At 46.4% G+C, this 50,926-nt stretch overlaps 1 protein-coding gene and 1 pseudogene across 1 annotated transcript; both read right to left on the bottom strand.

The window, feature by feature from the left end:
• Nucleotides 1–2,046: 2,046 nt before the first annotated feature.
• Nucleotides 2,047–10,313, bottom strand: LOC149356863 (uncharacterized). The gene is made up of 2 exons (XM_089576449.1): nucleotides 8,996–10,313; nucleotides 2,047–2,063 (listed from the first exon to the last, which is right to left on the bottom strand). Exons 1-2 carry the CDS (start codon nucleotides 10,311–10,313, stop codon nucleotides 2,047–2,049), a joined length of 1,335 nt encoding a protein of 444 aa, XP_089432575.1.
• Nucleotides 10,314–46,614: 36,301 nt separating this feature from the next.
• Nucleotides 46,615–47,988, bottom strand: LOC149356862 (DDB1- and CUL4-associated factor 12 homolog pseudogene; annotated as a pseudogene).
• Between the last annotated feature and the right edge of the window lie 2,938 nt (nucleotides 47,989–50,926).

The following is a 50,926-nucleotide window of genomic DNA, read 5'->3' as shown; positions in this document are numbered from 1 at the left end:
GCGTGTTGTAGCGCTGCCAGGGAGTCGACGGAACGCCACCACCCGTTCGGCGCGATGCGTTTCCCTCTGAATGCAACGCTTTTTGAGGAAAGCGAATGGCGCAGTAATTCTCTGTCATCTCGGTGGACACCTGAACCGCACGGTAGAGGAAGGGAGGAAGTGGGAGTGAAAGAAGAAAGACAAAGATGGGCTGTAATGAAGAAAATGAAAATTGTATTTGAGGAAAGGAAATTACGCAGTAACGGTCTCACATATCTCGGTGGACACCCGTCAAAATTCAGGGGGGCACTTTTTTGACCTAAAGTGCGGTCACTGATGTGGGGTTAAGATGTTAAGCTTCGCCTCTAAGTGGAACGCGACAACGTCTTGCAACGCTGCCAGGGAGTCCATAGAACGCCATCGCCCATTCGGCTGTACGCCTCGCTCGTCGGTAAATTGGTTTTTGAGGAAAGGAAATTATCTGCCTCTCATATCTCGGTGACACCTAAGCCTCGCCGGAATGGAAGGGAGGAGGATGAGAGTGAGCGAAGACACCGTATTCACTAGACGCGCCTTTGTTCATTCGAAACCATTGAGCTGGCATGGCGGAGTGGATAGCATGCTCGTCTCACACTCCGAAGACCGGGGTTCGATTCCCGAGCTCAACCAATTTCCTACTCAGTTTTATTTATTTATATGGCCTGACTAGAAAAGTTAATTCGGCTAATTGGGTCATTAAGCAATTAACTAAGCTCAGTCCCACTTACTTGGAGCATCACTACATGATCCCTTCAATTGTTTGCATGGTTACTAGCCAAAGTACAATTGGCCCCGTTTGAAATTCGCGCACTGTGACGTCACGACCGTTTCCACCAATTGAAAAGCGTGACATTTCTGTCGACAACTGCTGCTTACAACGATGAGACATTAAAGGCTTTCGCCTTAAAAGTAAAAACACTGAGCCCGCAACATAACGGATCTCCTCAGGTCTCTCTTTTTGTCCAGCAGAAGACCGGTTCAGACAAATCTTCTCATGTCAGTGTGTGAAGCTCGCTTTATAGCACTGTGAGAGCTGGAGCCGTTCACTTGGTCAGCATGTTATCACGGCGAATGGCAGAGTTGTGTACAGTGGACGCAATTACAGCTGCTGCCCTCTCACATCCGCTCCCATTTCGTCAGCTGGAATAGTCTCAAATGCTCAATCCGGGTAAAGAACAAGCGGTGTGAGGATGCAGCAACAATTCAGCATTAATTGGGCCCACTGCATGCCATGATAAGATGCTAACCCACTAATTGTTGACCCACAACAGTTGTGCATCGTGAGTAAACACCCTAGCATTGAATGAGTGGAATGTGCTTCTGTATGAGCGGCAAATGCAGTTCACTCGTCAAAGTTGCGATGCCTGCCCACAGTGCCGGGTAACTTGCTCTCTTTGTAATTTGAAGAACGGTGGTTTTGATAATAAAAATGGTTACACAATCTGAACAAGCCCTTTGGCTAGTTATATCGCACTGAGAGGAAATCGCAGAATAGTTCAACATATTGATAATTCAATAGATGAAAAACAACAGTAAATAAGCTTATCTGTAAATTGGAAGCAAGGATACGTTGCACTCACACTAGAGACACACTTCAGCGCACTGCTCGCTAGGTGTTGCTAGGTTTAACCTGCTTTGCATCGAAGCCACAGCGGAGGCTCCTTTGGAAGTTGCTGGTATACCTATTAAAGACGTCTAATGCTGTTACCAGTTCACTGTAAATAAAATGATCACCCATTAAAAGTAAGGTAAAGTTTGTTTCCATAATGTCTTCGGAGGCGAAGTGAATGAAGCATGCCAGGCGAGAGCCGCCAGTAGGCTTTAGTTAGGTTGGCTTCACCGCATGACAGCGATGTGACGTCGAAAATGACTACAAGAGATCGAAGGCCACCCTCGAGCACAGTCCACATTCACCTCTTAAAACGGTTTCATAGCACCAGTGCTGCGTACAGATGCCCAAGGCTGCACAGTGGACCCGCCTCTGCATGTGAAAAGTGGTCGAAGAGCCCCTCTGCGCACAACGCCATGTTACCGGTCCTGTACCACTGGAAAGTGTACAGGTCATTTACAAGGTCATGAGCACGAGTTCAAAGTGCGCATCTTCCCACTGCGATAATCATTCCCTAAATTTGCACCCAACATAGTTTTTAAACCGCAATAGACATCAGTGTAGACTGGCCTTAGGCCATAAACCATCAAATTAATGATCAAAAGAAGGTCATTGATTCAATACTTCGTTCTTGGGCCTGCCTTGAAGTAAAGGACAATTCAAGTATGCTCACCTGTTGAGATTTCAGTGCACATGCAAGAGGATCAGGCAGGCAGTTGAAATTGGAAAACATTTTTCCTTACCATAGCAGGGGTGTAGTTTTGGGACTTAAATGTCGAATTGTACAATCTCGACCTTGTGCTCGTTAGATCTTCCGCTGGACAAACCTGGAGAATGAGTCTTACACTCGTCGTGATTATCTTTACATCCCGTGTGATCATATCGTGTAGCTAGGGGAAGGACTTCTTATTTTAAACCAATTATAGTGCGCCTAATTTAATTAACAAATTTTGGTTCTAACCGAAAAAGATCGGTGTCCAGCTAGCTGGCTAGTGAGTGGGAGAAAAAATGCAGTACATAAGACAAGGTCGTGGTAGGACGGTGGTTCTGTGTGTATTAAGCCACACAGTCGTGCGTTTTGAGCTGTTGCTTTGCTACATTACGTGCCGCTCTATACTGGGAGGCTCAAACTCCTTGCCAAATCGTCGGCTGGTAGCGTAGAGCTGTTCACTGTTATTACACCCAGGGCAGTTACCCGGGTAGGCTTCTTCACTGTGTGCAAGGACACTGATGCGAAACCATGCATAAGCTTCCTGAAAATTGTGTTCTGCCTAGAGTGCAACAGTTTCGTTGTTACTGTCAGCATTCAAACTATGTGATGCCCCACCCTCTCGCTGAACCCAGTGCTGCAGCCAAACGATAACAAGACAACCCACCTTTGGCAGTCAACTTCCACTTCAGCTTGCACCTGACGGCTCCATCATTTAGCTTCCATTAGTTTATTAAATGGCAATAGCATTTTTACTTGTAAGTCGAATTCTAGGCTGACAAAAAGGCAAAATAAATTTTAAGTGACTTTTGACTGCACAGGATTACCACCCTGAAGAAAAAAAACACACAAACGCGTGCAGTAATTCATTAGCCGAAATGAATACTTGTTGTTGAAATAAACATTGAAAAAAAGTCTGCCAAGTGCTCAAAAATTAAAAATTGAAACGTCCAACCTCTACATACCGGGTGTTTTTTTTTAGAAGGTCCAAAATTTTTAAAGAAAGGTAAATTCCTTCAGATTTATTTTAACCCTGGGGCTATACTGAGGGCTACGGCGGACACCAAGTAAGGGGAATACTACTTTAATTAGTTCGCTGATTAACTGATTACGTTAATTAACTTTTATAATTTTTATTTCAGGGGATATGTTGTATTAGCAGAGTTGGAGATCGTCTTCCAAACAGTCCAGCCAAGAAAAAAGATTTTCATTAAAAATTTTTTTGCGCGCGTAACGAAGCGAGAAAAAGTCACCCTGGTAGGCCGCTTCACACTGTAACACAGCGTCTGTGAGCGCTCGCTCCGCCCTGCACTTTGTGTCCATGCGTTTTTGTTCCAGCGCGGCATTCCGTGAGGCCGCGGAGCGAAGCGAGATAAGCAGCGATAGCGCAGGCCGCCAGTCCGGGACGCGTGACGCAAAGCGCAGGGCGGAGTGAACTACGTCAGAGGCGCTCCCGCCGCTGCGTTACGGTGTGAAGATGCCTACCAGGGTGATTTTTTCGCGCCTCGTAACGTGCGTGAAAAATTTTTAATTCAAATTGTTTTTTCTCGGTTAGACTGTTTAGAGGACGATCTCCAATTCTGCGAATACAACATATCCCCTAAAACAAAAATTACAAAAGTTAATTAACATATTTAGTTAATCAGCGAACTAATTAAAGCAGTTTTCCTCTTGCCTGGCGCCCGCCGTAGCCTCCAGTATAGCCCCAGTGCTAAAATAAATCTAAAGCAATTTATCTTTTTTTTTAAATTTTGGACCTTCTAAAAAAAAAACACCCGGTATAGCGCAGTCGTCTTTAGCTAGACGAACCTGTTCTTGCATTGTGAAAATGCTGGCAGATTCTTATCTCTGCGTGTCAATGCTAGTGGAATGCTTTATGTCATCAGTCTTGCAGTAAAGTATTGCTGTCCCATTTGTGTTGTTTGTTAGGCACAGCAGTTAGTGCTAAATCATGTTGTTTAGTTTCTTTGAACTTTTGTAGTCCTGGTTGTTCTGGTTTGACCCTGTGTTGCTGTGCTTGAATATGTTGGCCTAAGGCCCTTTCACTGCTTGACAGTAGCCAGTGGGGTTTTCGTACCGTTTCTTCACTCACATCCAGTGCTGCCTGTAGTTTGTATTGGATATTTTTGTTACATAAAGCTTTCTTGCTGTCAGCATTTCTCGTGGGCACATCTTTGTAAAACCATGCGGCTACGAAATGATTGACCCCTGCACTTTTTCTTTTTGTGTGTATGTGTTTTGAAATTTAGTGGCACTCAAAGCTTTTGGCAAAGAGGAAAGACACGATTGTTGCCCCCTATAACCTTCGAATGGCTGTGACACGGCAAGAACTAGTGGCCGAGGGTCGGGAAATTTCTGTAAAGTATGCATTTCTAACAAAGCATGTGTACAGGTGCCCACAAAAGTTTTCGGAACGCCGAAATCACGAAAAACGTCAATTTCCTCGCTGACTGCAAGCCCAGCTAGGCACTGAGGTGTGGAGGTGCAGGTCACACTTTCAGTTCATGGCTTCATGCTTACCCAGGCAGCACAAACCGTTGGCCAAATATTGGGAGTCTGTTGGCTATGTGTGGCCCTATACAGGGTCAATGTCGCCTTCATTGTCCCCATATTGCCACTGCCACAATGTGACATTTCCAACATTGGCCCTACTTGTCCGATGTTTTCCCCATATTGGCAATGCCGCTTAGTTACCCCTCCAACGATGGCCCTAAATGTCCGCTGTCGTCCACACATTGGCAATGCCGCTTAGTTACACCTCCAGCGATGGCCCATAATGTCCGCTGTCATCCCCGTATTGGCAATGCCGCTTAGTTGCACCTCTAGCGATGGCCCTAAATGTGTCAGCGCATGTGTTTGTCTCATCTTCTTCCGTCCCGTCCGTCAGCGCTGTTTTGCCGTACCCTAAATGTCCGCTGTCTTCCCCATATTGGCAGCGCCGCCTCATTACACCCGCAACGATGACAGTACTTGTCCGCTGTTTTCCCTGTATTGGCAGTGCCGCTCCACGACACACCCAAGGATGTCCCTGTGATTATCGGTGGTTATTTTTCTCAATCTGTTTTTTTTTAATATTCGGACTTGTTTATTTATTTCTTCTTTATGACCAACAACAGCGCTAGCGTCGAACACTGACGCTAAATTACAATAAAAAACGCGATGTAATTGATCGCGCGAAAGTGAGCAGAGGTCAGATTCATTCACGAAGGTATACGAATTTTAAAAAGCGGTGTCTTTTGTAATTATGGTATGCAAAGAAAAAAAGAAAGAGAGAAAGAGGTGCCACAATCAAGAAAATTAAATTTCGATTCGAAGAATGGTATAATAACGCACTAATTAACGTACTGCCTCGCATATCTCTGCGGACACCCACAGCCCCCGATTATAGGTTGCCGGTTCAAATTCGTGTCTCAAGATATAGGCTCAACTTAACTAATAAGTTTATGCTGCACGAAACGCTGAACCGTATGACACAATCCGGAACACAATGCATCACCCAAAGGATGCGTTCACCCTAGAAAAAAACAAATAAATCGCTTTTTCCTCTACTACAACTTAACTAGGTCACAAATTTATGCGTGGCGCATTTGGAGAGAAGAAACAATCTGAGCAAAACGCGATTTTGATTTTATCGCAAATAAACAGTTCACGTGAACAACTTGCTGCACATTTACTGTGTGAAGAAGCAGCAGACGGGAAATAAAATGTAGACGTATGTTAGATTTAAAAAAAAATAAGCGAACAAACGGCTCTGCTTCCTGAAGCCGCGAAGCTAAGGTGGCTAGGTTTTTTAATGTCGCAAATGGTTTTGTTATTCTGCTGTGCTTTTGGGTATTCTATATGGACGGCTCTTGCATACGTTCTTGCTTTAAATTATCACGTTTATCAAATTAAAGATCGGAACTTTTTCCCGATCGCATTTCCACTCGTTTTTGTTTGCCTTTTCTTTGCGCGAATGCTTAATACCAATCAGCCAGAACAGGTGCACTGCTGAGTAGCGCGTCGCGTCATTTCGAGCTAGCGCAGACACGCACGGGTGGGCCGCATGACTATGGCTCAGACCGACCTGCCTACACTGGTGTGCATAAAATGTAGGGTATTCGTCGCTCTAGAAGCGAATGACTGGATTATATTGATGAATGGTGTTGCTTGGACGTATTTCATCCTACTTTGTCCGCCACAAGTATCATATGAAACACTCAAAGAAAACGCATTGTTACCGCCAATTTTAGTTAATGCCGCCGCGGTAGCTCAGTGGCTATGGTCCTCGGCTGCTGGCCCGAAAGACGCGGGTTCGTCCCGGCCGCGGCGGCTGAATTTCTTTGGAGGAGAAATTCGAGGCCCGTGTACTGTGCGATGTCAGTGCACGTTAAAGAACCCCAGGTGGTCGAAATTTCCGGAGCCCTCCACTACGGCGTCTCTCATAGCCTTAGTCGCTTTGGGACGTTAAACCCCATAAACCAAACCAAACCAATTTTAGTTAATGTTTTATATTTCCGGTGTTTTCATAGTAACACATTTATCTCAGTTTCAACCAAAGAGGCACATGACCGCAGAGATTACGCTAATGTTTGGAGCCGTTTTGACGAAATCCATGCCCAAGCTCCACGTTTCCACTTCCAACATCTTGGCACTGTCGTTTCCTTGCCGCTTTCCACGTGCTCAACTGCCTATGACGCATCCTCCGCACATTCCGGAATTCTTTCACTCATTTCACCCCCCCCCCCTTTTCAAGTCCCATGCAGCCGCCTTTTGCTGGGCCGAGCCTCTTTCTTGGAAGAACGCTGGCCCTGACCATGCTAGAAGTTATTTTTTTCTTTGTGATTTTAGGTGTAGTGACCTTCTCTAACCTGTTTTCCCCTTGCGCCCAACTAAGCGCAACGCCGCTCATCCACCCTCCCTAGATTTTCTTCTACCCCTTTTCCAGCTGCCGTTTCTCTTGCTGCAGCAAATTCTCCGAAAAATATAAGAAACCTGTCCCATCGTCGTCTCCTCCTTTCCCCAACACTTGCCCAACGAGTATCGCGTGTAGCTAGCAAGGCGGCGAAAAGCCACACAACCAGCGTGCCGACGAAGCATGCGCGCTCAAGCTGACGCCGTTCGTTGTCGAGAATCCACATGTGATACGTTCTGACAATTATGACGTAATTCAGTAGCCTGGCCCGCAAGATTCTATTTGTGAGTACCACCATACTTTTATCTTGAAATGTGTTCGGAAAAGAATATGGTTCTTGGCGTAATTGGCGCTTTGACTCAGCGCCGACCTTTTTTTCCTCCGGCAGGAAAAGAGAAAGTGACAAAGCAATGGCGCGACTTCTGAATGCCAACTTTAACAGGGAAATGCCTAGCGCAAAGTCATGCACAGAATGGTGAGAACTTTATTTTTAGGCTTTGATGAAATGGATTTACCGAACGTTGACTATCTCTTCAATCACCGTGGCGGAGTGTTGTGTGGCCCGACTCATGTTGGGTTCATTATGACATTGGTCGTCTATCGTTTGTGCAAGATGAGTATCAGAAGCGCTTTTTCTTCCACTGCAGCAGTTCTTTGGCCGCGTGTAATATTTCCGTGCCAGGTGGCTTTGTCTTGGCCAGTTGCAGGCTAACAATAAAATGTGGAATTCCTGGTCTCAGCAAACTTTATCCATGTTGTCTGAATTAATCACCCATGGACTATTGGAAGAGTGATTTCGTGTTGTCTTCAAGTAAGATTTCCGTTTCCCCTGTTACATGCATGCGAAGCGACATCGCTAATCTGCTTACTTTTAAAAAAAGTGTATTCGGTCTCCTGCGTTCAGCGCATTTCGCAAAACTGTGCAAGCCGTCTTTGCATGGAATATTTTTCACAGAGAAAAAAAATGCTCAAAGCTGTTCAATGGGGAGGAGATGCTACCACCTGTGCCATACTTTGCTGGAACAAAAAGGCAAACAACTAGCTCGCAATAGACACGTACTTTTGATAGGAAATATAAAAATAGATTGATTTGTATTAAACACTATATTGATCTCTTTTTGACTTTTAATATGTATTTGAGGGTGTGACACGGCAAATTGGGATTACAAATTAGCAATACGGCGTTAAAAATTGATAAATTCAATTCAACATTTTGCTATTAATGTGGGGATTTATATTAAGCATCATTTAGAAATTGTACTTTCATCATGTCTTGCGAGTACCTTCTCGCATACGGCGCGCCACTAAGCTCAATGTGTTATTTTATTTCTTGCCTTTTTTCTGCGATGGTTGTACTTACACTCAAGATCACACCATGCATATCTTTAAAGGAAAAAGAATACGGTCACTGACCAAGTCAAGAAATTTTAGACGTTTCGGAACCTCGTACGGGTTCCTTGATCACTGAGCGGGACAGGAAGCGCCGCCACTTATATACGCAACACATGACGTAACGAGCGTGCGTAGATTGGTGGCAAATTTCCTTGCATCCGGTTCATGGTAGCTGGTGTCGACTGGATGATTAGAGATTCCAGTAGGCGCCGAGATGACACGTTCCTTTCCTTCGCGACGATAGTGGCGTGGTCCCAGTTAATCGCGTGACCATGTTCTTGCACATGCTGTGCAATGGCGTTAGTCGCGTGATTATTATTTCTTACGTCACGTTTGTGTTCACTGAGCCGTCTTGTAAACTTTCCCGTCTCACCAATGTACACCTGGGGGCAGTCAGCACATGGTATCTGGTATATCACGCCTGGATACTCTTCAATCTGCAGTCTATCTTTCACGTTCACGAGCTGGTTACGGAGCTTGCTGGTCGGGATGTGGGCAATGCGCAGGTCGTATTTTGAAAATACGCGCGATAGTGCCTCGCTGATTCCCCGCACGTAAGGAATGGCTGCACGCGCCTGGAACGTCTTGTCGGTCTGTGTTTCCGGCTTCAATATCCGCTTTTCAATTTTGCAGATAAAGCGACTAGGATAGCCATTGCAAGTCAGCTCCCGGTGGACCGTTTTCAGTTCGTTCTTTAATGAGTTGTCATCTGAGCAGATGCGTACGGCACGTGTTATTAAAGATGATACCACTGACGTCTTGTGGCCGGCCGGATGACAAGACATAAAATTGAGGTAGCGACCTGTATGCGTAGGCTTCCTATAGACCGAGAAGGTGAGGGCGCCCTCATCCCTGCGGACCAGTACATCCAAGAAAGGTAATGCGCCGTCTTTCTCAAGTTCCAGGGTGAACTGTATATGCGCATTCTGGGCATTTAGGCTGTCCAAGAAGCGTGAGACGTCTTGCTTCTTCAAAATACAGAAGCAGTCGTCCACGTACCGGTAGTAGACTTTCGGTGCAGGATTGAAGGTGGACAGTACCTTTTCTTCCAAGGCTTCCATTACTAAATTGGCCGTTGTAACGGATATTGACGCTCCCATTGCCGTGCCCCGTGTCTGCTGGTAGAAGCTGCCGCCGTAAGAAAAGTACGTGTTGCCAAGGCAAAATCTCAGAAGCTCGCAAAGTTCGGGGACGTCGAAGGGTGTGCGGCCAGGGAGACCAGTGTCAGCTTGTAGGGCAGTCTCGCACGTATCTACTGCCAAGTCCACTGGTACGCTAGTGAAAAGTGACGTGACGTCGAAGGAAACCAAGATGTCATCTTCACTCAGCGAGATACCATGCAGCTTGGAAACAAACGTGGACGAATTTCCGACGTGCGTCAGGGTTTTACCGGCTAGAGGACTCAACACCTGGTGAAGATAGCCTGAGAGCCGATAGAGCGGCGACCTGGTGAAGTCGACAATAGGTCGAAGTGGTACGCCAGGCTTGTGGACTTTGGGCAGGCCGTAAATTGAAGGAGCTGAGCCGTTCGTGCAGAGCAGCCGGTAATAAAGACTCTTTTGGTGTGGAGGGACCAAGTTGAACAGTCTGGCGAGCAGTTTTTGCAGCTTGGTTTGTAGTCTGCTGGTTGGGTCATAGGCTAGAGGAGTATAAGTCTGACGGTCCTCGAGAAGGGCCGACAGCTTGCGCATATACAGTTCACCCTGGAACTTGAGAAAGACGGCGCATTACCTTTCTTGGATGTACTGGTCCGCAGGGATGAGGGCGCCCTCACCTTCTCGGTCTATAGGAAGCCTACGCATACAGGTCGCTACCTCAATTTTATGTCTTGTCATCCGGCCGGCCACAAGACGTCAGTGGTATCATCTTTAATAACACGTGCCGTACGCATCTGCTCAGATGACAACTCATTAAAGAACGAACTGAAAACGGTCCACCGGGAGCTGACTTGCAATGGCTATCCTAGTCGCTTTATCTGCAAAATTGAAAAGCGGATATTGAAGCCGGAAACACAGACCGACAAGACGTTCCAGGCGCGTGCAGCCATTCCTTACGTGCGGGGAATCAGCGAGGCACTATCGCGCGTATTTTCAAAATACGACCTGCGCATTGCCCACATCCCGACCAGCAAGCTCCGTAACCAGCTCGTGAACGTGAAAGATAGACTGCAGATTGAAGAGTATCCAGGCGTGATATACCAGATACCATGTGCTGACTGCCCCCAGGTGTACATTGGTGAGACGGGAAAGTTTACAAGACGGCTCAGTGAACACAAACGTGACGTAAGAAATAATAATCACGCGACTAACGCCATTGCACAGCATGTGCAAGAACATGGTCACGCGATTAACTGGGACCACGCCACTATCGTCGCGAAGGAAAGGAACGTGTCATCTCGGCGCCTACTGGAATCTCTAATCATCCAGTCGACACCAGCTACCATGAACCGGATGCAAGGAAATTTGCCACCAATCTACGCACGCTCGTTACGTCATGTGTTGCGTATATAAGTGGCGGCGCTTCCTGTCCCGCTCAGTGATCAAGGAACCCGTACGAGGTTCCGAAACGTCTAAAATTTCTTGACTTGGTCAGTGACCGTATTCTTTTTCCTTTAACTCAATGCCTGACCAGACGTATTTTCGTCGAACTATTGATTATGTTAACTACCATGCATATCTTTGCAGCTGCGATGTAGAGCCAGGTCAGCGTGCAAGAGCTTGGCGAGGAATTTGTTTCAAGGCACTGCAAAAGTTCTCTTACAAGAGGAGTGCAACGATTAGTGCCGATATGACTCATCGATCCAGCGGCTCCGGGCACAATGCATTTCACGATGTACTGGCACCGTAGATGCAATAAATTTCGTTCCTTGAATCCGTTCCTTCTTTTTTTGTGTCTGCTTATATGTAAAATGTTACATATACAAGCTCCGGCTGGTGGAAAACAAGTGGAATATGTCTGCATTGTTGTTTGCCCGCAAGAGGTGTGGTACAAAACTAGGTGGGACCCCCGATCGAATACAATTTCCCACTGGCCTTGCAATTAATATGCCACCTATAAAAGTTAGATCAAGGGTGGAAAAGCGGGCACAAGTCGAAGCGAACCTGGGGTCATTATTGATACTGGCTGAATGTGGGCATACGATTGGTGCGAACGTAGGGCCATTATTGACAGATTGGCTAAATGTGGGCATACTATTGGCGTGAATGTCGAGCCATAATTTATAGATTGGCTGAATATGGGCATAGTATTGGCACGAATGTCGGGCCATAATTAATCGATTGGCTGAACATGGGCATAGTCTTGGTACGAACGTTGGGCCTTTGTGGATAGACTGGCTGAACGTAGGCCCAACCCAGGCGTGAATGATGGGTCAATGCTGGTAGCTAGACTGGCTGAGTATAGGCCCAACTTGGTATGAATGAAGGGCCATTGTTGGAAAAAGTCTCGGATTGCTCAAATGCCGATGTAGGACCAATATTCATGCCAATTTCCGCCACTCTTTTGCCACTGTTGGCCCAATCAGTTTGTGCTGCTTGGGTAAGCTACCCAGTAATTAGACTTTGTTGTAATTTTCATGTTCCGAAAACGTTTGTGGGCGCCAGTACAACTGTAGTGCTCTTATGGCCAGCTTTGATTCACCCTGTAGGCCCTGTGAGTACAGTTAAAGGCTTTAGATTAAGGTTTAACGATTTTTGATAACCATTTCTGATATTGCAAAACTCAATGGTGGTACGTGCCATCTTTGTTTGTGTATTTATTTAGGTACCTGCAGCACCCGTTGAGGGCATTTTTGTTGGGCGGATACAGTTGCAAAGCATACATCGTCATGCAGATGACACTGTAAAAACAAACAAACAATAGCAAATACAACGCGTTCCAATACTGAGCAAACTGATAACAAAAGAATCATGAAGCCAAGAAAGACGTAAAAAAGGCAAGTTCAACAGAAGGTGCGACAGAGCATTTTCAAAAGAAGAGTGCGGGGCTAAGACAACTTCTGGCAATTTATTAAAATCATGCACTGTTTTGGGGAAAAATGAGTTTTTAAGGACATTTATACGGCACTGGTATTCTTGAACCTTTCAAGAACGATCTAAACGGTAGGATATATAGCTGGTGGCTTTCATGTATGGATCTTTAGACAAACCTGTTGTGCCTATCAAAATATTGTAAAATTGTATTGTATTGTAAATGTAAGGTATTTGCGTCTGTGTTGCAATAGAGGCCAGCCCAAATTTTTGCACATCTGAGAGGAGCTTTTGACGAAATCATAGTTTGCGGACACAAACCTTGCCGCTCGTTTTTGAATTCGTTCAAGTTTGCTTGTTTCAGGGCCCCAAGTCGCACAACCATATTTATAATCTCTTATTTTTCACAGCTGTTGTAGCGGAATCTCATGGAGCTGTGCAGCGTGCAATAAATAGCTACATTTATTTGTGTTTTCTTTTTTACAGGACACTGCATGAATGGTGCCCTGCAACAAAGGCAAGGCCTTTTGTTGAGTGTAGGTCCACGGCTCTGATTTGAACGTCTTGTCACGGGTGCTCAATTTCAAGCGCACTTGCGATGGGGTACATCTGCGAAAGAGTACAGGTTTCCTTTACTGCAAATAAACAACGGGAGTGTGCTGCTGTATTTAATCACGCTTTCTTTTTTCCTTTTTGTTTCCAGAGTCTAGTTTCGGACTGTGGTTAGTCTGCCGTCTTTCCGCCGATAGAAAATGTCCTCGTTTATCAAGCTGCTTTTCTGCACGACTGGGAATCCGGGCTTAGTGTTAACGTGTCAATATTTTTTCACGGAAACATGACAACTAAAACTTGGCTGTTTTTACACAAAATTTAACGAAATTTGGTGCACACACGTTATTGTGCTGATATCAGGATGAAGCTGTCAGCTTACCCTCGTGTCCTCAACACATATGTTGAAAAATGGGCAGATATGTGAGACAGATACTGCGCCATTTCCTTTCCTCAAAAACCAATTTAACTAATTTAAAACCTTAGTCATCATGTTGGCAGAGTATCGATTTCCTTACGAAAGAGTAAAATATTACAAGAATACAAACAAAATTGGACAGCTTTATTGCACTCCGAGTGTGTGAGGACCCATTTTGCAAGAAGAGGATTTGGGGACTGACTTCTCGAAGCTTGAAGCTTTAGAAAATTGCCGCCACGATATTGTTGTTATGCTAGCAGCATCAGCTGCAGTGTACGTACTGAACTTCTTTGCTGCAGTACCTCAAAACTGGCCATGTAAACTATCGGGAACCAAGAAAAGGTTGTAGGTGTTTGCAGCGCACACGAAACACGGACGGACAGAAAAGGGAACGAAACACAGCGCTGCCCCCTTTCTGTCCGTCCGTTCCCTTTTCTGTCCGTCCGTGTTTCGTGTGCGCTGCAAACACCTACAGCATGAAAAACCAACTAGCCCAAGAAAAGACGATCAAGAAAAGGTGCTGATAGATGAGGTTGGATTTTATTTTGTATCAGTTTGGCCTCTTCATCTTCTGCGTCCCTTTTTAAGGCGGCGACGTCTGCACAATGGCCGATTCCACATATATGGGCATTGACCCATTAAGGTAATTGCATCATACCCTTAAGGTGGAAACGTCCCCTGCAGTATTTATTCAGGTCAGCCAGTGGGTGGAGACCTATTGTAATCTATTGCGTTGTACTCTTTTAAAAAGCTTAATTTCTTTACTTTTGGTTTTTTCTTTCTTTGCTGTGTATTCAGTACATGGAAAAGGCATCTTACAGCATTTCAGTCATATCTAGTTGTGTGAAGAATTTTCCGATTTGTGCTCTTGGAAAATACATTATATTCACCTGTATTAAGTAAAATATGTCTAGAGAATCACTGAAGTTTCGCAAAAATGTGTTTATTTTTGTTCCCAACATCGCTTTCTTGCCTGCGCTAGTATGCGCTCCCTCAGATTCCTGCTCCGGTTCTACCTCGTGAAGAACTCTTACCATGTGTTCAGGAAAGGAGGAGTAACTTCTCAGCCAAACAAGCAAAGTGATATCGCACTCACTAAAACGAGACAGGTAGAGCATTACTGTCAAGACCATGGCATTGTTGAAAAGGCATGCTGATATACAAGGTGTTCCAGCTGAGATGTATTGCAATTTTGAAAAATAGGCTTGTTCAGTTATAACTTCACACTGCCGACAATGATATATTGGATAAAGCGCTTTTCTAACTTAAAAAGCTTATTTTACAAAAGTTCAAAACATCTTAGGTGAAACACCCGGTGCACAGCGCTAGCCTTGAGGCTGTGCGCCCAAGCCATGTAAATAATAATCAGCAGTATGAAAAAACATGAAAGCTCGCAAGGAAAAGTTTTGTTAAATGGAAGCTGAAACGGTTTTTTGAGAATTTGAGGTTATTCAAGAATTCAAATCTATGAAGCTTCTAGATAAAGCATGCACAGTATTTTTGCACTATCATTTAAAATGGTGACATAATCATCGATTAAAACAGCGACGATGTTTAGGCTTCTCCTCACTACGTTGAAGGAGTGCGAGGAAACTCGGCAGTGACGTCATTGTTGCTGAAATTTAAGATGTCCGCTGCTTACGCCTGCATGCTGCTGTGCGCCGTCAGATGGCGCCAAACAATGCATCGTGAGCTTCAACCTCGATGGCGTCGGTTTTCTTCCATGTGCACCAGGACTCTCTACAAAATTGCTCCCAAACTACCACTGACCCTACCGTGTCCTTGCGCACTTCTCCCGTCAATTACATCGTTGAGCCCGTGACGCCATCACCCGATCTCCGACAACGTTGGCGCGAGACCGTCCACGTTTCGCGTTTGAAGCCGTATTACGACCCCTGCGTTCTGTTGACCCCCTAAATCGCCAGGATGGCTCTTTTTCCCCCGGGGCCAAATGTAAAGAGGAAGATGCTTAGCAGTCGGAGCAACAGAACCGATGCGCGGCGCGAGGCGAGAAGAAGACGATCAGCAGCTGAAGCAGCAGAGCTTACGCGCGGCGCGAGGCGAGAGCACCAACTGTTCTGGGACCGGACCTGCCCTTGCCCACTCTAACCGGCCTTCACTACCGTTTCTTTGCAGGAAACTTAGTGCCATCATACGCGACGTCATTATTGGGGCCTCTGCCCATCGCTGTGCACTTCAGAGAACGCCGACGATGACTTTATTCGGCGATTACGCCATCATTTCAAATGCTAGAACAAAGCGATTTCACAGGCTTTACCTGCACATTTCACAAATTCGGCAACCTTAAACTCACCAAATTCTAAAACTTCTTCAGTTGCCCTTTAAGGTGGTATTTTTCATGGAAGTTACTCCCATAAATTTAAGGCTTCTACGCAAAGCTGTTTTGGTTGAAAATAGCGGTTCAGAATATTCACCCGCTTGTCCACCTTCTCTCTTCCTTGGTACTTGTGCCTAGTCTGTATGTGTTATCGGGGAGTAAATAACTACCACCTTGGCAACATGGTAACAGTTGCTAGTGTCTATACAACACATCGCGGCCTTGTGAAACTGTCTGGCCGACCCAGCAGCATGGCGAGTTGCTAGAAACGAAGCCGACAGAAACGTTGACAGCATACATCTAACTCCTGTAGTACACATAATTCGTCTTGCTTTTAAGAACACTTCTAAGAACACAAGCAACATGTGTGCACGTTCTTGGGGGGCCCTGTTATGAAAATGCAGGCAGGTTTTCATCGCGTGCAAGTATGACAGTCTAGCCTGCCTCCATTGGTTTCAACTAGCCCAGCAATGTATCCTGCTATTAATACTGTTTTCTTCCACAACAGCAGCAAAAGGTAGTAGATGCCATCCATATGAGTCATGGAAGCAAAATGCCTCCGATATTGGCATGCATTTTTGACGAGATCAAAGGCGGCACAGATAGCCTCACCGTCATGGAATGTACTACTAGAACACTGGACAAAGCGATTTCACCCAAGCAAAGGTTTGTACGCTATCATTTCAATCTACTAAATATGCAACTGCTGACTGCTACTTAAAAGTGAAATCAGGTTACAATTTGAACTGCACACTGTAGCCGTTGTGGTGGCTCAGTGGTTATGGCGCTCGGCTGCTGACCCGAAAGACGTGGACTCAATCCCGGCCGCTGCGGTCGAATTTCGATGGAGGCAAAATTTTAGAGGCCCGTGTACTGTGCGATGTCAGTGCAGGTTAAAGAACCCCAGGTGGTCGAAATTTCCGGAGCCCTCCACTACGGTGTCCCTCATAGCCTGAGTCGCTTTGGGACGGTAAACCCAAATGAATCTAAAGTGTAAGAAGTGCCACGAGGACGACATGACCTTCCATAGGCTATTTTGGTCAAAAAAGCACTGCTGTAAAGTTGACGCAATTTCTTGACTGCAGACCGCGTTGTACGCATGAGCCTTGATTATATGTGATATTAAAGTGCCCAGGGCATTAAGAATCAGTAAGTATTTTTTGCTATGTTTTTATCATTTTGTTATGTTTATTAATTTTTGCAAATGACCCACTGCGCGCAGTGTGTGCAAAAAATTTTTTCTGTTCAGCCGAACACCTACACCTGGTGCATATTGTACTTCTCAATGCAAAGCCCTGCCTTCTCATCTGCAAGCTTTCTGCGAATGCAACAGGCCCACAACAATTGTGCTGCATGTCACGCCCTGTACTTGGTTTATGGGGTTTATTGGGTTTATTGAGGGACGCCGTAGTGAAGGGCGCCGGAAATTTCGACCACCTTGAGGTTATCTTGAGGTTGAGTCCAGTCTTCCATTGGGTAGCCTTTCGAGAGCCTCGCAGTCCATTAATTTGATACGACGAGTTTGATGCTGTGAACACTGATGGCAAGGCATTGTAATTGCCAACCTGTTTGTCATTGTGCACATGACAAAAAAAAACACTCCTTGAGGGACCTCAGTACACTTTTCACCTCAAGCATGCTTAATAGATGTTACACTCGTAAAATGAACGTCCAGTCCTATTCAGCATAAAGCACCGTTAACGAATGTTCGAAACTTTTTTTTTCATGTAGAACGACACTCATGGCGATGTGTGGCACATATAAGAGCGTGAGCAGATGCACATGTACTATAGGCTTGAGGTGAGAACACTTAGCTTGATTGAGTGCAGCGCTATGGAGTATCTTTTTAACATTTAACAAAACACAGAGTTCCCTATAACAACTTTCTCCATGGTTAAGGGCCACCAAGCAAGCATGTATGACCCTGTCAACTGCAGCTTTTGTCTACCATGGTCGGGCAGTTCTACTATGGGAAAGACGGACAAACATGAGGTACCAGTTCTCCCGGAGGCTAAGGAGCGCAGTCAATGATGTGGTAGTCTTCACTTGATTGATTGATTACAAACATCTTTATTTCTTCAATATTCTCAGAACATGTGGGTGGGCCGCCTAGTCCGGTAGTCCACTGGCTGCTGCTGCTGCGCTGGCCCTCCCCACCAGCCAGTGCTGACGGTCAGGATCATCGCTGAGCAGAATAGCCTCCCACTGCTCCTCCGAGGGGTTGGGAATGGGGTCAACTAAGGGATTATATTGGCATGCCCACACCATATGGTAGAGGTTAGCTACCGCTCCACAATGTGGACACTGCGGAGAGTATAGTGTAGGGTACCACTGGTGTAATTTAGCTCGTGTTGGGTATGTGTTGGTTTGTAGTCTCCTAAGGGTGTTCTCTTCTAACTTGTTGAGGGATTTGTGTGGTGTTGGCAACTCCTTTCTGGCTGTTCTTTATGGCGAAAGGTTGTCAGCATGCACTGCTAAACATATTAGGTCGCGGCACCCTTCATGGTCATCAGGGGGAGACGTCCGGTATAGAAGAGCTCGGGCATGCCTGTGGGCGGCTTCGTTTCCTCCTGGTAGTTCCAGGTGACCGGGGAACCAGATGACTGAGACTTGGTTGGGTTGATGCTTAGTCAGCAATGACAACCCTGACTTGTGAATTAATCCGTTATTGAAGTTGCGACAGGCGTTCTGGGAATCAGTGAGCACAACGGCGTAGGGGTTTGATGCTACAGCTAATGCAATAGCTGCCTCCTCTGCGTGAGTGGGGTTAGATGTTTTCACCGAGGCGCAACTCACCATCGGCCCTGAAGGCGTTGAGACCACGCGATCGTGCGTAGCTTAAAAAATAAGGATGAGGAGGTCAACATTTTTTTGTCTTCTTTAAACCACAGTTTTGACGTATTGGCATTCAGTGAAACATGGTATGCAGATACTGCCGACATTGTCCACTTCGAAGGATACAGGTGCGAAACCATGTCTAGAAAAAATAAGAAAGGCGGTGGAGTTGCACTGTACATTAAAAATAATCTTCCGTATCAGGCTATTCCTGAGTACAGTTTGTCAACTCTGCACTATGAAACGCTTTTTATCAAAACAAGTGGTTTTGTGTTTGGTGTTGTGTATCGACCCCCTTCTGCGTCTATGCAATAATTTTTTTCTTTCCTTGATAATACATTAGATATGCTGTCTTCTGATAAGAAACCAATTGTAATTATGGGTGATTTTAACATGAATGTGTTGGAAGAATCACCGGCAACAAGTTACTTTCTCGACATCATATCTTTATATGGCTTCTCTAACATTATTACTGTGCCTACACGTGTTACTAGCTCGAGTGAGACCCTAATTGATTTATGCCTGACTAATTACGACGAAGAGGACCCGACGTCAGGTGTCTTGTTAAGCGATTTTAGTGACCGCCTGTCAACCTTTTGCTTTATTCCAAGATCGCGTGCACAAATCACTGCACTGAAATCCTCGGAAATTACGGTTCAGCCAATAACACAGGAAAAAATTCAACACTTCCGAAACTTGGTTTCCTCTGTAAATTGGAACGACTGTCTTCCCGAAATCGACCCCAGTGTAGCATACAATACGTTTATAGAAAAAATAATAGAGTTGTACAATTGCGCTTTTCCTATAGCAATCTTAACCAAGTGCAAAAAAGCACGAAAACCTTGGATTACTTCTGATTTAGTAAAGCGCATAAGAGCCCGAAACCATCTGTTTGGCAGATTTATAAAAACGGAAGATTTGTCAACTCTAGAACAGTATAAAAAAGTTAGGAATAAATTAGGCTCGGACCTGAAGAAATCTCGAATTCATTACTACAGTGGAAGGTTTTCAGAAATTTACTATGATCCGCAGAAAACGTGGCGTACTGTCAAGAAACTTCTGCAAAGATCGCAAACACAAATCCCGCTTGAAATGGAAATAGGGGGGGAGGTCCTAAGAGGTGAAGCTCTTGCCAATGTAATGAACAAACACTTAACTTCTGGAAATTTAGATGGGGCTGGCTCTGGACATTTTGAGAAATACTTAGAGCATAGGCTAGCAGATACGATGTTTTTGTCTCCAACTAGCCCTGCAGAAATCTGCAGCCTAATATATAGCTTAAAAAACAACTGTTCCTCTGGTTATGATGGTATCAAAGCAGCACCAATAAAAGCAATTTCTGACTTAATATGTGTTGTGCTCTGCCATATAGCAAATCTTACTTTAACAACAGGCATTTTTCCAGAGAAAATGAAAATAGCGAGGGTGGTTGTCCTTTACAAAGGCGGCACGGTGAACGATCTTGGAAATTACAGGCCAATTTCAGTACTTCCTCTGTTTTCAAAAATCTTTGAAAAGGTTATTAATTCTCGGATTACTAGCCATCTACAGAAACACAACTTGATATGTAGCAGTCAATATGGGTTTCAGAAACATAAGTCAACTGAATCTGCCTTACTTAGTATAAAAGAAACACTTATTCAGAACATAGAAACTCATATCTATACCCTGGGCATATTCTTAGACTTTAGCAAAGCGTTCGACTCCATTGAACATGGCATACTTAATAGGAAACTCCCGTTTTATGGAATACGAGGTATTTCCCTTACACTACTAGAAAGTTATCTCTCAAATCGTTCCCAATATGTCGTTGCCAACAACGTTAAATCTGAACTTAGAAACATAATATATGGTGTACCGCAAGGCACCATACTGGGTCCTATGTTATTCCTTTTCTATATTAACGACATTGTATCAATACCAGGCACGCCAGAAATTCTCTATGCAGACGACACCAGCGTTTTCTTTTCTACACCTAACTTATCAACTGCAGTTGCTACTATAAATATATGGCTGACGAATTTGTCAGTGCCTTGCAGCCAACCAACTAGCACTCAATGTTAATAAAACGAAATATACTGTATTCTCTTCTAGCAACAGACCAATTCGCCTCGCTAATCCAATAACTTTCCAGTCTCGACCTTTAGAGCGCGTTACGCAAGTAAAATTCTTAGGCGTACAATTCCACGAAAATCTCCGCTGGACACCACATATTCAGCGCATTAAGCGTACCATAGCACAATGCATTGGAATGCTCAACAGGCTTCGCCCATTTCTACCGCTCCGGCTAAGGCGCCATCTTTATTTCAGTGCAGTTCATTCAAGGTTGCGCTATTGTTTGCTTATCTGGGGAGTCACTGGAAAAGAAAATCTTGAAAGCCTTTTTTTATTGCAAAAGAAATCTATCCGCTTTATCGAAAATTTATCAAGATATGACTCTACATCTTCCTACTTCAGCAAAAACCAAATACTACCGATACAAACATTATATTATGAGCGACTGTCTCAGGTGGCATTCTTGGAACTCATAGCCAATCGTCAACAATTTTTTTCTAAATACACGACCGATCAAACACGATATGCGTTCAGGCACACCAAAATACAGAAACCAAGAAACAGAAGAAACTATGGTAGGCAGTCTTTAAACTGGCAAATCCCAAACCTTTTGATCTCCTATCCCGACTTAATTGACATTATGGAGAAATTTTCCTCTCTCTTTGCTTTTCGTAAGCGGGCGCAAATTTATTTTCAGGAAAATGCACGATTTTTTTCTGCTTACATCTTTCTTTTCATCGCACATTTGTTTTATTTTTCTGTACACAGTTAGTTTCTATATATATGTGGGATCTGTATCTGCTCTTGCACTGCTCTGTTTTGTGTGTTTTTTTCCTTCTTTCTTTTGTTTTTCTAGGTATACTATTAGTTTCCATACATATTTTTGATCTATGTTCTTGCACTGTCCTTTCCTGTGATTTTTTTAGACGTGTTTTCTGCTTAATAAGAATATAATGAATGTTTCTATTAGGAAGTTGTGTTACACAATCATTTGCACTGTGATCATTATATTGTTTATGTATGTGCATATATGTGCCCCTGGCTGTTGTGTTCGAGTGGTGCTTAGGGCCCAGTCAGGCGGATTGATTTTCGCCTTTTGCCCTCTGCACCAAGGCACTGTGTTGTCTAAATTTTCTTGAATAAAAAAAAATAGTCATGACTTCATTCTTTGGTCCTGCTGCGTCCACGTAAAGGGTGTTAATTTGCTTGTCCCATTTCTTCTGCAGGGCTTCACCTCTTGCTTTCCTCCTCTCGATGTTATATGCGGGATGCATATTCCGCGGAATGGGGTGCACGTTTATGCGTCTTCTCACATCGCGTGGCACCTCTTCCCTTTGATCAATTGTATAGGGCAGATTAACATGGATTTTTCGAGCAGTTCTTTGCCGGGTTTTGTAAGTGCGAGCCTATTCAGTTGAGAGAGCCATTGTGCTTCCCACATCTCTTTGAGGGTATTATCTACTCCTAGAGCCATGAGCTTTGCCGTTGGCGTGGAGTTCGGTGGCCCCAGTGCCGTCTTGTAGGCTTTCCTGATGAGTACCTCCAACGTTTCAATTTCCGACCTGGAGAGGTTAACGAATGCCGTCCCGTACATTATCCGAGAGATCACGAAAGCTTGCACTAAGCGGATGGTGTCCCTTTCCTTCCTGCCATGGTGTTTATTTCGGATACGATGTATCATCCGGAGGATTTGCTCGGTGGATGTAAGCTTCTTCATAGTGGTGGTGTTCTGTCGCCCCTGCGGGATATACTGCCCTAGGATCTTGATCTCAGTGAGTTTCTGTACTGGATGGTTCTCTATATACACCGAGATGTTCTGCGCTAGGGGTGTCCTCGGGTTCTTCAGGATTAGCAACTCGGACTTTTCCGGCGCACACTGGAGGCCTCTCTCCCTGGCGTACCGGTCCACCGTGTCGGCTGCTGCTTGAAGACGCTCCTCGATCTCGGCGTCACTCCCCGAGTTGCACCAGACAGTGATATCATCCGCATACAATGTGTGTTTGATGCCGGGGATTTCGGAAAGAAGGCCTGGTAGATGTTTCATAGCCAAATTGAACAAGAGGGGTGACAGTACCGCCCCTTGCGGAGTTCCCCTCGGGCCTAGAGTGATGGGATCTGATTTTATTTCACCGAAGTTTATAGTTGCTTGCCTGGCTGATAAGAAGTTTTTGATATAGTTGTAGGTTCTTGCGCCACAGTTGGTATCGGCGAGGCTTTGCAGGATGTTTTTATGTAGAACGTTATCGAACACTCCTTTCAAATCAAGTGCCAGGATGGCCCTTGTCTCACTTGGGAGGTGTCTCAAGGAAGTCTTTGTACAGGTACAAGAGGGCGTCCTGTGTCGATAGGTGAGGGCGAAAGCCGAATTGAGTATTAGGTAGGAGGTTGTTTTCTTCTAAGTATCTACTCAGTCTCGTGTTGTTGACCCTCTCTATGAGCTTCCCCAAACACGAGGTCAGCGATATCGGTCTTAGATTATCCAGTTTAAGGGGTTTGTTCGGCTTCGGAATGAACCGAACCTCGGCTGTCTTCCAGGATATTGGTAACGTTCCTGTAGCCCAATGCTGTTCGTTGAAGCCTTCCACCAGCGAGGTGATGGTGTCATCGCCGAGGTTAAATAAGAGCTTCGCTGTTATTTGATCTGGACCTGGAGCTGCATTTTTTCTCATGGCCGCGATTTCTGCTTTGATTTCTTCTTTCGTGAGTGGGATGTTCAGCTTGGGATTTGGCAGTCCAGAATACTCCGGCTGTTCCACGACTTGGTCCGTGCACAGATACCTGGTCTTGAGCTTTTCCATCAACTCTGTGTCCGTACCCGGGGTGGTGTGTACGATCTTCGTGAGCCTGTCTTTAGTGGTCGACTTGCTGCTGCTGGGGTCGATTAGGACACGTAGGAGCTTCCAAGTCTTTGACACACCTAGCTTCCCCTGAATACCATCGCAGAGCGAATTCCAGTTCTGTCTGGTTAAGGATATGGCATAGGATTCTGCCTTTTTTTTTCTCTATTTTTTTTCTTGGTTTGGTTTGGTTTATGGGGTTTAACGTCCCAAAGCGACTGAGGATATGAGAGACGCCGTAGTGGAGGGCTCCGGAAATTTCGACCACCTGGGGTTCTTTAACGTGCACTGACATCGCACAGTACACGGGCCTCGAATTTCTCCTCCAAAGAAATTCAACCGCCGCGGCCGGGATCGAACCCGCGTCTTTCGGGCCAGCAGCCGAGCACCATAGCCATTGAGCCACCGCGGCGGCTATTTTTTTCTTGAGTTTGCGGTTAAGCCGTTGTCTGCGCCATCTCTTTGTCAATGAGTGCCTCGCTTCCCATAAATGTAGAACGTGCGGATCGACCGCTGGGCAATCTTCTGTCATGCAGATCTCTTTCGTAAAAGCTTTCAAAGTATGCACCTCATCTTTAACCCAGTCCTATAGGTCGGTAATAGGGTTTGCAGTAGATGCCTTGGCCTTTCTCCACCTGTCCCAGTTCGTAACTCTTGCGATACCTATTTTGCGCTTGCACGCGTTTGTGCTCATCTCCAGAGAGAGTATGAAGTGATCGATCGCTTCCCAGGTGCTGTTCGGTATTCTTCCAAATGGCGTTTTGTATGTTCTTGGTGAACGTCAGGTCAGGACATGTATCTCTACTGACACTGTTTCCCAGCCTCGTAGGGTAAGTGGGATCGGTGAGGATCGATAACACCTCTTGCGTCACTACTTCTTCCAGTTTTCTGCCTTTTGGTGTCGCCGTCGGGTAGCCCCATGAAGGGTGTGGTGCGTTGAAGTCGCCCCCAATCACGCAGGGGGCATGGCCCGCTAAGGTCAGAAATTTCTTTATGAGGGAACCCAATTTTGCGTGCCTGTCTTTTGGAGGGCTGTAGACATTCAATACGTGCGTGCTTGCCGCTCCTCTTTGGAGAGGAAGAATAGTTATATAGCAATGCGCAATGTCCAGCTGGAAAGAATCATGCAATATGGCAGTGTATAATTTTATTTTATTTATTTATGTACATACTGCAGACCATGGTTAGGTCCAAGCAGGAAGGGCAGGTGCACAAAAAGCAAAATTATAGCAACAAAAATACAACAATACAGCAAAGATAATGTAGTAAAACAACAATACAGCAATGCAAGACAAAGCAGAAAAAATACATAATACGCAATATCAAAAAAGATGGCTGAGGAACGCGTCTGATTTTCAGGGTTCATTAGGTTCGGTTAATGAGTTCCAGTCGGATATGGTGCGTGGGAAAAAGGAAAACTTGAACGAGTTAGACCGGGCAAAATATGGTTTTAAAAGAGCTTTGTGATAGTGTCGTGTATTCCGTGTTGGCATTGGGGAAAGATAAGCAGAAGGGTCAAGTCTGAGTTTATTGTTAAGAAGTAATGAAAGAAAATCTAAACGAAAATTTCGTCTTCTTACCTGTAGTTCAATACCGTTAGCATGCATCAAGTCTGAGGGTGAGTCAGTGGGTAGATATTTTGAATATATGAATCTAATTGCTTTCCTTTGAATGTTCTCGAGCTTTCTTATGTTAGACTTAGTATACGGGTCCCAAATTATGCAAGCATATTCGAGCTTGGGTCTGATTAGAGTATTATAACCTAAGAGCTTAACGTTAGCGGGGGCGTTTCGAAGTTTATGCCTTATATAACAGAGCTTACGGAATGCGAGTGAACAGATGTTATCTATGTGAGAGTTCCAAGAAAGGTTATTAGTAAGTGTTACACCCAAGTACTTTACGGACGCTACTTGTTGCAATGGTGATGATTCTAATTTATATACATATTCTAGAGCGTTTATCTTGTTAGTTATGCGAAGAGAAACGCTTTTATCTGCGTTCAGTGTCATGTCCCAGCGCTTGCACAACTGTACAATATTAGTAAGCGTATTTTGTAGGTCACTCTGATTGTTTTCATTGCTAACATCGCGAAATAGGACACAGTCATCAGCATATAATCGAATATGTACGCCAGGGCAAACTTCATCGATGATGTCGTTAATGTATATTAGAAAGAGTAGTGGCCCCAGTACGCTTCCCTATGGCACACCTGATGTGACTGGGAGACAGCCAGACTGGTGCCGACCGATTGAAACATGTTGACTCCGGTTAGTTAAATAATCATTTATCCAGGAAATAAAAATAGGCGGAAGTCCAATAGTTTTTAGTTTTAGAATTAGGCTGTGGTGTGGAACTTTGTCAAACGCTTTACTGAAATCTAGAAAGATCGCGTCAATCTGGCTGTTATTGTCAAGTGATGCCGTAAATGAATGGATAACTGAAAGTAGTTGAGTTACTGTGGAAAACCCTTTGCGAAAACCATGCTGGTAATCTGTCAGAATGTTGTTGCGATCTAAGAATTCATTAATGCTAGTTGCGACAATATGTTCCATTAATTTGCAGCAAGATGACGTTAAGGATATAGGTCGATAATTGCTCACCTGAAGGCGGTCGCCTTTTTTAAATACAGGTACGACTCGGGCTATCTTCCAGTCTTCAGGTACACACCCGGTTAACAATGACACGCGAAATATAATAACCAAAAACCTAGCCAGAGATTCAGCATACCTCCGAAGAAAACCGTTAGGAATATCGTCGGGCCCTGGGGATGATTTAATTTTCAGGTTTAGTAACATTGAAACGACACCATCATACGAGATGAAGTTAACTTCAGATGGATGTGCTGAAGTTGTGCTTGGTGCATCGTACGGTTTTGGTTGAGAAAATACACTGTGAAAGTAATTGTTAAAATGGTGAGCAATGGCAGGCTGATTGGTAACCGTTGTACCGTTGATAGTCATTTCTGATATAGGGGCTTTTTTATCGCTAATGTGGCGCCAGAATTTACCCGGGTCGTTTTTTATGAAGTTCGGCAGAGTTGTTTTGAAATAATAATCTTTTGAACGGCGTACAGCAAGGGCGAGGCTTTCTCTTAAATGGTTGATTGTGCTCTGCTGTGCGCGATGCTTTTTTAGCCTTTTGATTCGGCGTCTGAGATGAATGATACTGCGTGTCATCCAAGGCGTCTGCTTGCGAATGTTTTTGTATTTTACAGGTATGAAATTTTTAAGGCAATAGTGACACATTTTCTTAAACTGATTCCAGAGTGCGCAGGCGTCAGTTCCATGAAGGGTGCACTAACGTGGCAGTTAACTGGTCGTGCTGATAAGTCAGTCTTGGAGTTTAATAGGCATTAGATGGGGTTCTTGAATTAGGATAGCTACCGGTGGGTCAGATTCCTGAGATAGAAGGAGATTAAGAGCAGCCTGCTTTCTCCTGTATCCCCGGCAGTTTCACTGCCAGACCTTTACTCTAGGTTTGGCTGGCATGTTGAATCCTTATCGGATGGCTCGTCCACGTGTATTGTACGGGCGAATTTCGACTTATGTCTTTTATACGCATGTTCCTTCCGAAGTGCACAAATTGCCGTCTCCGTGTATCGTCGGTTGTTTGCAATCTGCTCTCGAATTTCTTGGAATTGAGCGTTCACGCAAATTGGAAAAGCTTGAAACTCCACCTTGAAGGACCTCAGTTCTTGGATGATTTGTTGGTAGACCTCGCCTAAGGCAGGCTGGGAGCTAGGTACTGCCTGCTGTGTTTGGTTTTCAGGAGTCGGCTGAGTTACCAGCGTTATTGCGTTAGTAGTTGCTCGCTTAAGCTCTTGGTTTTGGATTGTTAAAGCACTCACTTGTTTTTTCGGACCTTCTATCTCTGTTTTGAGTGCTGCCAACTCCGTGTTATTCTGGGGTGAGGACGAGGGAGGGGAGGCCACTCTGCACAGCTCACCTTCGAATCTGAAAGCTGGTCCGAGGACGTCTTCTTCAGCGCCCCGGTGGGCTTGATGAGGTTCTCCTTCCCTTGTTCTTTACCCGCCTCCACTTGACTGGCGTTCTGGTTGGAGCCTGTTGGCCGGCGTCTTGAGCTCGAACGGCCGCGAGAGGCGGAACGAGAGTGGGAGACTGATGACGACGCTCCTCGCTGTCACTGTGCTGGCTGCCTCTTCTGCCTCGGCCTACTCCTGCCTTCTTGGTCTTCAAGTTTCGTTGTTGATGACGCGTTTGATGACGCGGTACTAGCGTTCTTGTTCAGCGGTCTCTGGAATTTCTCCTTGCATTCTCTTGCATAAGGCTTGTGTGGGCCCTTGCACAGCGCGCAAACGGGTGTGCACTCGTGCGTCTCATCTGGACTCGGCGTCCACAGGTTTGGCAAGCAGCCCCCTTGGGTTTCGGGCAGACGTCTGCTCGGTGACCTGGCGTTCCACAGTTGATACAAGCAGCCCTCGTTTTACGGTAGATGTAGCAGCGGCGCTCTGACCACCCGTAGTTGACCGTAAAAGGAACCTTCTGCCCGACGAAGACGATGACTGCCGACGTAGTCTTGCCCAGTCGGCGCGCTCCCAGGATTGTATGGCTGGGTGAGGAGACGTCTTGGAAGATAGAGTCATCACTCACTTCAGGCTTCATACTATGTATTACACCCCTGCAAACATCCTCTGGCAAGGCAACGTGGGCGGTGACCGTTATGCTCTTGCCGGCGAGGTGCAGACAATTAAGCTTGGCGCGACGGAACGCGTCTTCCTCACAGTGAGTACGCACCATTATAATGTTCTGGTGGCTAACAACGCGCAGCGTTGGCCTTTCTTGTAGAGGGGTGTTGAGGGCTGCTTGGATCCCTAATTCGAGATCGTAGGAGCGTGGAGCCACAGATTGTAGATCCACCGTGGTTTTAGGTCGGATGATGACTTTGTATGGAAAATTCCTGAGACACTGTAGACGCGGAGGTCTCGGTGCAGGAGGTTCTCGGCGTTCTTTCTTCTCCGGCTCTTGCTTGGGAGGTGTTAGTTATATGGGGTTTTATGGCGCATAAGCAACTATGGCTATCATGCGCCAAACACAAGGTTAGATGATGTTATGTCAAGTGTACAGAGGTTACATTATAATAGATTTAAAACATTGGCTTTCTTTAGAAACTTACAAACAAGTGAAAACTCGACAAGTGTTTGCTCGCCTAAAAGCAATGCGGGATGAAATGGAATGTGTTCATTGTAAAATACCGTAAAAAACTTTTTTCTAAGTACTTCGAGATGCGAACAAGAAATTAAAATGTGATTTACTGTGAGCTCCACACCACACATTTCACACAGAGGTTTGTCTTTTTTTGTTAATAAGAAGTTATGGGTGATGTGTGTGTGACCTATGCGTAAACGACATAAAATTACTTCGATAAAACGCTCTTTAAGGCGGCATGATTTCCATTCTTTTAAAATGGGCTTTATGGTATGCAGCTTGTTGTGTCCTTCACTTTCCCAAGAAGCTTGCCACTTTGCTCTTAGTCTGCTATGCACTAACTTCATGTAATCCCTAGGAGGCAAATTCACATGTTTTATTTCCATGGTTCAGGTTTGTGCAGCACACATGTCGGCTCTCTCATTGTCCCTAATGCCAAAGTGACTGGGAACTCAGCAGAATTTTATAACATGTTTTTGTGTTGTGATCTTTACTATGTTGTGTATGATGCTTCCTATCAGTGGCTCCGTGGCATTTTTGGAGTTTAATGCTGTAAGGACGCTCAGTGAATCTGTATAAATGATGCTGGTTTTGATGGTTTCATTTGTTATTTTCTGTACCGCAACACAAATGGCATAACACTCAGCGGTGAAAACTGTAGCACAAGACGACAGTCGTACTGCATTTTTATTTTCTCCTTGTATTACTGCGCTTCCTGCATGAGCATGAGTTTTTGACCCGTCAGTATAAAATGACGTGTAATTTCTGTATTTTTCTTGTACTGCTAGATATTCTTGTATTATATGGTCGTGTGGCGTACAGATTTTACTGAGGCGTGTTAGTGTGACGTCACACACTGTGGGGAGAGTGTACCACGGTGGTAGTGCTTCGTGCCTTGGGGCAATATTTTTTATTTCATTCAGTATGTTCAGAGTTTGACATTTTTCTTCGAAGCGCAAGAGCAACGGCTTAATCGCATGGGGCTTGTTGAAGAGCATTCGGGATGGACATTTCGTGACAGTTGGGTAACAGAGATGTTTGTGCCGTGAAAGGATATTTAGGATGTATGTACAAGTTAGTACAGTTTTGCGATCTTCTAAGGAAGGTTCATTAGTTTCCACATACAGACTTGCTATTGGGGAAGTTCTGTAAGCACCGGAAGACAACCTTAAACCAAGATTGCGGACAAGATCGAGTCGTTTTATGTAGGACGGTCTTGCTGAGCCATATACTATGGACCCATAGTCTAACTTAGAGCGAACCAGAGAACGATATATATGTAACAGGGAAGCTCTATCAGACCCCCAGCGTTTTCTTGATAGTATTTTCAGCACATTGAGGGCCTGGGAAGCTTTTTTCTTAAAGCTGTTTATATGTGGCAAGAAAGTGAGTTTTTTATCGAAAGTTATCCCTAGAAATTTGTGCTCTTGTTTGAACGGTAATGGGGTTTGGTTTAAATATAGTGTGGGGTCAGCCTGTAGGCCTCATCTCAAAGAGAACAGAACCGCTACTGTTTTCTGAGGGGAAATCTAAATCCGTTTCTATCTGCCCACGTAGCCAGTTTATTGTTATTTGTATTTGCCGCTCACAGGTAGGTATGCTGGAAGACGTGCATGCTATTTGGAGGTCGTCTACGTAAACTGAGTACATGATGGATTTTGGGATTACTTTTCCTATGGAGTTCATTTTGATGACAAATAAGGTCGTGCTGAGGATGCACCCTTGGGGTACACCAGTTTCTTGGTAAAAAGTCGTGGAGAAGGTTGCGCCTAGGCGGACTCTGAACGTGCGATTGGTCAGGAAGTCGCTCAAACGGCTCAGCATCCTGCCGCGGATACCTAGGTCCGCTAGGTCACGGAGGATACCGAACCTCCACGTAGTATCATAAGCCTTACCCAGGTCGAAGAAGACCTCGATACAGTGCTGGTTGTGGATGAACGCTTCCCGGACTGTGTTCTCGAAGCGGACAAGGTGATCGGTTGTGGAACATGTCTTTTTAAACCCGCATTGATGTATATCGAAAAGTTGCCGAGACTGAAGTATGAAGGTTAGTCTGATGTTTAGAATGCTTTCGAATGATTTTGCTATGCAGCTAGTGAGTGCTATTGGCCTGTAACTGGTGGGACTAGTTGGTGGTTTGCCAGGTTTTAGGAAGGGTACTATGATGGCTTCTTTCCATGCATGGGGGATTTCTCCACTCATCCATATTTTATTGAAAAATTTTAGGAGAGCCTCTATGGCAGTCTCAGAGAGGTGAGCAAGCATGGCATAATGTATATTGTCTGGGCCTGGTGCTGTCTTTTTACCGGATGTTAGTACTGTGTTTAGTTCCTGCATTGTAATAAGCTGATTGTAGTATTCATGTATGCATGTTCTGAAGGGAAGTTTTTGTTTTTCTACTATTGTTTGTTAGTTATATAGGGTTTTATGGCGCATAAGCAACTATGGCTATCATGCGCCAAACACAAGGTTAGATGATGTTATGTTAAGTGTATAGAAGTTACATTATATTAAATTTAAAACATTGGCTTTCTTTAGAAACTTACAAACAAGTGAAAACTCCACGAGTGTTTGCTCGCCTAAAAGGAATGCGGGATGAAATGGAATGCTACTATTTTTTTGTGCTTTTGAAATGTGAGTGTGTAGTTGGACGCGCTTGAATCTGTTAAAAAATGCTCACCCAATATGTTGGCCTGATCTTCTAATGTTGTTTGAGTACCGGGTGTTGTTAGCATTGGAAATGTAAAAGGAGTAAAATTTCCAGTGAACTTCCGTACCTGCTCCCACATTTTCTTTGATGATATTGAGCTGTTTATGGAGGATATGTACTGTTGCCATGATGCCCTTTCTGCGTTGCGTCTAATGTATCGTGCTTTGGCTCTAGCCCTTTTGAAGGTGAGCAAGTTCCCTGCAGTGGGATATCTGCAAAGGTTGCCCCAAGCCTTGTTTTCTGCTTTTTAGCTAATGTGCATTCATTTGACCACCAGACTTTATGTGTTTTTCGTGCAATTTGAGATGTTTGTGGGATTGCTTCTATTGCTGCAGATGTTAAGCATGTCAAAAATTTTTCATTTATTTCTTCTATCCTAAGGGTTTCGGCATATTCTTTTTCTAGTGTGGCCTTCGTTCTGAAAAGTGCCCAATCGGCGAGGTGAATTTTCCATCGCCGTGGCTTCGTAGGGAGGATGGATGTCGCTGATGTTAGCTTTAAAACCGTAGGTAAGTGATCACTTCCCCGAGGGTCGTCTAAAACATCCCAGATAAAATCATTAAAAACCGATGGTGATGCAAACGCTAAATCTAGGCAGGTCATTTTTCCAGAGCTGGGGCAGCAGTACGTTGCTTTTCCCGTATTCATTAAACATATGTTATTCGAAAGAATAAAATCCTCGAGTATGCTCACTTCCCCAGAATGAGGAGTGTGCGTTAAAATCCCCTATTATTACATATGTCTCTGGCAACTGTTCCAGAAGTTCTTCTAGGTCATGCATGGCTATTGTGTTGTGTGGTGGTATGTACACAGATCATATTGTTATCGTTTTATGGCTAATGATGTTTACTGCGACCGCTTCTAAGTTTGTCTTTAATGATATCTCTCTTGCAGGGACATCGCTTTGCGTTATGATAGCGACGCTTCCCGAGAGTCGGCTAGCTTGCACTCGGTCTTTCCGGAAAATATTATATTTTTTAACCCTTTATAAGGCATGAGGTCACACGCAAAAAAAAATGGTTTTTTGATCCAAGGACACTTTATTGAGGCTAAGAAAAGGCGGTCAGACCAGTTTTCGTCACTCTCCGTACAATGGTGTTAGCACAAAAAGTGGGACAACATGTGTCCCGCTGCACACGACAAGGAATAAAGGGAGGTGGGCAGCATGTGTCCCAATCAGGGTGTCGAACCGGAACCGAACCTGAACCCGAAACCGGAACCGAACCCGAATTTTTGCCCGGAACTGGAACCGAACCGAACCCAAATTTTTTTCGCCATCTTGGAACTGAACCCGAACCGGAGCGATTCAAAGGAACCGTTCCGAACCGGTTCGGGAGCAGGTTCAGCCGCCCATTTTGTGCAACACGGCACTTTATTTTTCTTTTTTTTCAGACCAAATGGCGTATGCCAGCGCGTAGATTTACCCAGCGAAAGCTGTCGGCACTATAGAGTGCGAAATTGGCATCCAGTCGAAATGGCATCCAGGTCAACAACAAAACTGAAAGAATTCTCGTGCCTAGGAAGAAAGCTAATTGGCGTTTCTGCAATGTGCTTTTGGTAATTGAAAGGATTTTAAATCAGATTGACGTGAAATGTTGGATTTTATAGTATCCCCCTTTCACATGCTTACGTACAGCTTTACTCGAATTGTTAAAACTGCTTTAACTCGTAAAGCACTGAGTGAGAATGGTTTCCTTTTCTTTGTGTCGAGTACCATAAATATGTGAATCGTAGGCGCAATGACACAATCACGTTGTGAAACGTTTCCTTCCTGAAGTATTCCTTGTCTCAGATAGCAGATAATGAATAAGACCCCTCCCGATGGCTCAGTGGCTGTGGTGCTCGGCTGCTAATGCCAAGGTCGCGGGTTTGATACCGGTGGCGAGGTCGCATTTTGTTAGCGACGAAATGCTAAAATGCGTGTGTGCTGTGAGTGCACTCTGAAGAACCCCAGCTGGTCTACGCTAATCTGGAGTCCTCCACTGCAGCGTTCCTGATAGACTCCGCGCCTCTTTGACGCGTTAGAACACACATGATACTATTGCTACAAAACAAAGAAATATACATATTGTTTTCTTTTTAAAGAATCCGAACATTATTTGTTGCACGCGACGAAAATAAACAATGAAAAGCCGGCATGTAGCAGCGGTACGATACTTAAAAAAAATAGTGATTACACAAAGAGGCAATGCGGAAATACATGCGGTCGCTGAGATGTGAAAAACGCCTAGAAAGGTGCTACTGAAATAAAGTGTAACTGCGATGAACTGATTTTCGTTTATGTCGATGCATTGAAATTGTTCTGCTTATATGGAAAACAATGCCAATCGCTAGCGGGCAGCTTCGTCACGCTGTTCTCAGACTGCTGTATCTTGAATTCTCTGACGGGCGGCTTATATCTGCCTCTCTGCCGCACATGAGGGAAGCCAACAATAACCGAAACCAAGGAGCATAGGGGATGCACTTTTTTATGGTTTATGTTTTATGGGGTTTAACGTCCCAAAGCGACTAAGACTATGAGAGACGCCGTAGTGAAGGGCTCCGGAAATTTCGACCACCTGGGGTTCTTTAACGTGCACTGACATCGCACAGTACAGGGGCCTCTAGAATTTCTCCTCCAAAGAAATTCCAGCCGCCGCGGCCGGGATCGAACCCGCGTCTTTTGGGTCAGCAGCCGAGCACCTTAACCACTGAGCCACCGCGGCGGCTGTACTTTTTTAAAAGTAATTTGTGGTGTTCATCAATAGGAGCTTAAAGAGTAATTAGTTTTAACGGTAATTGATTAAACAGAAAAAAAACACATCCCGCGAATAGGATCCGAACCCTTGACCTTCGAATTTTGCCACCGGTGTTCTACCAACTGAGCTACGGCGATGATTTTTTGTTCTTTCATGGTATTTATTTACATTGTTTTGTATACAAAGCATATATATACATATGTGTGTGTGTCTATACACACACACACACACAAAAACAACTATTTACAGAGCACCTAGGTTGGCGCTACGTGGCAGAAATATAATAGTAACATATTATAACTAAAAGGCCGGTAAGGATATACAGCGCATCAGGAGAGGAAACCAATCCGGTACAAAGTCCAATTTTTTGTAAATGTCCGTTACCTGCAGCAACATTCATTCTGGGCGAAACAACAGGTTCAACGTTGCGATCTTGCATGCGCGTTTTCCAAAGACTATGAAGTCCAATCAGAATAATATCATAGGGATTCGAGTCAGGTTGGGAAACAACAAGGTAGCGCACACTGTAGGAATTTAGGAGAAAATCTTTCTGTAGCGTCCTTTGCAACACATCCCAGAACAAAATCGCGTCTTTGCAGTCTATAAAACAATGTTCAATTGTTTCAGGCACATTGCACAAGCGACAGTTTACAGAAGACACAAAAATGTTTTTCCTATCGAGCCACGTCTTGACAGGTAGAGTTTCAGTGTGTAATTTATAGAAAAATGTTTTGGTGCAAGGAGAAATTGGCATTTTACGCACTCGCTTTAAAACATCATGACCCGTGAGCCCAAAGTAGACGGAACAATACAGTGGGGGCGGGAAGAGCATGGATATCAAATCCCTGTACAGATTTTTGCGCGAAACAGAATATAAGTACTCATTTGAAAACCGAACTGTCAAAAAACGCACGGAGGCATCAACTTCCTGCATAAAGCCTAGTAAACGGGGTCGTTCAGTAAAATTGGAAGAAACTACTAAGTTCGGAAATAGAGTCATGAAGTTAACCTGCAAGAATGCTCTAATAATCGGAAGGGAACAAGCACGAAAAAAGAAGAAACGGGCAACCAACTGTCTTACATACAGGTGCTCTAGGCTCAGGCCTCGTGCACAAACAGGCCTGAAAAGGTTATCACGCCGCATGGGCTCAAATTTGGAGGACCAAATAAACGTCGCAAATATACGATGAAAACGCTGTATGTAATGTCTGGCGCAGTGAAGGACCTGGAGTACATAATAAATCCTTGTTGCCAGAAAGGTGTTGCAAGCCTGGGCTCGACCAAAAATTGAGAGGCGATGCAGTACAAACGTCTGAGCATAACGCTCAACAGCCGGAACTCGCTCTCTCCAGTAATGGACACTGGATTTGTAGGCATGAAGTGGAACACCAAGATATTTAGGAGGCACACAAGACCATTCTATGCCAGCGTACAGAGGTGGAGTTGTGCCCCATGAACCAAACAATAGGCCAGAACTTTTGGAGCGATTCATTTGAGCACCAGAAACGATGCCGAACTGATCTATTGTGGACAACACATCATCAATGCTGGGCTTGTCAATGCAGAAAAATGCAAGGTCGTCAGCATATGCCAGCAATTTGACTTCATTACCCATAATAGGGAACCCATGGATATTACTGTTACGCAAAACACTCAAACAAAGCGGTTCCAGGTAAAGAGCAAAAAGCAGAGGAGACATCGGACAGCCTTGCTTCACAGAAGAGCGGATTGACGCAGGGTTCGAGAGCTGGCCATTAATGATCAATCAGGAGGAGACACTCAGGAAAAATTTGTACAATCTGTATGAAATGGAATGCGAAGCACCTGGTTTATATACGGATGAATTAGCTAGTATCAAAAGTGAGTTACAAAGATTTGATGCAGAACGTTACCGGGGTGCCCGTGTTCGATCTCGTACCAAGCGTGATTTGCAATGTGAGCACCCGACACGACAGGCTTTGCTTGATGAGCGCCGTCATGCGACTGCAAAGTTTTTTCGGGGGTGATGTCCAATGGCACACTAGTGTCCAGTACAAATGAGGTGATGACCGTGTTTGTAGATTATTACACAGACTTGTTTAGTGCTTCACCTGATCTGCATAATTCGGAAATTTTGGCGCATTTCAGCACCTTAGTGAGCCCTTTATCAGAAGATTATTGTTCTGTTATTAGCGCCTCTTTCACGCAGGAAGAGGTGGAACATGCAATTGATCAGTTACTTGTCTCAAAAACGCCTGGTCCTGACGGCATTTCAAGCGAATTTTACAAGGCTTTTAAATCTATTCTCACTCCTGTCCTGATGCGGGTCTTCACAGTGGGGCTCGATATAGGAGCCCTTCCTCAGTATTTTACAAAAAGCCACACAGTCCTAATTCCGAAAACTACTGATGAAGGAAAACTGCGCTCCGTAGAAGGTTATCGGCCCATTACATTGGCAAATGTGGATTACTAAATTTTTGCTAAAGTCTTCTCAAATCGCCTGCAATTTGCAATGTCGGTACTCATTGGAGCTCACCAGACTGGCGGTTTGAGAGGCCGCTCCATTCAAAGTAATGTTCATATTGCGCGGACAATACTTGAATATTCCTCCAGCTGTCATGAGCAGCTTGCCCTCCTTTAGATTGACCTTGAGAAGGCATTTGACCGCGTTCGCCCTTCCTTTCTGTTTTCACTTCTAGAGCGAGCAAACGTGGGTTCTACTGTACTTAAAGGTGCAACTTTGCTACAGCAACTGTTCAACACGATTGAGCTACGGCGATGATTTTTTTCTTTACTGCATGAAAATAGTGCCGAAAAGGAAAATCGGAGTAAGACCATGCCACAGAACACCAGGCTGTGCAATACGAGCCCACCATACCCCTGCAAATCCCCACCTCCCGAAACATCAGATGTCTGAGAGCCACACCCATGCATCTAGATAGGGGAGCCAGCAAGGCGGCCCTTCCAGGGCAACTTATAGTCCACTCACCAAAGCGCACTGCTCACGGAACAAAGATTTCGATGACCCCTGTGATTCGGCGGTGGTCCATCATACGGCTCTTGACACTAAACAGTCACAGCAACACAAATAGATCACACGGCACAACACAGTTTTTCTCCACTGAAAAAAAAAAAACGGGTACTAATCAGTGTGATTTCAATGTCCTTCTTAGGTGCACGTTCGCCGTAATGTCCCAGAAGAACGTAGCATCATTGCAGAGAATAAAACAATGCTCAATAGTATTTGGCGCATTGCGCAGGCGGCAATTTACCGTCCATGACCCAAACATCTTCACAGCATGAAGTAATGCCTTGACAGGCAGCGTCGGTGTGTGAATTTTAGAGAAGTACGCTTTTGCAGCAGAAGAAATAAATGTACATTCGCTTTACACGTTTTGAAGCACTGGTGTTAAGGAACTCCAGAAAAGGTTCCCGACACAACAGTACTGAGAAAAAATACCCTGTAAGTACGTGAGTCGTCTGCCTTCTGGAGAGGCTATACAGGTAGTCTAAAGAAAAGCGCACAGCGAGAAGATTTAAGGTGTCCGCTAATTCCGCGCTGCGGCGACGACTGCCTAATCTTTTTGGCTTTCGGGGGTGCAACCGGGGTGTAGTGTAACCGAACCATCAGAGTGTTCACCAGCGCCACCCTCGTCAATAGCAGCGAACATAATGCGTCTTCTTTTATCGAGAGTGCCACATGAAAAACGTGGTCGAACGGTGAGGGCAGAAGCTGTGCGAGAACCCTCGCTTCGGGTTGTTTGTGTCTGAGGCGAGAGGCTTAAGGTTGGTTCACATGCAAGCGAATGGGCGACTGAGCGGCGCGTCCCAGCGGAAATTTCCAACTTGTTGAAACCTCGCCGTTCACCACCGCGACGACTCAAATACAAGTTATTGCAACGCGGCGTCAGGATTCGCTAGCGTTTTCGCGTTCTTTTGTGGAACACTTTGCAATGACACACGTGCAGCATTCACAGCATTCCACCTCAGGTAGATCGGCTGCAGATAGATGGGGCATTTTAGACCGAAGCTATTATGCGCACGTTCCAGCGTTCCGCGTCGTAGTCGGCGTAACCGGTTGTCCAAGTAGCAGAGCGAATTAAACGCCACCTGGAAGATGGCTGCCATGGGAAGACCCCAAGAGCGGCTAGCAGCATAATACGCCACATGCCAGGTAGCGTGTGATGAGTTGCGCTTAAACTTCGCATTACCGACAGTTGCAACCGTCTGTGAATTTTTTTAGCCAGTGAGTGCCCGGATGTGCGCCCACCAGATTATGCACGCGCACGCACGCACGCACACACACACACACACGCGCACACACACCCGCGCACACACGCACGCGCACACAGGCACGCGCACACAGGCACGCGCACACAGGCACGCGCACACAGGCACGCGCGCACAGGCACGCGCGCACAGGCACGCGCGCACACGCACGCGCGCACACGCACACACACCACAGAAATTTTTGAATTTTTGAGAAAGGGGACTAAACTGCTGACGCAGTAAAGAAACCTACTACAAAAATGGCTGACGCTTAGCTAAGGTTAAGCCTAGTCAGATGCGAAGCATATTGATGGCTAGGCTTGGTCGTCGCTCAAATCAGCCCTGCTTCTAGGCGGCATCCCAACACCTGGCCGCCTCGTAAGTGCCCGGAGAGCGAGGCAAGCTCAGCTTTATACCGCTGCTGTAGCGTCACGTGGTCAGCTGCAGCGCCTCTGATGTGGAGCCTCCACCGCCGCGGCCGACCGCGCGAGCCGGCAGCCCATCTCTCCTCTGCTGTGACGTCATGTTGTCACGTGGTCAGCCGCCGCGCCTCTGATGTGGAGCCTCCACCGCCGCGGCCGACCGCGCGAGCTGGCAGCCCATCTCTCCTCTGCTGTGACGTCATGTTGTCACGTGGTCAGTCGCCGCGCCTCTGATGTGGAGCCTCCACCGCCGCGGCCGACCGCGCGAGCCGGCAGCCCATCTCTCCTCTGCTGTGACGTCATGTTGTCACGTGGTGTCAAGTGGTCATGGTAGCTCCACCGCCGCGCTCGACGGGCTGTAGTGTAGCTGTAGTAATATGCTTCGTACTCTAACCCTGAGTGAGAATCGAGCCAGTGGCGGCGGGCGCAACACAGAAGCTTCGTTTACTGATGCCTTTACTCGGCCATCTTCGAAGATTCTTTTTATTGTTGCCGCATGGAATATCAGGAACCTCCCTGACCTCGTGTTGCCTTACTTTACTGGGTCGAATTCTGCGACCTCGGCATACGGCTTCATGCCACTGTCACTCCCTTGCTCTGCCCGCACATAAAAATTCCTGAAGGCGCACACGTCAAGAAAGGGCGATCAGTCAGGAGGTTGAACTTTCGCAGCACATACGTTCTGAGCTAAAATGAACTGTTCTCTGAACAGTGACCTCGCCGAAAGTGGCGATTGTGCGTGTTTATCAAGCATACAGCTTCTTCACACGCTAAGCAGTCTTATTAACAGGAAAAGTTCACACGGAATTCCGGTGTCCTTCATTACTGGCACAAATCTTATAGTGTAAGGCATGACCTCAATGTACTTTTTAAGAGACTGCTGAAGTGAGCTATGTCTCAAACAAACATAGCGTCACAAATAATTTCGTTATTCAATAGTTCCTCCTTGCTTGCAGATGTATCAATTCACTGATCATGGCGCAAACGTCCGCTTGGCTCGATGGCATGTCCTAACACGTAAGGTCGACGTTTGAAGTCTAAGAAAGGTTTTTGGGGCCTATTGAATGTACATCCTCTGAACTCGCCTTATATAAGGCCGTCAAGAAAGGCCTGGTAAGGCAGCACGTAGAGGAAGTAATGACCGATCACAACCTTGTCAGCTGCCTTCTGCAGAAGCCGTACAGGTATTCTAAGGAAAAAGCGAATACTTAGGAAATCAAGTGTATCAGCACAAAATTCCCTAACGACTAATGAGCATTAGGCACCTAATAAGCCCAGCTGCCAGGAAGTGATGGTTTTCGGTTTCGAAAAATAAAAAGCATGAAACAGGTTACTGGACGAAAACTGCATGAAAGACTCACCATACTGTATCAAGGTAGCATGAAATTCTGTCCACGCATGGGCTCCCTCTGAAAGCGACCCAGAAAAGTAACAAAAATTCTATTTAATGAATTTACGATCGTCCTCTTGCAATGCACCAATTGCAACATATTCACAACGCAACGTCGCATCGAAGACGTCGCAAGTTTGTGTCCGTACAGACACGAAGTGCCCCCAACCAATGCAAGTCTGCTTTGTTATATTCTTTTCATTAGAGCAAGAGACGGAGACGACATCAGCATAGGCCAAAATCTTAATTTTACACTGTACTAGCGACAAGCCACGATTAGCTGTGTTTTTGAAGAAACTGAGCTATAGGTGGTCGAGACATATAATGCGAGTTACAAAGACGATGTAGAGCTGGAGATGAAAATAAAATATTTTTGGTAAACTCTCTAGATGTATGCTGCAGGTATGCCAGAGTGTGTGTGTGGGGGGGGGGGGGAGGGGGGTGACTGGCAAGGCGCTTTCTAAGTGACAGAATGATGTCTTGGCTGTATATATACCTGCAAATAGAAGACAACTTCCGCTCATAGTGTGCGCATGCAGCGGTCCTGATGGCGCCCGCTTAAGCATTTTGCGCCGGAGAAATTCCCGATTTACCCAGGCTTCAAGAGAGACCTATTATTCGCCTGACGGGGACTGCGAAACTGCTGAAGCTGAAAGGTTTTGTAGATGAAAAATCCGTCAGCTTTTCTTTTTATGTATCCCATCAGATAGAGTCTAGTATATATTGTCACGTAGTGGTGACTACAGTCCGGCGAACAGGAAAACAACGAGGATGTCTTCGAAACGGAACTCTTTATTCGGGCTGACTTCCGCCCGCAAAGAACTGAATCACTCGGCGGCGGCGTAGCAACAAGCGTGCTCGGCGGTAGTCGAAGAGAATAACCGCCGCTGTCTGCCATGCTCTTTTTAAAGCTGATAGCGAACATTCGAGATAAAGCTTTAGAAGTTACTAGAACATTCTGGCGCAAACTAGACTTGGCTCCGTCCGGATGCGATCAATCGAGATAAATCTAGGCGCCTCTTGCGTCACAAACGAAGCGATAAAGCGGCGCGTCGGCAGCTTTGAAGCATGAACAAACAAACACTACAAACGAACGCTACAAAGATTCGCGGCATTATGCATAGCCGGTGTACACTAATTCTGAGTTCATTTGATTTCGCGGCTCTTGCGTAAATTTAAATCTTTTTGCCGCGGACAATAAAACATCTCGCATTCAGCAAATTTTGCAGTGCGGTTTTACATGCTGATATCACAGAGAAAAGTAAACAGCAAAACAAGGTTGAATAAAAACCTACGTTCAGAATTTCTTATATTCTGAACCCGTTTGAACCCGTTTGAACCGGTTCGACGCTATCCGGAGCGGTTCGAACCGGAACGGAATGTCGCTCCGGAGCCGAACCCGGAACTGAACCCGAAAGGCATGAACCCGAACCTGAACCGAACCCGAAAAAATTCTGGTTCGACACCCTGGTCCCAATGCTCACGAGGGGGTACCACAAAAGAAAGTTGCATCGTGATTTTAGGTTCATCTTTTGATGAGTGAAAGGGAGAAAAGCACTGCATACATAATTGCACGTTACAACCTGTGCATATGAGCTTGGTGCGCACTTCGGCGCGCTTGGTTGAACACCACCGGCATCTCCTTGTGCCGGATGATTGTGGGAAGTGGTTGTTTCCTTGAAAACGCGTCGCATGCGCTGCAGTCTGCCTTTAGTTTTTGTGAGTATGTCGGTGAATTTTCTGCGATGCTCACTGGAATGTCGCAAGGCTGCCCGGCTATCCATCCTGCTGATAGGGAATCGTCTTCTTCCTCTTCATGGTCACTGTCATGATGAATGGGCTTAGCGCGCGCGTTCTTAGTTTTCTTTTTGCGTGTGTATGCCTTCTTGGGCCTTTTCTTGCGCGGCGGCTCAATGTTTTCGTCGCATTCCGACGACTCTATCGGAGCGAAAGCCGGGGTTGATGGTAGGGTAAACTTGACACCCGAATCACTTGACACATCACTTTCCGAACCGTCAGGCAGGCTAAAAAACACCTCTAATGCCTCATCAGCGGTGAGACTCCATTCCCCTGCCAGGACAAATGAATACATAATAAATTAATAGGTTTCATTCGAGAACGAACGACACACGACGCCATTCTTCTAGAGCCTAAGCCTAATGAACTTCCATATGCCTGCAAACTTTCGAACACAGAATTCTTTACAACATTGTACGAACTGTACAATTTTACTCATATGAGCCTGACATATTTAGAAGCACGGAGAACATAATGGGCGTCTTACCTGGCATTTTTGAAGAAAAATGTTGCTCTTCGAAAATCGTGTGTGCACAGCTCCGTCCTTCGAAAAAAAGCAACAAACTACAACACACACGGGACGCTTGCGCCACCCAGCAGAAAAAAAAAGAAAGCATAAAATAGTTAAACACATCTCTCTTAGATGGCGCCAGTTATCTCAAGCAAACCCAGCTCTTTCGCAGTTCTCACAATCGTCGTTTTGCTAGCCCTTGCAGGTGGGACAAGGGTTGTCCCGATGTCGCAAAAAGGGTTTTAAAGATGTTTGTGTGCTGTGGCCCAAGGTTTGTTTCCTGCAGGCAAACAGCTGTAGGTGCCATTGTTTTCAGCATTTCGGTTATGTCTGTAGTTTCTGTGTAGACCTCTACAGTTCCATTGTATTATATACGCCATTGTGATAAGCAGGGGATTGGGGAAAGTTATTTATTCTCAGGAGCAGTGATTCGTGGTTTCCCTTTCTTCTCTAGGGCGTCTCGCCGCCGCTGCAGCGGTGGCGAGCCAGGAGTTGAATCCATCGCCACTTTCGTGGCGCCGGATTTCCGCGGAGACGCCGCGGGTGGGTGTGTTTTAGATGTCGGCGGACTTTCGCTGACATCCATTTCCTCCACGGTGGACGTGGAGGATGCTTCTTGGTTGCGATGGCCCGTGGCCTTCGCATTCGTCTTTTTTGTTGGCACCGCTGAACCAGTCCCTGCTCCAGCGGCAGAGTCTCTTGGGCCAGCAGTTGCCTTCTTAGAGGGGTGGGGCGACAGGTCCAGTTCACCAGAGCTGTTCTGGGTGTCTGTCGCCGAGGATGCCGTTGCTGAAAGTGGGGCCTGAGGGCCTCCGGCGAGGATCGCGTGGTCTTCCCGCGAAATTTTCAGCCCTGTGGACTGTGTCACCGACTTCTGTGGTGGGGACTTGGTTGTCGACCCCAGGTCCACCAGATAGACCTGTGTGCCGACAGAAACTGAAGGCGGCGACGGTCCCCACGTCACCGCGTCAGAGTATGTCCCTTTCTGTTGGAAAGAGACGTTTTTTTGCTTCAAGGTAGGACAGGTTTTCTGTGGTCTTCAAAGTTATTATTTGTTTTTCTGTTTTCCAGACTGGGCACGACCTGGAGTACACGCCATGTGCGCCGTTGCAGTTGATGCATTTTGGTTTGCGTTCGCATCTTTCCTCTGTATGTGCGTCTTGTGCGCATGTGACACAAGTGGGTTTACCCCGGCAAGGCAACATGCTGTGTCCAAAGCGCTGGCACTTGAAACATCGTCTCGGGTTCGGTATGTATGGGCGGACTTTACAATGGAGGTATGCGGCGTGGATGGAGTCAGGCATAGTTGTGGTATTGAAGGTTAAGACAATGTGTTTTGTCTTGATTTCAACATTGTTTCTCCTGATGGTTATTCGTCTGGCTGCTATAACTCCTTGTTCAGATAGTTCTTCCATTTCCGCATCGGTACTCTGTAGAAGTTCATATTCAGATATGACGCCCTTTGAGTGGTTCAGGGTGCGGTGCGGGGTTACCTGTACACTTGTTTCTCCAAGATTCTGTAACGACATCAGTTTGGTGCTCTGTTCTTTTGTGTTAATTTCTACAAGGAGATCTCCGGTTCGCTGCTTTTTTGCTTTGTAGTCTTTGCCTACACACCTTTTTAGGGTGTTGGCGATCACAAATGCAGACAAGTTTGCTACAGGTTCATCTGTATTTGAGTGAACCATGAGAAACTTTAGAAACGTTTCTGGTTTCTGTGGCATCATTTTTTTCGCATCGGTGCGACCCCTTTTTGGGGGCCGATCAGATTTTTTTGCAAATGTTTCCGTACGGCATCTACTAGCTAAGGGTTCCTCATACTTTGTCGCCTCTGATTCACCCTTATACAAAGAGGAAGGTCCCGGGACTCCCCGCCTGGTAGACAGACGAGGAGCCCATCGGCCGAGGATTGACCACTTCCTCGACCGCCACCGTTCAAGGTTTCTTCCCTCCACCTTTCAACCTATCGCCACGGTACGGATGACAGCTGCGGTATGGGGGCTAAGGGTCCGTGGTGGCGCCAAGCACCAACACCTCGTTACACAAGGTGCCCTTGCGGGACAAGAGAGAGAGGTAAACAAACAAAACACAATTTGTTCACCGGGCACTGCGGCAGTTCGATGACCAGAGTTCCACTACGATGCCGTCCCGCAGACTGGCGAACGTTGCCTCTTTGGTCCGATGCTGGCCGAGTGGTGTGATCCCGGGAGTCGAACGGGCGCGCTTCGATGAAGCTTAAACGGCGGTCCGGACTGACTTGACAGCGGTCAACGTACTTCTTTTATAGGCTCGCTCTCCCGTCTGTTTGTTGTACGCGCCAAAGTAGGCGCGCACATACACGCAGTATCTCCCGTATAGTTTCCCTTCCTTTCTCTCGCCAGCCGCGCGTCCTCATTGGTCAGAGTACGGGGGTCCCATCTCGAAGTTTCGAGCGTGTTCTGGCGTGGCGCCGTCGCCGACGTCCGAGTGCAAAGGAGGGGGACGTGTTTTAGTGCACGCAAGGCTACGTCCTCTTCCCCCGGTTAAACAGTAGAAAGGACTCGCACGTTCTAGAGAAATCGGCGTGGATGACTCAATCCCTGGGCGCACGCCGTTTCGGTGAGCGGTGGTGGAGGGGAAAGAGAGCCACGCGCTCAGCGGGGGGGTTTTTCCTTCTCTCCCATTCGGCTCGCGCCGGCGAGACGCCGTGCGCGCGGCGGTGTTTCTCTTTGTTTGTTTGAAAAATGCGCCGAATTTTGTGACACGCAGTCAGCAGAAAATGCATGCATCTGACTGCAACCGCAATCTGCGGCTTGCCACCAGGGTTTGGCATTCTCGCGAAAGGCTATGGTTATCCATTTTTTAACAGCGCGAAAAGACGACGACATTTACACACACAACAACACGAGCGCTGACTTTCGACTGAAAATTTATTAACACAAAAGACATATATATATATATATACATAATCGCGCCAAACACACAAAAAACCTACTTATCTTAAACATCCGGCAACGACTTCTCAAGAAGGGCAAATTCACGATTCATCAATGACAATGACGGTTTAGCGACACACGCAGAACCCCCCTTATCAATGTGATAGGCCTCTACTAATTCTCTTACCGTCATATCTTTGTGTTGGAAAACTACAGACGTGTCTTGAAGCAGAGGGGTACAGGTGTGTTCACGTTGTCTGCAATGCAGAGCTAAATCTGATCCGCCTGCTTTGTCCAATGAATTAAAATGTTCCCTCAGGCGGTCGTTTAAACAGCGTCCTGTCTGCCCTACATACCACGCGCCGCAAGACAGGGGAATTCTGTATACTACCCCTTTCACGCAATCGACCCTCCTTTCAGCATGATTAGTTGTGCATTCACTTTCGGTCCTCCTACCAAGTAGGGACTCACGCCTTCTTTGTACAGCAGGGAAAATATTACTCAATTTTCTACGGGATGAAAATAAAACGTCTACCTCATATTTACGACCCACTTTCTTCAGACGGTGAGAGACCGAGTGGACATACGGAATAACCGCGACCCTCTGGCGCTTGGCTGCTTCACGGATGTGGTTGGATTTCATTTGACACCATTCTTTCGCACAGCCTTCCAATCGCAGCTTCAGGGAAACCTGCCTCCCTGAGCCTGGCAATTTGGCTTTTCACTTTCCTCATTCGAATGGAGGCACGACTTATTTAGATCGGCTCGAATACATGAAGTGGCAACGCCGTCTTTCACCAACTATGAATGCCCCGAATGGAAGCTTAGTAACCTCTTGACGGAGCGTGGCGAATACAACCAGCAAACATTCCCCGGCTCAAGCCTCAGTTCTAGATCCAGAAACTGAATCCTGCCATGTTGAATAGACTCTGTGGTAAAGGTAAGACCATGGCCATTCCTGACAAAGGTGTCCAGCACAGGCTGAGTAAAGCTATCGTTCCTAACAACGACGAGGTAATCGTCCACATATCTAAGTATCTTCAGTACACCGGCCGGTGCCTCTACTAGGTGTCCAGTGCCGTAGGTCACTCCCTCGTCAGTACCACAAACCGGCATAGTTTCCCTGGAGGAGAGCAGGCAGTGGCCCGCCGGCCGCAAAGAGCCGCAGTCCCGACGGGTCATAGCAGTGCGTGTAGATGGCCGGGTCGTACTCGGCGTTCCAGAAAACCTCGGGGAACAGTTCGGCCGAGTGGACCCAGCCCCTGTTGGCCTTGAGCATGCTGTAACGCGAACGGTCGGCGCCCTCCAGGTACTTGGAGGCGCGCAGGTCGAAGAACATTATCACGCCAATGCCCGTCCCGATGGTCAGCAAATCGTCCAAGAAGCTCAGCGAGCAGATTCCACAGTCGCTGCACTTGGAAGGCACCTTGTGCGTCTGCTGCAGTGTCCGCGAGTCCAGGAATGTCACATACGACTTAGAACCAACGGCGTAGACCCTCCGCTCGGGCTGCTGCGCCAGGCAGGCGTTCTCCTGGCAATAGGGGATCTTGTAGGACGCCTTCCAGCGCAGCGTGCACGCATCCAACTGGTGGATGTACGCGTTTAGCGACAGTGCGACGATCTCGCTGTGCTGACGGCTGAAGAGCAGGGCGCGCACCTTGTCGGCGTCCTTGCAGCCACGCACGGCCAGCGGTCGCATCTGCCTCGGCGTCAGCGCGGACTCGGGCCAGGAGAAGCCTCTACTCTCCTGCACTCTCCACAGGGCGAGCGTGGCGTCCCGCGAGCCAGTCACGTAAAACTCGTCGTCGAGCCATGCCAGGTCAAAGATGCAGTCCGTGTGAGCCCGTTCACCGACACAGACGGGGTCCAACGTCGGCAGCCTGTACACGGCCGTGTCGTTTGAGTGGCGCGCCCCCGTGGCGAGCAGAGTTCGCGATGGGTTCATCTGCAGCGCGTGGATCCCGCAGTGGTTCTCGGGCAGCGGGCTCGCGAGCGAGCTCTGCAGGCTCGGGATCTGGCCGAGCTTGCCGTCCTCCGTGTCGAGCACCATGAGCTTGTTGCACCTGGTGCCGAACACTATCTGGCGCTCCGAGAGCCAGGCCGAGCAGAATATCTTGTCGATGCGGCCCAGGCTAATCTCGCGCTCGTGGAACAGGCCATTCTGGAGCAGGTGTCGAGTGCCGTAGGTCTTGTCCACGCGGAGACGTTGTCGGTACTGAAGTCCGAGCTCACGACACTGCACGTAGTCGCCGAAATTGCGCGACGTCCTTCTAGAGCAGTACAGGTCACCTCGGGTGAGCGATTCCAGATGCGCAAGACGCAACGGGCCGCTGAAGAACCGTGGCGTCACTAGTTCGCTGCTGGATGTCGACTCACCAGGCCAAGCGAACTTGTAGGATACAGTGCTTGCATCAGTGCGGTCTTCGGCTGAGCGGGACCCGCTAACGCTCAGTTTTCTTACGTGAGCCATCGCCTTTGCTTTCGCCGCCTTTGACACCTGGACGGTTTTCTTCCAGCGTACACAACTGCGCGGAAACGATCTTAGCGTCTACTTGCAGGCGCAGTCCTCGCGGCGCCGCCCTTCCTCCTCTTCTTCTTCACCATATGAAAATGGCACACACCCACGCAGGGGATTGGCCAAGGTATGGTGGTGAATGCCAAGGAAAAAAAAGCGGGAAAAAAAGCTAAGAAATATAGTAGAATGTTTGACATTAGGAAATATGTATGAATTGTTAAAAATCTTTAATAAATAAACAAATTAGATATTTCAGGAATAAAATAAAATACGCTTTTTGGACATTCGGTGGAATTTTATATGGATTTAACAGGGTAAGCGACCAGTTGCAATGATGTAATCATGAAGGTAGCCGCAAATAGTGCTTAACGAGAATCCCGTGGCGCTCGCACCAAACGAGAGCGGAACGGGTAGAGACAAAGGGAGTCCTAACCTCGAAACAGGGACTTCCAAATACTGTTTTCTCTGAAATGCGAACCGCCGGTAAGAGAGGAGATAATGGTCAATTGTTTCAACTTCTCAGCATGTGTTAAAAAGGTTTATTGTAACGAACCCGCATCTGCATAAGTACAAGTTGAGGTGGGGGATTCTGCATCTCAAAAGCGTCATAGACACTTCACACCGCCTTGTCTTACATGAACGGACATTGCATGGGAACTTTAAATGTTGAAAGTCCACGGTATTCAGCAACGGATCACCAAGCTGGCTGATATATGTTGGAATCGCTGGAAACGGGAGGTCTCCAACATAATAAGGTGCGGTAAGGGATATATTACAGGGGCAGTGAGAGCTGACCTTGCCAATAAATCAGCCACCTCGTTGAAATAGATTTCCGAATGACGAGGTACCCAGACAAAGCGGACCTCCCTTACTGTGCGCGGAACAAAAAACCTAAGGGAACGCATAATAGAGAGGTGCCGGAAGTTTGGAGAGAGACTAAAACTGAAAGGCAGTCTGCAAGGATAAGTAACCCCGCTTCCCTCCTCCTCTTCCTCTTTTTTTATTTCACGGCTGTTCTGCTCTACGGTCTATTCCTCTGGCGAGCCGCACGTGGCCTCCCTCCGCGCCCCGCCGCCGCGGTTTTTTGCGGTTCTCTCGTGGAAAGCCGCGATTCTGCGCGTCTCGTCTCTGTTCTTTTATATTTTTCGCGTTGTACGGTTTAATTTGTTTATTTTTTTGTTTCTTTTCATATTTGCATTTTTTTATTTCTTTCATTTCACTCATGAAACCCGTGCGTTCACTAGATGTGCCTTTATTAATGCTCAAACCGTGAACCTTCGTGGCGGAATGGCAGCGACTACCCTTGAAGTGCCAAAGGCCCTGGTTCGATTCCCAGTCTCAATAAAGTTTTTTTAGGTGAAAGCCTTTAATGTATCATACCGTCGTTAGCAACCGTGTCGGCGGATATGTCCGCGTTTTGACGGGTGTCCACCGCTGCCTAGCAGCGCTAAAACACGCTGTCGCGTTCCACTCCTAAAGGCGAAGCTTAAGAGTCATTAATTAGCAGTTAATTAGCATTTCGTCATTAATAAGTAATTAACCACTAATTAGTAATTTTTCATTACTTCGTCATCCATTATATGTGACGTCATCCGGTGGTGTCGTCAGCAGTGTCACATAGGCACAGTGGTGCGGAAACGGCTTTCGCCAGTCAAGGTGCCCCCTGAATTTTTTTTTTCTTCGCCGAAACTCGAACACACTTGCTAACATTCCTTGCTCACGACAGTATGAGGCATTAAAGGCTTTCGCTTTAATAAAGCGATTCTGTTCGTATTCTGCACATTGAGAGGGGCGCTGACCAGGCCGCGGGCCGACAGTGCGCCTCTGAATGTGGTGACGAACACGTAGTGCGCGGGCCGCGGGCGAACGGACAGTCGTGTGAATCGCCCTTTAACGCCATTTGAAGTACGTGCGCAGTCGCCTTCTTTGCGCGAGGAACACGCCGGCCACACAAATGGCTCGAAGGGCGACGCGAAAATGGCGAGCCGGCCGCCCTAGAAGCTCGCCAGGAGCAGAACAGCTGTGAAAGAAAATGCGAGCAGAATCGCTTTATTAAGGCGAAAGCCTTTAATGCCTCATACTGTCGTGAGCAAGGAATGTTAGTAAGTGTGTTCGAGGTTCAGCGAAGAAAAAAAAATTCAGGGGGCACTTTGACTGGCGAAAGTGCTTTCCGCACCACTGTGCCTATGTGACACTGGTGACGACACCACCGGATGACGTCACATATAATAGATGACGAAGTAATGAAAAATTACTAATTAGTGTTAATTACTTATTAATGACCAAATACTAATTGACTGCTAATTAATGACCCTTAAGCTTCGCCTTTAGGAGTGGTACACGACAGCGTGTTTTAGCGCTGCCAGGCAGCGGTGGACACCCGTCAAAACGCGGACACATCTGCCGACACGGCTGCTAACGAAAGTTTGAGACATTAAAGGCTTTCGCCTTAAAAACTTTATTGAAACTGGGAATCGAACCAGGGCTTTTGGCACTTCCAGGGTAGTCACTGCTATTCCGCCACGAAGGTTCACGGTTTGAGTATAATAAAGGCACATCTAGTGAACGCACGGGTTTCATGAGTGAAATAAAACAAAAAAATTCAAATATGAAAAGAAAAAAATATAAGCAAATTAAACCGTACAACGCGAAAAATATAAAAGAACAGAGACGAGACGCGCAGAATCGCGGCTTTCCACGAGAGAACCACAAAAAACCGCGGCGGCGGGGCGCGGAGGGAGGCCACGTGCTGCTCTCCAGAGCAATAGACCGAAGAGCGGAACAGCCGTGAAAGAAAAAAAGAGGATGAGGAGGAGGGAGGCGGGGGAGGAAGGGCGGCGCTGCGAGGAGGGTTCTGCGACGCCAACGAGGACTGAGCCTACGTGCATACGTT

This window comes from Amblyomma mixtum, chromosome 3, assembly GCF_055824585.1.
Source record: "Amblyomma mixtum isolate Tamu chromosome 3, ASM5582458v1, whole genome shotgun sequence".
In the NCBI taxonomy this organism is placed as follows: Eukaryota; Metazoa; Arthropoda; class Arachnida; order Ixodida; family Ixodidae; genus Amblyomma; species Amblyomma mixtum.
The sequence above is the reverse complement of the archived record's forward strand: the minus strand, read 5'-3'. Positions and strand labels throughout refer to the sequence as shown.

Bases quoted from the DNA above. Each gene is read 5' to 3' on its own strand.
- LOC149356863 (XM_089576449.1), bottom strand. From the start codon at position 10,313: ATGCGCAAGCTGTCGGCCCTTCTCGAGGACCGTCAGACTTATACTCCT.